At 42.1% G+C, this 72089-nt stretch overlaps 4 protein-coding genes and 1 long non-coding RNA gene across 6 annotated transcripts in view; 3 read left to right on the top strand and 2 right to left on the bottom strand.

Moving 5' to 3' along the window:
• Nucleotides 1–13349: 13349 nt before the first annotated feature.
• LOC129854071 (uncharacterized) lies at nt 13350–52186 on the bottom strand. 2 transcript variants are annotated; one of them, XR_008759226.1, is made up of 5 exons: nt 51954–52186; nt 40302–40421; nt 33633–33738; nt 32751–32903; nt 13350–13981 (listed from the first exon to the last, which is right to left on the bottom strand). It is a non-coding gene; the product is annotated as an uncharacterized LOC129854071 (long non-coding RNA). The 2 variants fall into 2 exon arrangements; XR_008759225.1 differs by lacking the exon at nt 40302–40421 and having other exon boundaries at nt 51954–52182.
• Nucleotides 28173–33082, top strand: LOC129854069 (fibroblast growth factor 3-like). The gene is made up of 3 exons (XM_055920693.1): nt 28173–28897; nt 30395–30498; nt 31195–33082. Exons 1-3 carry the CDS (start codon nt 28621–28623, stop codon nt 31582–31584), a joined length of 771 nt encoding a protein of 256 aa, XP_055776668.1. The 5' UTR covers nt 28173–28620; the 3' UTR covers nt 31585–33082.
• Nucleotides 39980–44971, top strand: fgf4 (fibroblast growth factor 4). The gene is made up of 3 exons (XM_055920694.1): nt 39980–40571; nt 43072–43175; nt 43860–44971. Exons 1-3 carry the CDS (start codon nt 40277–40279, stop codon nt 44034–44036), a joined length of 576 nt encoding a protein of 191 aa, XP_055776669.1. The 5' UTR covers nt 39980–40276; the 3' UTR covers nt 44037–44971.
• Nucleotides 52187–52539: 353 nt separating the features above from the next.
• On the top strand, nt 52540–56911 carry fgf19 (fibroblast growth factor 19). The gene is made up of 3 exons (XM_055920692.1): nt 52540–53038; nt 53849–53952; nt 54390–56911. Exons 1-3 carry the CDS (start codon nt 52828–52830, stop codon nt 54708–54710), a joined length of 636 nt encoding a protein of 211 aa, XP_055776667.1. The 5' UTR covers nt 52540–52827; the 3' UTR covers nt 54711–56911.
• Nucleotides 56912–68904: 11993 nt separating this feature from the next.
• The window catches only part of LOC129854067 (G1/S-specific cyclin-D1), a 7775-nt gene continuing 4590 nt past the window's right edge, over nt 68905–72089 (bottom strand). Inside the window, exon 5 of the mRNA XM_055920691.1 lies at nt 68905–72089. This exon is cut by the window's right edge and continues 389 nt beyond it. The gene's annotated coding sequence lies outside the window, so the exon portion shown is untranslated.

Below are 72089 nucleotides of genomic sequence, written 5' to 3'. Positions count from 1 at the left end.
AGTCCCTCCTGCAGCAAAGCACCCCCACAACATGATGCTGCCACCCCCATGCTTCACGGTTGGGATGCTGCTCTTCGGCTTGCAAGCTTCCCTCTTTTTTCTCCAAACATAACAATGGTCATTATGGCCAAACAGTTCTATTTTTGTTTCATCAGACCAGAGGATATTTCTACAAAAAGTATGATCTTTGTCCCCATGTGCAGATGCAAACCGTAGTCTGGCTTTTTTATGGCGGTTTTGGAGCAGTTGCTTCTTCCTTGCTGAGCGACCTTTCAGGTTATATCAATATAGGACTGTTTGTACCTTTTGAACCTGTTTCCTCCAGCATCTTCACATAGACAATTGACCACAAACAGCTAAAGCCTATCGTTGCCTTACATATGGCTCCCAATCAGAGACAACAATAACCAGCTGTCTCTAATTGAGACCCAATTCAGGCAACCATAGACTTTCCTAGATACCTACACTCAACCATAGACACAGCTAGACTTCTATACTAAACATAAACCCAACTACTCTAATAAACCCCCTAAGCTTTACAACCACCCTAGACACTACAAAAAACACATACATTCCCCATGTCACACCCTGACCTAACTAAAATAATTAAGAAAACAAAGAATACTAAGGCCAGGGCGTGACATAACCCCCCCCCCCCTTAAGGTGCGAACTCCGGGCGCACCAGCACACAGTCTAGTGGAGGGTCTGGGTGGGCGTCCGTCCACGGCGGCGGCTCCGGCACTGGTCGTGGTCCCCACCCCACCATAGTCACTACCCGCTTTCGTATTCTCCTCCAAATGACCACCCTCCAAATTAACCCCACTGGATTAAGGGGCAGCACCGGACTAAGGGGCAGCACCGGACTAAGGGGCAGCACCGGACTAAGGGGCAGCACCGGACTAAGGGGCAGCACCGGACTAAGGGGCAGCACCGGACTAAGGGGCAGCACCGGACTAACTGGCAGATCCTGGCTGGCTGGCGGATCCTGGCTGGCTGGCGGATCCTGGCTGGCTGGCGGATCCTGGCTGGCTGGCGGATCCTGGCTGGCTGGCGGATCCTGGCTGGCTGGCTCTGGCGGATCCTGGCTGGCTGGCTCTGGCGGATCCTGGCTGGCTGGCTCTGGCGGATCCTGGCTGGCTGGCTCTGGCGGATCCTGGCTCGCCGACGGCTCTGGCTGGTCATGGCTCGCCGACGGCTCTGGCTGGTCATGGCTCGCCGACGGCTCTGGCTGGTCATGGCTCGCCGACGGCTCTGGCTGGTCATGGCTCGCCGACGGCTCTGGCTGGTCATGGCTCGCCGACGGCTCTGGCTGGTCATGGCTCGCCGACGGCTCTGGCTGGTCATGGCTCGCCGACGGCTCTGGCTGGTCATGGCTCGCCGACGGCTCTGGCTGGTCATGGCTCGCCGACGGCTCTGGCTGATCCGGTCTGGCGGAAGGCTCTGGCTGATCCGGTCTGGCGGAAGGCTCTGGCTGATCCGGTCTGGCGGAAGGCTCTGGCTGATCCGGTCTGGCGGAAGGCTCTGGCTGATCCGGTCTGGCGGAAGGCTCTGGCTGATCCGGTCTGGCGGAAGGCTCTGGCTGATCCGGTCTGGCGGAAAGCTCTGGCTGATCCGGTCTGGCGGAAGGCTCTGGCTGATCCGGTCTGGCGGAAGGCTCTGGCTGATCCTGTCTGGCGGAAGGATCTGGCTGATCCGGTCTGGCGGAAGGCTCTGGCTGATCCTGTCTGGCGGAAGGCTCTGGCTGATCCTGTCTGGCGGAAGGCTCTAGCGGCTCCTGTCTGGCGGAAGGCTCTAGCGGCTCCTGTCTGGCGGAAGGCTCTAGCGGCTCCTGTCTGGCGGAAGGCTCTAGCGGCTCCTGTCTGGCGGACGGCTCTGTAGGCTCATGGCAGACGGGCGGCTCTGTAGGCTCATGGCAGACAGGCGGCTTTGCAGGCTCATGGCAGACGGGTGGCTTTGAAGGCTCAATACAGACGGGCAGTTCATGCGGCGCTTGGCAGACGGACAGTTCAGACGGCGTTGGGCAGACGAGCAGTTCAGGCGCCGTTGGGCAGACGGACAGTTCAGGCGCCGCTTGGCAGACGGGCAGTTCAGGCGCTGCTTGGCAGACGGGCAGTTCAGGCGCCGCTTGGCAGACGGGCAGTTCAGGCGCCGTTGGGCAGACGGCAGACTCTGGCCGTCTGAGACGCACTGTAGGCCTGGTGCGTGGTGCCGGAACTGGAGGTACCGGGCTAAGGACACGCACCTTCAGGCTAGTGCGGGGAACAACAACAGGGCACACTGGACTCTCAAGGCGTACTATAGGCCTGATGTGTGATACCGGCACTGGTGGTACCGGGCTGAGGGCACGCACAACAGGGCGAGTACGGGGAGAAGGAACAGTGCATACAGGGCTCTGGAGACGCACATGAGGCTTGGTGCGTGGTACTGGAACTGGTGGTACCGGACTGGAGACACGCACCTCAAGGCTAGTGCGGGGAGCAGGGACAGGGCACACTGAGTTCTCAAGGCGCACTATAGGACTGGTGCGTGGTACCGGAACTGGTGGTACCGGGCTGAGGGCACGCACCTCAGGACGAGTGCGGGGAGAAGGATCAGTGCGTACAGGGCTCTGGAGACGGACAGGAGGCTTGGTGCGTGGTGCCGGGACTGGAGGCACTGGGCTGGAGACACGCACCACAGGGAGAGTGCGTGAAGGAGGAACAGGGCTCTGGAGACGCACTGGAAGCCTGATGCGTGGTGTCAGCACTGGTGGTACTGGGCTGGGAACACACACCACAGGGCTAGTGCGAGGAGCAGTAACAGGACGCACAGGAGGCTTTGTGCGTGCTGTAGGCACTGTCTTAACCAGACGGCTAGCACGCTCCTCAGGACGAGTATGGAGAGCTGTTCCCGGTGACATTAAGTCACCAAAACGTTCATTCGGACGGATGCCGTGCCTCATGCACCAAACCAATACATCCCTCATAACTCTCTCCTCCAATTTCTCCATTAACTCCTTTACTGTCTCTGCGTCACTCTCCTCCAAATCCGCCCTCACCGGCTCCTTACGGTAAACAGGAGGAGTTGGCTCACGTCTCCCAACTGACCCAACTAAACTACCGAGAGCCCCCCCCCCCAATACATTTTTGGGTTTGACTTACGGGCTTCCAGCCTTGTTCCCGTGCTGCCTCCTCATATCGCCGCCTCTCTTCTTTCGCTGCCTCCAGCTCAGCTTTAGGGCGGCGATATTCTCCTGGTTGAGCCCAGGGTCCCTTTCCATCCAATATTTCCTCCTATGTCCATGAGTCCTGGTTACTTTGCCGCTGTTGTTGGTTCCGCTCACGCTGCTTGATCCATGGTTGGTGGGGAATTCTGTCACGATCGTCAAAGGGACTGAGAGAGGACCAAGGCGCAGCGTGTGGAAAGTACATCTTCTTTTATTAGAAGAGAGGAAGAAACACGAAACAAACACTATACACAAACTAACCAAAACAACAAACGACCGTGAAGCTACAAACGCAAGTGCACACACAAACTACTTACGTTCAATATAGACAATTCCCCACAAACAGCTAAAGCCTATGGTTGCCTTAAATATGGCTCCCAATCAGAGACAACAATAACCAGCTGTCTCTAATTGAGACCCAATTCAGGCAACCATAGACTTTCCTAGATACCTACACTCAACCATAGACACAGCTAGACTTCTATACTAAACATAAACCCAACTACTCTAATAAACCCCCTAAACTTTACAACCACCCTAGACACTACAAAAAACACATACATTCCCCATGTCACACCCTGACCTAACTAAAATAATTAAGAAAACAAAGAATACTAAGGCCAGGGCGTGACAGTATGTAAACTTCCGACTTCAACTGATATATATACAGTTGAAGTCGGAGGTTTACATACACTTAGGTTGGAGTCATTAAAACAAATTTTTCAACCACTCCATACATTTCTTGTTAACAAACTATAGTTTTGGCAAGTCGGTTAGGACATCTACTTTGTGCATGACACAAGCGATTTTTCCAACAATTGTTTACAGACAGATTTCACTTATAATTCACTGTATCACAACTTTGTGTCATGCACAAAGTAGATGTCCTAACAAACTTGCCAAAACTATAGTTTGTTAACAAGACATTTGTGGAGTGGTTGAAAAAACAAGTTTTAATGACTCCAACCTAAGTGTATGTAAACATCCGACTTCAACTGTATATAAATAGTACCAGTCAAAAGTTTGGACCAACATACTCATTCAAGGGTTTTTCTTTATTTTTACTATTCTCTACATTGTAGAATAATAGTGAAGACATAAAGACTATGAAATAACATAAATGGAATCATGTATTTATATTTGAGATTCTTCAAAGTAGTCACCATTTGCCTTGATGACAGCTTTGCACGCTCTTGGCATTTTCTCAACCAGCTTCATCTGGAATGCTTTTCTAACAGACTTGAAGGAGTTCCCGCATATGCTGAGCACTTGTTGGCTGCTTTTCCTTCACACTGCGGTCCAATTCATCCCAAACCATCTCAATTGGGTTGATGTCGGGTGATTGTGGACTCCAGGTCATCTGATGCAGCACTCCATCACTCTCCTTCTTGGTCAAATAGCCATTACACAGCCTGGAGGTTTGTTGGGTCATTATCCTGTTGAAAGACAAATGATAGTCCCACTAAGCACAAACCGGATGGGATGACGTATCGCTGCAGAATGCTGTGGTAGCCATGCTGGTTAAGTGTGCCTTGAATTCAAAATAAATCACAGTGTAACCAGCAAAGCACCCACACACCATCACACCTCCTCCTCCTCCATGTTTCACGGTGGGAACCACACGTGGCAGTCCTCATGAGAGCCAGTTTCATCATAGCACTTGAAGAAACATTCAAATTTCTTGAAAGGTTCCAGATTGACTGACCTTCATGTCTTAAAGTAATGATGGAGTGTTGTTTCTCTTTGCTCATTTGAGCTGTTCATGACATAATATGGACTTGGTCTTTTGAAGCTGGCTGACCTTTAACAGAATATTACTGGTAGACCGGGTGTTGTGCGTTGAGGATGAGGGCTACAGTAGATATCTCAGATGGGGGGAGTGAGGCCTAAGAAGGTTTTATAAATAAGCATCAACCAGTGGGTCTTGCAACGGGTATACAGAGATGCCCAGTTTACAGAGGAGTATAGAGTGCAGTGATGTGTCCTATAATGAGCATTGGTGGCAAATCTGATGGCCGAATGGTAAAGAACATCTAGCCGCTCAAGAGCACCATTACCTGCCGATCTGTAAATTACGTCTCCAAAATCTAGCATAGGTAGGATGCTCATCTGAATCAGGGTTAGTTTGGCAGCTGGAGTGATTACAATTGAGAAAACCAAGTCTAGATTTAACTTTAGCCTGCAGCTTTGATATGTGCTGAGAGAAGGACAGTGTACCATCTAGCCATACTCCCAAGTACTTGTATGAGGTGACTACCTGAAGCTCTAAACCCTCAGAATTATTAGTATTCACACCTGTGGGGAGAGGGGCATTCTTTTTACCAAACCACATTACCTTTGTTTTGGAGGTGTTCAGAACAAGGCATAGAAAGCTTGTTGTTCAGTAAGAAAGCTTTGTTGTAGAGAGTTTAACACAAAATCCGGGGAGGGGCCAGCTAAGTATAAGACTGCCTGAGCTATGTTGTTGATGTAAATTGAGAAGAGCGTGGGGCCTATGATCGAGCCTAGTGGTACTCCCTTGGTGACAGGCAGTGGCTGAGACAGGAGATGTTCTGACTTTATACACTGTACTCTTCGAGAGAGGTAGTTAGAAAACCAGGCCAAAGACCCCTCAGAGACACCAATACTCCTTAGCCGGCCCACAAGAATGGAATGGTCTACCATATCAAAAGCTTTGGCCAAGTCAATAAAAAGAGCAGCAGAACATTGCTTAGAATCAAGGGCAATGGTGACATTATTGAGGACCTTTAAGGTTGCAGTGACACATCCATAACCTGAGCAGAAACCAGATTGCATACCTGGGAGAATATTAGACATCAAGAAAGCCAGTCAATTGATTATTGACAAGTTTTTCCAACACTTTTGATAAACAGGGCAAACTAGAAATAGGCCTGTAACAGTTATGATCAGCTTGAGCTCCCCCTTAAAATAAAGGATAAACCGTGGCTGCCTTCCAAGCAATGGGAACCTCCCCAGAGACAGGTTAAAAAGGTCAGAGATAGGCTTGGTGATGACAGAGGCAGCAACCTTAAAGAAGAAAGGGTCTAAACCATCTGACCCAGATGGTTTTTGGGGTCAAGTTTAAGGAGCTCCTTTAGCACCTCAGACTCATTGACCGCCTGCAAGAAGAAACTTCGTAGCGGGGCAGGGGAAAAGAGGGAGGAGCATCGAGGCTAGTCACATTAGAAGGGGTGGGAGATGAGGAAATGTTGGATGGGCAAGGAGGCATGGCTGAGTCAAATAGGAGTCTTGACTTAATGAAGTGGTGAATAAAGAGCTCAGCAATGTGCATCTTGTCAGTAACAACCACATCATCAACATTAAGGGACATGGGCAGCTGTGAAGAGGAGGAGAGTTTATTCTCCAGGTCTTTAACCGTTTTCCAGAACTTCTTGAGGTTACACCCATAGAGAGAGAACTGCTCCTTAAAGTAACTAAATTTGGCCTTCCGGATAGCCTGGGTGCACTTATTTCTCATTTGCCTGAACAAGAGCCAGTCAGTCTGTATATGCTTTTGCCGAGCCTTTCGCCAAATGCAATTCTTGAGGTGGAGTAACTCTGCAAGATCACGGTCGAACCAGAGGCTGAACCTGTTTTTAATTCTAATTTTCTTTATGGGTGCGTGTTTGTTAACAATACCACTGAAAATATCAAAAAAGAAGGTCCAAGCGTCTTCGACAGAGAGGATCAAACTGATTCTATATTTACAGAGGCCAGGTCATGAAGGATGGCTTGCTCATTAAAGTGTCTTAGGAAGTGTCTATGACAAATTAGGACAGGTTGTTTCAATGAGCAGCCATTATGAACACAGGCTGTAAAACAGTGATCACTAAGGTCATTACAGAAAACACCAGTCTGATACCTACCAGGATTATTTGTGAGGATAACATCGAGGAGGGTAGCCTTTACTGGGTGTTTGGAGTCATACTTTGTGGGATTGGTAATAATCTGAGAAAGATTTAGGGAGTCCCATTGCTTTAGGCCTTGGTCAGGTGGTTTAAGCATGTCCCAGTTTAGGTCACCTAGCAGGACAAATTCAGTCTTAGTGTAAGGGGCTAGGAGAGAGCTTAAGGCAGGTAGGGTACAGGCCGGTGCTGATGGAGGATGATAGCACCCAGCAACAGTCCACACAGAGCTATTTGAAAGTTTAATGCTTATAACCAGCAAATCCATTTTTTGGGGTACAGATTTGGTGGAGACAACCGAGCACTGAAGGTAATCCTTGGTAAAGATTGCCACTCCCCCACCTTTGGAAGATCTGTCTTGCTAAAAAAAGGTTATAACCAGAAAGGTTAACATCAGTATTCAAAACACTCTTCCTTAACCACATTTAGTAATGACCAACACATCTGGATTGGAGCTGTGAACCCACACTTTCAATTGATAAATTTTAGGTAATAAGCTTCTAGTGTTAACATGCAGAAAACTCAGGGTTTTAAGAGAACAGAAATCAGTGATGCAGATATCAGAGCACAAGTCAGAATTGGGGCTAGCAACAGTAGATGGGCCAGGGTGTACATGCAAATTTCCAGATATCATCAGCAGTAATACAATCAAGGCATGGCAGAGGACAGGGAGAGCTCTCCAGTGTTGATTTATGACATTTCAATGTGCATTAGATGGCAACAAGATCATATTGTACAGCAATTTCATCAAGTAACATGAATACAAAGCTGGCGAGAGGTGATTAGAATAGGATGGGAGGCCAAAAGTCTGTGTAACCAATAGAGAGTCAGAGTCCCGATTGTGGGAACAAACATTGTCTGTCCCACAGTTGGGTAAAGAAAGTTTGTAGTTAACAAAGCATGCAGGAGTCATGAGGCAAATAGTAAAATGCAAAAGAATTTAAAAAATATAACGACTTGGGGCTAGCCATTGAAAGTTCAGAGTCACTTGCCCTAACAGTGCTTGTGTGCTGGAGACGAGCGAAAGCTCGACAGAGAGATGGGAGTGTGGTGGGGGTACCTGTACCAGACAGGGGGAGACAGGCCAGACGGGTGAACAGATCGTCAGGTGGAATCCAAGCAGCAGTGCAGCAGGCAACGGCAGTAGGTGTCACACCCACTTTGGGGGGGGAGAAGCTTGTATTTCTGGAGGGAGATTTCTCGTAGAAAATAGAGAGTCAGAGTCACGAGTGTGGGAACAAACAGTCTGTCCCACGGTTGGGTAAACAAAAAAGTTCATAGTCAACAAAGCATGCAGGAGTCATGAGGCAAATAGCAAAATATATAATTGTAATGTCCTTTATTTTTATTAATGTTTTATCTTTTTCTTAGCTTTCAAAATAGCATCAGCCAAAACACTACTCACTCAGTCTCAAATTGGATGGTGTCCTCAGGTCTCTATTGTCTGTTTGCCAGAGTACCCTCCATATAGCTTGGAAGGGTAGCATCCTGCATATGTCCCTGCCGAAACATCCAAGTTTATGTAACTCCAAATCTATCCTTTTGTAAAAGACCATGTTGAAATATGTGAGCGCTTACATGCAGCTGTGTCTCTCTCTCCCTAGCCTCTTCATTCATGCAGTTTGAACCTCTTAAAGTAAAGATTCACCCATTTTTTATGTTATATTGTTTTTGTGTATCTATGAGCAATGTTCTATTGATTCCCTGGTTCAGTTCATGTTGTCATGTGTATCTGAGATATTGCCGTTCAAGCAGGCAGACATTCGACTGGTATGACGTAGCATTGTGATAAAGCCGCTCTCACTACACTGGAAGTTAATAGGAATACGACTTTTAGATTGCAAAAATATCTATCATACATGTCAGATTTCAATACTGGCCGATGTCATAACGTGGTAGGTTGTCTTCTGTCTAATGAACCATTGATCTTATTTTTGCGATATTCCTACCTCAAGAAATGTGTAAAATAAGAGGGACTAACACATTTCTCCGATTTGTCTGCCTCTTCAGTCAAAGTGCATTGTATGGTGGTATTGTGAATGTCAGAATCCAGTCTGAGGCACATTGATCTACAGGTTTAACATGATGAGATTGTAGACTCCTAAATTGATAGTGCAGTTTGTTTAGACGATTTTACAGCTAACTAGCTACTTCACATGCTGATATTGACTTTGATATTATTGTGTGTAGCTACGTTTGCTACACAGTTAGCTAGCTAGCTAGCTAGCCAGCCAGCCAGCCAGCCCATATAGAGAGCATTGCATTGTGGGTTTTGTAGTCGACTTGAGTTGCAGCGAATTTCCACAAGTATTTTCACGTTGCTACCAACCTTATTATAATGATGAAATTAAACATTTGTTCACAAAAAAAAATATTGTTCTCACATATTAGTGTTACGTAACACTGTAAATTATAGGAATTAGTGTTTCTGGAAGGATTTTTTCCCATTAAGTGTGTAACCACAACAGCTACTGCCAGAAATATCAATAATAACAGATGCTGTTGTAGTTTTATAGGAACTGTTATAGCCCTACCATGAATACCCAAAAGTCATACCAGAGCATAAACTTTAGCCCACCTTCTAATCAAACTGTCTCATCCTCTGGTTAAAAAAAACCCTGTGTGGTGTAGCAATATGGGATGACTGCTAGTGGCAGACCAAACTTAAAAATAGTAACACCTGCTATAAACCACAAAGCTCAGGCCCAAGGACAACACACAAAAGGTAGAGAGAGAGGGAGAGGCTGTCTCCTGGAGATGAAAGACACCACCGAGAAGGCTTTTCTTCTTTTGATGGAAACAAGAATCAGACGATTGAGAGCAAAGAGAACCTGCCATATCGTGGCTACGTTCAAAAGCCACACCTGCTGTTTGCAGTGGTTGTCTCTTCACTCCTGGTGCACAGACGAAACAACACACACAAAAAGTTCACTTCAAACAGTCCACTGTGTCCTGCACCCAGTGCCACACCCACAAAGAGAGAGACAATATATTTTTTTACAAAGCATAGAAATCAAATCGGTTTTTATTTCCGTGTTACGTATACAGAGGGTTGTAACAAGTATTTAGCAAGTTAGATAATTCATGGCATCTGTAGTTTCATAAACCTTTTAACATCAATAACAACAATGGCAACCATAGGAGATCTAGGAGTTGGAATAACTTTGAACCAATGGAACAGCCCGAGGGTGATGACAAGGAGTAGACCATAGGTTATCGACAACTGGAGGGGCACTAAAAGTAGGGGTGAGGGGCCAAACACCCTGCTAAGTGAGGTTCATATGATTATATTTAGCTGGCCACATCCTTGTCCCCTTTGAGGTGTCACAGCACACAATCAGGCCAATTGACATGCACACACCAACTCCACAGTGAGGCCACAAAGCCACGTATACCTGAAAAACCTACTTGATGCACTTATGAGTTTGTCTACAGTCTTTAGTTGACAGCACTCACATCGTAGGATTCATCCCATCAAGTCACTTTACACGAGAGAACAAATTAAACAGTATTCTTCAGCAGGAAATCATTGGGGAGGAAAACACAAAACACACACACACCACACGCACTCAAACACACATAAAAGAGTAAGGTCACGTTGCAGACATCAGAACACACATTCTTACAGCGCTGCTGTGACCACATCAAGAGGCCAACAGACAGCCAACTCCAAACAAAGTGCTGCCGTAAAGGGAGTGGAGACGTCAGAGATTAGCGCGCTACAAGGTGCCCCAGTAAAACAGCAGGTTCACAACAACAGTGTCTATATACAGGACAGTATGCCTCCATCTACAGACTGCTGGAGTCCACACAAATACAAGAGAACGTTTCTAATCATGTTCACCTAGAACACCTTAGAACACTTCAACCCCTGGTCACCTACAGACCAAGATTCAAATAAGAACAGATCAGTAGGTCATATATTTTCCCAAAAGTATTATTCCCTATAAAATGTATTACATCCAAACAAACACCCATACTATTTTGTTTCTGAATGACTAAGGGTAAGATTCTCTGAAATACAAATTCTCTGATACTTCTCCAGTGCAAAGGCATGCTGTCTAACACAAGCAACAGCTAAGCCTGGGATGGTCTCCCAACATGTTCCTCACCATCCTCTCAGTATATATGTGCCCATGTCAAGACTACAATGGTCACACACAGATCCCTCCCCCTCCAGCCCTGATGTAATTGTTTGTGTGTGTACCCAGCAGGAGAGGAGAACAATTTAAGAGGGAGGCTGGAGGATGTCTTGCTCTTTCCTTTGAGTTGTGGTGTCTGAAGGGGTTCCGCTTGCCTTCGGGGAGGGAAATTAATTTGTAGACTGCACACACTCCTGCACACTTTGAAACTAGAGTGGGCCTGGCACTGTGAATGGCCCGAGGCCTTCACCAGTCTAACCCAGCCCACTGCAGCTCTGCTCAACCCCGGTCTGGTCAGTCTAAACAGAAGTGGCTGGCCAATCCAGTCCACATAGCTGATCTCCCAATGGTTACCCAGAGCAGGGAGTAGAAACTGGTTGTATTCTGGGTATGCCTTGTTTCAACAATCTCTCTGGCCCCCATCCTCTGTTTGGGCGCTTCTGATTTTTCTTCTCCTTACAAAGCTTTCCTTTTTGTTCTGCCTCAACTATGTCAGCCATTGATGTCCCAACCCAAGTTTTTTTCCCCTTTTGATTCCTTTTTTTTATCCAGGGATACCTGCATAGAACTCTGTAAAGAGTGGGAGCGAGAGAGGGAGGGGTGGGGACTCTGCGTTGACACATAAAACCTGAGTTTCTCAGTTTTCAAATGTTTCATTGAGCCTCTCGATGCTTTGATATTTTAAGTAGGTATCACAACAAAAGGAGCAACAAATGGCTGGAAAGGTAATTCAGAATATTAAGGCTGCTAATGGCTCAGGCCCTCTGGAGCAGATCTGCCCCGAAAGGAGAGCCCTGTCCCATGGGTCCTATTTGGTTTCCAAGGGGAGGGCCATCCTGCCTCCTGGTTACACCAGGCTACCCTCTGCATGACAAACATCCAGGCATTTTTCCTGTGTTGTGAGGGGCTGCTGACTAATAAAGCAATCAACCAAACCTCACATACTTAGCTCATTTGACAGGTTATGTTCTACAAATGTTACGCCTATAAATAATCCGTTTAAGATTCTTCTGTGTGTATCTTCCTTATCTCCCGAGAAAAACCCTTGCATTTGAAAGTTGCCCTCTAACACAATGTCTTAGCAAAATGTTATTGTACCCCCGAGACATTGTTCAGGGAAGGGTCTCATTTTTTCTTTGTTTATTAAATCTACGATAAAAATCGATAATCTCTGACTCGTGTATATTTGTATACCAAGCCTTAATCATTACTAAAGCCAACTTCTGAATATTTTTATTTTCCCTTGATTTAACTAGGCACTGTCTTGTTCAGGGACAGAATGACAGATTTTTACCTTGTCAGCTCGAGGATTCGATCTTGCAACCTTTCAGTTACTAGTCCAACGCTCTAACCACTAGGCTACCCGCCACCCCAATATCTAAAAAATATATAATTTGAAGGTGGGGCATTCTCTCTCTCAAAATGCATTTGATCAGAAAATGTATGCACAAACCTCTGAGGTTCAGCTCATCAAACAAACCACAAAACACACAGCATCGCAATACATGTCCCAAACACAGCCGAGGAGCAGAGGACTTACCGTCATCCTGAGGCTTAGTACCTCTCTTCAACAAATCAGTCTTATCTAGACTGACCTGGAAGCCTGCCAATTTGCCACCTCAACTCACACCAGGGATTAGAAGAGGAATCTGTAGAGCAAGTCGAAGGGAGCCTGTGCTTTAGATTCCACTCCCAACTCACCAAGGTTGCCAACTGGATCATGTTAAAAAGGTTCACTTCTGGTGTCATTTCCCAATGGAGGATCCCCCTTTCAGTCAAGGTATCAATCGGATTCAATTTTGAGACAGTGTCTTGCATTTTTGTTGTTGTGAAATGTTTGTTTGGGGGTAACTAAAAGGTTAACAATGTTTTTCACATAACACAAAAGTTGTCCATTTCCAGACGGTCTGGTTGTCATATTGGCCTTTTGAATGTTATGTCTGGATAACCTCTATGTGTGTTTATAGCACACTCACAATAAAAATGGGTGAATATCCAAATGTGGGGAAAAACATTGAACATTGTGCATCGATGATTACTTCTGCCCGGGCTGTCTTCATGCAGGTGGAAACACACTATGAAACTGGGAAGAGAGTCTTCAAACAGGATGTCGTCGGCTTTATTGGGGTATGCTAAGCATTATTGCATCACACTTCCTAACTGAATCAAATCAAATGTATTTATATAGCCCTTCTTACATCAGCTGATATCTCAAAGTGCTGTACAGAAACCCAGCCTAAAACCCCAAACAGCAAGCAATGCAGATGTAGAAGCACAGTGGCTAGGAAAAACTACCTAGAAAGGCCAGAACTTAGGAAGAAACCTAGAGAGGAACCAGGCTATGAGGGGTGGCCAGTCCTCTTCTGGCTGTGCCAGGTGGAGATTATAACACAACATGGCCAAGAAGTTCAAGTGTTCATAAATGATCAGCATGGTCAAATAATAATAATCACAGTAGTTGTCGAGGGTGCAACAAGTCAGCACCTCAGGAGTAAATGTCAGTTGGCTTTTCATAGCCGATCATTCAGAGTATCTCTACCGCTCCTGCTGTCTCTAGAGAGTTGAAAACAGCAGGTCTGGGACAGGTAGCACGTCCGGTGAACAGGTCAGGGTTCCATAGCCGCAGGCAGAACAGTTGAAACTGGAGCAGCAGCACGGCCAGGTGGACTGGTGACAGCAAGGAGTCATCATGCCAGGTAGTCCTGAGGCATGGTCTGATGGCTCAGGTCCTTCGAGAGAGAGAAAGAAAGAGAACTAGAGAGAGCATACTTAAATTCATACAGGACACCAGATAAGACAGGAGAAATACTCCAGATATAACAGACTGACCCTAGCCCCCCAACACAAACTACTGCAGCATAAATACTGGAGGCTGAGACAGGAGGTGTCAGGAGACACTGTGGACCCATCCGATGATACCCCCGGACAGGGCCAAACAGGCAGGATATAACCCCACCCACTTTGCCAACACACAGCCCCCACACCACTAGAGGGATATCTTCAACCACCAACTTACCATCCTGAGACAAGGCCGAGTATAGCCCACAAAGATCTCCGCCACGGCACAACCCAAGGGGGGCGCCAACCCAACTGAAGCATATTGAGCCGAGCTCTGCTTTTCATTAAGCAGCCGACCACCCTCCTCTGCTGCACCTATTCAGTTCTGTCTGAGACTAGCACTCCTGCATGATTAGTGTGTTTGAATGTGTGTTTGGGTGAGAGGTGTGCTAAAGCTAGCCTGTGTGCCTGTCGGAAATTTTCACACCACTCAGTCTGGAAGCCACTCGATTGAGTTAGGATTTATCAAAGCATAAGAGAGGGAAATGTGTAGCCAGCATTCAATGAGCGGGGTTAGCAATTACTGAGAATGGACATTCCATGCTAAGTTTCAGGACAAAAATGTAAATTCAGTCAGAAACATCATGATACATCTGCTCTCTAATTCATGCATAAGGAAGAGCAAAATAGCATGCATACAGTACCAGTCGAAAGTTTGGATATACCTACTCATTCAAGGGTTTTTCTTAATTTTTTTACTATTTTCTAAGTTGTAGAATAATAGTGAAGACATCAAAACTATGAAATAACACATATGTAATCATGTAGTAACCAAAGAAATATTAAACAAATCAAAATATTTTATATTTGAGATTCTTCAAAGTAGCCACCCTTTGCTTTGATGACAGCTTTGTACACTCTTGGCATTCTCTCAACCAGCTTCATGAGTTAGTCGCCTGAAATGCATTTCAATTAACAGGAGTGCCTTGTCAAAAGTTCATTTGTGGAATTTCTTTCCTTCTTAATGCGTTTGAGCCAATCAGTTGTGTTGTGACAAGGTAGGGGTGGTATACAGAAGATAGAGATATGTTTTAAAGACCAAGTCCATATTATGTCAAGAACAGCTAAAATAAGCAAAGAGAAACGACAGTCCATCATTACTTTAAGACATGAAGGTCAGTCAATCTGGAAAACTTTCCTCGAGTGCAGTCGCAAAAACCATCAAGCATTATGATGAAACTGGCTCTCATGAGGACCACCACAGGAAAGACCCAGAATTACCTCTACTGGAGAGGATAAGTTAATTTGGAGTTGCAGCCCAAATAAATGCTTCACAGATTTCAAGTAACAGACACATCTCAACATCAACTGTTCAGAGGAGACTGCATGAAATCAGGCCTTCATGGTCGAATTGCTGCAAAGAAACCACTACTAAAAGACACCAATAAGAAGAAGAGACTTGATTGGGCCAAGAAACATGAGCAATGGACATTACATCAGTGGAAATCTGTTCTTTGGTCTGATGAGTCCAAATTTGAGATATTTGGTTCCAACCGCATTGTCTTTTTGAGACACAGAGTAGGTGAACGGATGATCTCTGCCTGTGTGGTTCCCACTGTGAAGCATGGAGGAGGTGTGATTGTGTGGGGGTGCTTTGCTGTTGACACGGTCTGTGATTTATTTATAATTCAAGGCACACTTAATCAGCATGGCTTCCACAGCATTCTGCAGCTATACGCCATCCCGTCTGGTTTGTGCTTAGTGGGACTATCGTTTGCTAATTAGCAACTTTTCAACTACATACTACTTTTTTGCTACTTCGCATGTTAGATAACCTTTCTCCCAACCCTAGCCTTAACCCTTTTAGCTAACACTTCTAAACCTAACCTTAACCTTTTTAGCTAACCATTTCCTTAACATTAACCCTTTAACCAAACTGCTCAACTTAACCCTAACCCCTAGCATAGCTAACATTATCGAGCTAGCTAACGTTAGCCACCTAGCCGCCTTGCTAGAATTCGTAACATATCATACGTTTTTGCAAATTAGTAATATATTGTATATTTTGAAAATGCATAATATATTGTACGTTTTGCAAATTCGTAGCATATAATACGAATTGTAATTCGTAACATATCATACGAAGTGGGTGATGGACGTCCATAAATTAATACTTACATACAGAATAATTTGAAAAGCTCTGAGACCAGGTTAAGAAGGCTGTAAATGGAAAATGTTAGCATTGCTGTGGTCTTCCAACTGTACTGTCTAATGGCATCTGCATGCTTCCTGCAACCAGCCAAAGCTTTTTAACTCTATGTGTGCATCCTCAGTAAATATACGCACTCTTAATTATCATTATGGCAAAACTATACACAACTGTGACATTTCCATGAAACATTGGTAGAACATTGAAATAGAAACCAAGAACCCTTTTTTTGATCCTAATACTAATATTTGTTATTCCTTAAGGGGGTGGATACAAGCTGGGTAGCTTCTCTGACCATGAAGGAAGAATGCATGTGCGCATACACGTATTCTAGAGTTACCACCCAGTATGTCAGAAGTAGCGACAGTCTCCACATTCAGACAGGCAATACTCTCCCAGTGGCCATAGGCTGTGCCGGGCCACATAATAGGACGCCCCCCCCCCTCTTCTGTCCCCTGAAATTAGAGAGCAAGACCACTGGCCTCTAGCTTTACAGTCTGCAGCTCCGTAACACCTGTTCTCAGTCTGACTGACAAACAATTGTGTCTTTATTCATCACTAAAAGAAGCCAGGCCAAATCGACCACGCCCCCCTCGACCGTCTAGCCCCTAACCCCAATCTAGCATCTGAACAGGTTCTAAAGAGCTACATCACTAAAACCTTGCGTTTGTGTTGTTTGTTTGACACATATCATTGTATATTTTATGGAGAATCATGAGGACATTTTCTTTTCACACTGAACAAAAGTGCCATGGCTAAACCCTGCAATAAGTGTTTCATTTATGTATGACCATCACAATAGTGCATAAAACTATAAAATACTACCACACAAACCCATTTTAAGTTGCGTATTCATACATGTTGTCAGTGCATTATTGCAGAAACACTAATTCCATTGCTTTTGACAAGAGTTTACGCTCCCTCTTAGAGCTCTAGGTCAAATCTTTGTTGTATGGTGAATTCAATGATAATCCTAATCCCCTCTTCACAAACAAGAGTTAAGAGGGGGAGAGAGAGACAGCAAAAGCCAGGCCTTACCACATGCTTCAGTGTTATCACTAATTGCAATGTTGTATGATGTCCTTTATAATGGCCTCAACATTTACATAAATTGCAGAGCATACAATTGGAAGTATGCAAGGAATATATGTGGCATTTCACCTCGCTTGGCAGGCTTTTCCACAACCACTTCTAATAGAGGATCAACTTCCGTCCCTGGCTTGGTATGCTTCTACATTTTATTCCAAATTTTGACTAATTCAAATCAAATTATTGGTTGCAAACACATATTTAGCAGATGTTATCGCGGGTGTAGTGAATTGCTTGTATGTGACCGTTTTTTTCCTGATGTATACTATGACTGAGTACAGAGAAGAGTAATCATCCACTTGTGTTCATGTATGCTGTAACTATTGTCTGATTCCTAGGAACAACAGCACATATGCCCTCTCCCCTTCTTAAAAGGTACTATATATCCAGCAGGGTGATGAATTATGTGGAGCCACTTGACACACACAAGGTGCTATTTTGGCTCACTCAGAACCCATCAGAAAGAATGGTATTAACATAGCTCAGCCTTGTCGGCTGAAAGACATCAGCAAACAGCGTAGTGGTGTTAAGTACCTGCAGGACAGAGATCTGTCAGTGGGCCATTTTGCTCAAATAGTGACAGTCAGAGCTGTCTGAGGCGAGACCGTGGCCAGGGAGAGACACTCTAGGAAGATGGCCCAGTTCTATGGCAGAAGCCTACTGTACGTATGGGTACACTCATTGAAAAAAAGGGTTCCGAAAAGGGTTCTTCGGCTGCACCCATAGGATAACTATTTTGGGTTCCATATAGAAACCTCTTTGGAATTGAATTGGATTGTGGGAAGACAAAAATCTCAACCGTCGTCCTTCCTTGAGTCAAGTCATAGGTCCTCCTGGTCTCTTCCTTGGATCAGCCAGGTGTTGATGGATACCAGCCCACCCAGAAACGCTGCAGCACGTGGCCCTCCACAGGTCAATTGCAAACTCCACAGACACGCCAGCCAACTGCTCTATGTTGCCATCGCCTTCACACTTGGGTTGATTCCGTTGCCAAAACTGATTCAAAAAATTCCCATCCATTAAAAAAAAAAAACACACAGAAACATGATAAAGTTTCATCAAGCTCCTTCCATCCTCAAATACAAAACATACATTCCATATATCTAAAATGCATACATCAATTTCATGAAGTATAACAGCTTAACCCTCGAAGCGTGAAGCTAGGGCCATACTCATGTAGCCGCGGTGGTGTGTTCTTGGGTTTCTATCGTGTGTCTCTCTGGACAGGGGCACAAAAGAAGGCCAGAGTAAAAGTCCACCAAGGGTCCATATAAATGTCACGGTGATGCTTTGAAAAGGAAACCTGAGAACAATACACCATGCTGTAAACACTCTTCTGTCATCCATCTTTTACACTATAAACATGCAGCTTTCTTATGCAGTGGCCCCCGTGGAGCACCCCACCCCTTGTCTCAATGGCCTTATATTAAAGGGAAATTAGGTGACATTGAGTTTTAAATGAGTTCCCGACATCTGCTCCGCTGCTGTCACTCCAAACCATTAATCTCACTGCGACAAGGGGACGGCATTGCCCACCTCCCAAGCCCTGATGGTAAGTCCAGCCACTTGAGGGGGGAGCAAATGGTGAGAACCACAGAGGAACTTCTCTAGAACCGGTGAGAGGAGTGCTGTTTGACAGAAACTAAATCTAATCATCATCTAGTTGTATTGCAAAATGAATGGGTTTAAATGGAGCAATGGTTGTGGGAATGTTAATATATGACCGTGGCTGTCTTATTCATCTAACAACTGGATGACTTTTGAGTGAGTTTAACGATTTTAGGACATCTGTATTGGACCACTTGTTATCAACCTGTGACAAGAAACGGGCTAATGTTTTTGTCCCTCCCACAGGCTAACCCTTGCCCCGTGACTGTTTGGTGTGTGACAGCCATTGATGGCTTATAGAGTTACAACCCACCACAATCATTTTACTGTTGGAAGGTGCAGTGCACTCCACTGTCCCACCGAAAGGTATTTCAGATCTGCAGGTAGGAATCAAAGGGCTAGAAGTATAGGACAGCCCTATCCGGTTTCAAGCGGGGCAGAGTGAAAGAGCGAGAGAGAATCCTCTTACCAGGACACAACTTGAAGTACTGCTGTTTAATCAGGCACAGCACACAGATCTGTACCTGTCTCTCACAAAAGGTACATGGGTGAAGTCCGCTAACCACCAAGCCATCCATGCTCGCATAATCAAATCTGTGTAGCCATTTGATTAGCTGTTCAGGAGTCTTATGGCTTAGGGGTAGAAGCTGTTTAGAAGCCTCTTGGACCTAGACTTGGCGCTCCGGTACCGCTTGCTGTGCGGTAGCAGAGAGAACCGTCTATGACTAGGGTGGCTGCAGTCTGACAATTTTTAGGGCCTTCCTCTGACACCGCCTGGTATAGAGGTCCTGGATGGCAGAAAGCTTGACCCTGGTGATGTACTGGGCCGTACACACTACCCTCTGTAGTGCCTTGCGGTCGGAGGCCGAGCAGTTGCCGTACCAGGCAGTGATGCAATCTGTCAAGATGCTCTCGATGGTGCAGCCGTTGAACCTTTTGAGGATCTGAGGACCCATGCCACATCTTTTCAGTCTCCTGAGGGGGAATAGGTTTTATCGTGCCCTCTTCACGACTGTCTTGGTGTGCTTGTACCAGATTAGTTTGTTGGTGATGTGGACGGCAAGGAACTTGAAGCTCTCAATCTGCTCCACTACAGCCCCGTTGATGAGAATGGTGGCGTGCTTGGTCCTCCTTTTCCTGTAGTTCACATTCATCTCCTTTGTCGTGATCACGTTGAGGGAAAAGTTATTGTCCTTGCAACACACAGTCAGGTCTCTGACCTCCTCCCTATAGGCTGTTTCATCGTTGTCGGTGATCAGGGCTATCACTGTTGTGTAATCTGTAAACTTAATGGTGTTGGAGTTGTGCCTGGCTGTGCAGTCATGAGTGAACAGGGAGAACAGGAGGGGACTGCGCACACACCCCTGAGGGGCCCCCGTGCTGAGGATCAGCGTGGCGGATGTATTGTTACCTACCCTTACCACCTGGGGGCGGCCCGTCAGGAAGTCCAGGATCCAGTTGCAGAGGGAGGTGTTTAGTCCCAGAGTCCTTAGCTTAGCTTCTTTGGGGTAGGGGGCAGTATTTTCACGTCCGGATGAAAAGCGTGTCCAGAGTAAACTGCCTGCTACTCAGACCCAGATGCTAGGATATGCATATTATTAGTAGATTTGGATAGAAAACACTCTGAAGTTTCTAAAACTGTTTGAATGATGTCTGAGTGTAACAGAACTCATATGGCAGGCAAAAATCTGAGAAAAAATCCAACCAGGAAGTGGGAAAACTGAGGTTTGTAGGTTTTCAACTCTTTGCTGATCCAAGATATAGTGGAAATTGGGTCATATTGCACTTCCTAAGGCTTCCACTAGATGTCAACGGTCTTTAGAACCTTGTTTGAGGCTTCTACTGTGAAGGAGGGGGGAATGAGGGCTCTGAGTCAGGGGTCTGGCAGAGTGCCATGAGCTGACCACGCGCGTTCACGTGAGAGTTAGCTTGCGTTCCATTGCATTTCTGAAGACAAAGGAATTCTCCGGTTGGAACATTAGTGAAGATTTATGTTAAAAACATCTAAAGATTGATTCTGTACATCGTTTGACATGTTTCTACGGACTGTAATGGAACTTTTTGACTTTGTCTGGACCTAGTGATCGTGCGTCATGAATTTCGATTACTGGGCTAAACACAAACAAAACAGAGGTATTTGGACATAAATGATGGACTTCATCGAACAAAACAAACATTTATTGTGGAACTGGGATTCCTGGGAGTGCATTCTGATGAAGATCAAAGGTAAGTGAATATTTATAATGCTATTTCTGGCTTCTGTTGACTCCACAACATGGCGGATATCTGTATGGCTTGATTTTGTGTCTGAGCGCTGTACTCAGATTATTGCATGGTGTGTGAATCTAAAATACCATGCATAACAGTTGTATCTTTTAGCAATGTTTATTATGAGTATTTCTGTAAATTGATGTGGCTCTCTGCAAAATCACCGGATGTTTTGGAACTACTGAACATAACGCGCCAATGTAAACTGAGATTGTTGGATATAAATATTAACTATATCGAACAAAACATACATGTATTGTGTAACATGAAGTCCTATGAGTGTCATCTGATGAAGATCAAAGGTTAGTGATTATTTTTCTCTATTTCTGCTTTTTGTGACGCCTCTCTTTGGCTGGAAAAATGGCTGTATTTTTCTGTGACTTTGTACTGACCTAACAATCGTTTGGTGTGCTTTTGTCGTAAAGCCTTTTTGAAATCTGACACGTTGGCTGGATTCACAACAAGTTTAGCTTTAATTTGGTGTACTGCATGTGTGATTTCATGAAAGATAGATTTTTATAGTAATTTATTTGAATTTGGCGCTCTGCATTTTCACTGGATGTTGGCCATGTGGAACGCTTGCGTCCATACTTCCAAAGTTGTGGCAAAATGGCTTAAGGACAACAAAGTCAAGGTATTGAAGTGGCCATCACAAAGCCCTGACCTCAACGCGATAGAAAATGTGTGGGCAGAACTGAAAAAGCATGTGCGAGCAAGGAGGCCCACAAACCTGACTCAGTTACACCAGCTCTGTCAGGAGGAATGGGCCAAAATTCACCCAACTTATTTGTGGGAAGCTTGTGGAAGGCTACCCGAATTGTTTGACCCAAGTTAAACAATTTCAAGTCAATGCTACAAAATACTAATTGAGTGTATGTAAACTTCTGACCCACTGGGAATGTGATGAAAGTAATAATTCTCTACTATTATTCTAAAATTTCACCTTCTTAAAATAAAGTGGTGATCCTAACTGACCTAAAACAGGGAATTTTTACTTGGATTAAATGTCAGGAATTGTGAAAAACGGAGTTTAAATGTATTTGGCTAAGGTGTATGTAAACTTCCGACTTCAACTGTAGGTGTGTTCCTTTTGTCCAGGTGTGGAAGGGCAGTGTGGAGTGCAATAGAGTTCATATCATCTGTGGATCTGTTGGTGCGGTATGCAAATTGGAGTGGGTCTAGGTTTTCTGGGATAATGGTGTTGATGTGAGCCATGACCAGCCTTTCAAAGCATTTTATGGCTACAGATGTGAGTGCTACGGGTCGGTAGTCATTTAGGCAGGTTACCTTAGTGTTCTTGGGCACAGGGACTATGGTGGTCTGCTTGAAACACGTTGGTATTACAGACTCAGAAAGGGAGAGGTTGAAAGTGGCAGTGAAGACACTTGCCAGTTGGTCAGCGCATGCTCAGAGTACACGTCCTGGTAATCCGTCTGGATCTGCGGCCTTGTGAATGTTGACCTGTTTAAAAGGTCTTACTCAGCGGCTGTGGAGAGCGTGATCACACAGTCGTCTGGAACAGCTGATGCTCTCATGCATGCCTCAGTGTTACTTGCCTCAAAGCGAGCACAAAAGTTAATTAGCTCATTTGGTAGGCTAGTATCACTGGGCAGCTCTTGGCTGTGCTTCCCTTTGTAGTCTGTATTAGTTTGCAAGCCCTGCCACATCTGACGAGCGTCGGTGCCAGTGTAGTACGATTCAATCTTAGTCCTATATTGACGCTTTCCTGTTTGATGGTTCGTCAGAGAGCATAGCGAGAGTTCTTATAAGCTTCCGGGTTAGAGTCCCTCTCCTTGAAAGCGGCATCTCTACCCTTTAGCTCAGTGCGAATGTTGCCTGCAATCCATGGCTTATGGTTGGGGTATGTACGTACAGTCACTGTGGAGACAACGTCCTCGATGCACTTATTGATAAAGCCAGTGACTGATGTGGTGTACTCCTCAATGCCATCGGAAGAATCCCGGAACATGTTCCAGTCTGTGCTAGCAAACCAGTTCTATAGTTTAGCGTCTGCTTTATCTGACCACTTTCTTTATAGTCCCGAGTCACTGGTTATTCCTGCTTTAATTTTTGCTTGAAAGCAGGAGGATAGAATTGTGGTCAGATTTTCCAAATGAAGGGCAAGGGAAAGCTTTGTACGTGTCTCTGAGTGTGGAGTAAAAGCGGTCAAGAATATTTTTCCCTCTGGTTGCACATTTAACATGCTGATAGAAATTTGGTCAAGCTGATTTAAGTTTCTCTGCATTAAAGTCCCCGGCCACTAGGAGCACCGCCTCTGGATGAGTGTTTTCCTGTTTGCTTATGGCGGTATCCAGCTCATTGAGAGCGGTTTAGTGCCAGCATCAGTCTGTGGTGCTATGTAGACAGCTACGAAAAATACAGATGAAAACTCTCTAGGTAGATAGTGTGGTCTACAGCTTATCATGAGATACTCTACTTCAGGCGAGCAAAACCTAGAGACTTCCTTAGATATTGTGCACCAACTGTTGTTTACATATTTGCATAGGCCCCCGCCCCGTGTCTTACCAGAGGCTGCTGTTCTATCCTGCCGATACAGTGTATAACCCGCCAGTTGTATGTTCTTAATGTCGTCGTTCAGCCACAACTCGTGAAACATAGGAGATTACAGTTTTTAATGTCCCGTTGGTAGGATATACGTGCTTTCAGTTTGTCATTTATTTTCTAGTGATTGAGTATTAGCTAGTAAGACAGAAGGCAAAAGCAGATCAGTCACTCATCACCTGATCCTCAAAAGGCCCCCTGATCTTTTTCCGCAAAATCTGTTTCCTTCTCCGACGAATGACGGGGATCTGGGCCTGGTCGCGTGTCTCCCTCCCATCAAACTCATTGAACAAACAGTCTTGGTCTAATCTGAGGGGAGTAAATCGCAGTTCTGATCTCCAGAAGCTCTTTTCTGTCATAAGAGACGGTAGCAGCAACATTATGTACAAAACAAGTTACGAACAATGCAAAAAAATAATAATAAAAAAATAGCATGGTTGGTTAAGAGCTGACAAGGCGGCAGCCATCCCCTCCTGCGCCATCTTTCTAATGCTCACATATCCAGTGCACTATATCAGAGCTAACCTGCATAAGGGAAATGTGCATGAAGGTTAACAATATTATGTTTTTGCATCTCCTAAGTGCTTGCTCCTTACTTCAGTGCTGCAGTGGTTGCACCTACAGTTTGAAGTGGCTTTGTAATAGACCTACGTCTCATAATAAAAAGAGCATCCCCTTTGTTGTCCTTCAAATAAACAAATACATGTCAAAGGCTCACCACTGAACCTGAGCACCAATATGACATATATACAGAGATCGTCAGAGCTTTACCTGCAGTACGTCAGTAGAAAACACGGCAAACATAGATATTGAGAGGTTGATATCCACATCAAACTCCAGAACAGATGCTGTGCCAGCCATACATTCAATGTGTCTTGCTCCAGTGCCCCGGATAGAACAAATTATTTCGATAATTTTGTGGTAAAAAAAAATATTTTCATACTTCGAAACTATCTGACCATTTACATGGCAGCAATAGAGCACCCTAAAAGACGTGATATAATTTCTATGCTGTCTAACATTCACAATTTCAAATATAGCCAGTTAATACAAATAGGACAACAACCATACTATCTAAATGAAGATTTGGTGGTTAAACTCCATCAGAAGAAATATATAGTAGATGACTAACTTCCCACAGTCTATTACAAAATACATCTGAATGGGGAAGCCAAAATCATGTTCTGTTTAAAAATAATTTTACAATCACATAAAGTGTTGCAGAAAATCAATGTGGATGCAAAACTAGGGTTAACATTTTCAAACCAACTTGTATTAAAAAGGGGTTGAGAGAAGAAAATTGTTGCCAATTTGTTTGCAATGCGTTCAAACTGTACGGGAGTTCTTTCTTAGTCTCTGACAAGCAGGTGAGATCAAAGTAAAAGTGGACAAAAGAGGCTCAGCAGTGATTTGTCAGGGGACGAGAGGCATTCCCGTCTGGGAAAGTGGCTGCAGCCTTGGCCGGGCCCTCAGATCACTAGCTCACTAAAGAAACCATGCCATGAGAAAAAGTACAGCAAAAAAGGTTCAAAGGTCACTTTGATTTGGTCTGGATTATTGGTACCTCCTTTTTTTTGCAAATGGGCCAAGAAAAGGACCTGTGGCTAATAACCTTTGTAATGTCAGAAAATACACTATTGTGCACTTTTTGGGGAATTTGGGGTCAATTAAAAAAGAAGCTCTGAAATTCTTGCTTTCATTTTTCAAGTTAAAAGGTTAAAATGTATGTGTAGGTTGCCCTTTATATAGCATTGTTTTTGGGTGTACACTCTGAAGAAAGGGTTATTGATAGAACCAAAAAGGGTTTGATTGCTTGCTTCATATAAAACCCTTTTTGTAGGGTTCTTTGATCAGAACCCAATGGGTTCTTTTCAATGAACCAAAATTGGTTTCATATAGAACCCTTGGGTTCCATGTAGGGTTCTATATGCAACCAATTTCGGTTCGAAATATATAGAACCTTAATTAAGGGATGCCATATAAGAAGCAAGCATAGAACCATTTTTGGTTCTATCCAGATCCTTTTTTTCTAAGAGTGTGGTATATCATGAAGCAGTCTTGCTAACACATTTAACCAAATGGATCATGGAGATGACACGTTGTTTAAAGGAATAATCCACTCACAAAAACTAATATATATATATATATTTATTTATTTTGTTAATTAGTCCATTGTTGACACACTCCCAACATGTTTTGCATGATGATGCAGCAAGTTACAATGTGCTTTTTGAAAGTCCTATATCTTGAAAGATTAATTGCAGACATGCAAAACATATTGGGAGTGGGAGTGGACTAATGAAAAACATTCCAAAATACAGTTTGAGTGGATTATTCCTTTAACTTACTGGGGAACCATAACCAAAAACACAACCAAATCTAGCCATATAATCAAGCTGGACATGTACAGTCTGGTTCAGTTGTTAAAACTTGATTATGCCCAATTTAAAGGGGTCTTTATTCCAAAAGTTTTGATGAAAAATAGATCAAACACTGAAAGATAGCGGCAAACTCACTATTGATTTGACCTAAGTTTTCTAACAGTTTTATTACATTTTAAAACCATTTAATCATTTATAATCAAAAAGTTTTTTTTAAAGAATAATTTGAGCATCAACCATTCAGTCCATCTCTTCCTTCCTCTCCCTCTCTGTGTGTGTGTGTGTGTGTGTGTGTGTGTGTGTGTGTGTGTGTGTGTGTGTGTGTGTGTGTGTGTGTGTGTGTGTGTGTGTGTGTGTGTGTGTGTGTGTGTGTGTGTGTGTGTGTGTGTGTGTGTGTGTTGCGCAAATCAGACTGTTCATACTGATTATTACTGAGATGCTTTGTGGGCTGCTATAGGCCATAATTAAAATACTTTCTGAAAGAAATAGCAGACCACATCTTAAGTCCCAGCAACCCAACATCTGTCAGAATCAAGCCACATCAAGAGAAGTCTCTCAGAAATGGTCACCAGCGCAACGTATGACATACATTGGTTGGCTGATGTTTTTGTATGTTGTCTGACTCGCAGGCGTCTACGATGCGCAATGCTGAATATGTTATGGCCACCTTTCTATTGACTCTATTGAGTTAAAAAAGTTCACTCCTTAGGGAGTTTTGAAACATGGCCTTCAGAGCATTCTGTGGAATAGCGCCAAAGGGCAGAGAGATTTGTAGACGTTGCTAATTACGAGAATAGTGACCATAATGCGAACAAGATGGAAGCAATTTTGGCAGTAGTCATTTGCGTGTTACTCTTCCGCCCACCGGCTGCAACATAGCCGGAGCCTTAATATTAGGAATAGAATAGCCTGGGACAGAGGAATGAATGAGCATATTGTGCAGAATGAGACAATAAAATTGTGGACTGCAATGTAGACTCAAACTTTGGAATAATACCAATAATGGTGCTTCTCTGCTTATTCAAATCTGCTGGAAATGTATCATGAAAAGTTTATTCTCCATCTTTTGATTACAGAAAAAACAGTCGATTGTTAAGTCAAAATGGAATTTAACGGTTTGCTCTCCCGGGATGGGGATGATACGAAATTCTGAGGCTATCGGTCTGTGACAAAAGGTCGTTTCCGATAAGTTATTCTGTAGCTTGCCACACTCCGTCCCCGTGCGTTTGCGTTATTGGAGATAGGCGATGCTCTCCATCAGAAGCACACTGATTGAAGATTCCGTTGTGAAAGTATCTCACCAAAAGAAAGATTCGGACAAATTATAAAATACTAGAGCTCATGAACATATATTTATTGCGTAATCTTTAATGACACCTGCTAGCGTTACTAAATTGGTAGGACAGACACTTGAGATATTTGGACCACCCTAAAAATGACTGAAATTAATATTTAAACGAATACATTTCGATTATTTGAGAGTATGAAACACATCATATAAATTAGACTGGTTAGAGTATCTCATCAAAATCCAATAGGAAAAAGTCTGAAATGTAACATAATTATGCAAATAATTGACACAACCTGAAGGCATGGGCAAACAAATGAAATACTCTAAGACGCTCAGTTAAATTGAATCTATCAAACCACTTAAACCCTAGCCTAATTTATAATATTACGTGAGACAATTTTTTAATATGGACCTAATAGGCCCTAAGAAACTGAACCAACGTTTGGGGGTTTTCTGATCATTGGGGTGCTTGGTTAGGATAATTGAAAATATATAAAACTTTGAAGATGTTTCAAAAACCCTAAATATTTTGTTTTGTTAAAGACTCCTACCTTCACCTGTTAAACTGAATTGATAGGGCACTTGGATAGGCGCACATGTCTTAAACCACAGTCTAATTTGGGATGTATAATTCGTTTTTTGGATATTTCAAAAGAGGAGTTCAGAGGAAAACCCTGCCATCAGATGGCACGCTCTTTGAAATGCGGTTTTCCGCAATAAGCCACTGTGTAATTTTATCCACGCTGCACTCTCTTGATTCACACAAGGCTGATACCTTGCCTCCCCCTTTCCTTTGTATCAATTGGTCGGAGTTCAGGCTATTGTCACTGGAAGGTTCTTTTATATCTGTGGACGCTGTCGATCAGCGAAATCTCACGATGGGCTCCTTGTAGGATCCAGAAGTTTTTGCAGTCCTCTGTAGGGAGAGCAAAGGTGACGACAACGCCAGGACGAGACCACACTGTTGTCAACGCGTCGGCTCTAATCGATGACCACGGCTTCACCAAATCACTTCAGATAAAGAGACTGCAGAGGAGCACTTCTACTTGCCAATGTTTCGTGGGCAGGATCATTGCGTTTTGCCGACACTACAGCAAAGCCAAACGCCAACTCTTTAATGGGACCCCGGATGCCATTTCTATCCATTCTTGCCAGAATCCTACGATATACAGCCATGCCACAATGGTTATAATTCAGCTCCTGTTGTTGTTGAGTTTCTTGGACCAAAGCAAGCAGGATTATCTGTCTCCGAGGCTTGCTAGGACTTCAGGGGCGCCTTGTGCCATTGGCCAGGCGTGTGACCCAAGGCAGCGGAGAGATGCTGGGGGACGCGGTGGAGTCTACGAGCACCTCGGAGGAGCACCAAGATGCAGAAAACTTTACTGTGCAACTAAATATCATTTGCAAATACATCCAAGTGGGAAAATAGACGGTTCTCTTGAGGAAAACAACCAATTAAGTAAGTATGGGCTATAATTAATTGTGTATTTCCTGCATATATGTGTAGCCTACACTTAGAAAAAGAGGTTATGGGTAGAACCAAACATGGTTATATGCTTGCTTCATATATGGCACCCCTTAAGGTTCTACCAATAACCGAAATTGGTTCCATATAAAACCCTATGGAACCCAAGGATTCTGATCAAATAACCCTACAAAAGGGTTCTATATATAACCTTTAGGGGTGCCATAATACATGAAGCAAGCAATATAATCCTTTTTGGTTCTATCCGGAACCTTTTTTTCTAAGAGTGTGCATATGTAGTTTTATATTGAAGATCTCATGTGGTTAAAGAACAGTCTTTATACGCATTTGAACAACGTAATTATAAAAGGAAATATCTGTTGAATGTAATCATTTATGTTTTAATTGTGTGGCGCTGGAAGTATCATTCCATGCGATTTGAACTAGATTTTCATTCATAGCTGTATTAAGGTATAGCCTACATTTGGCTCCCACTTTATTCATTAAAGATGTAGAAAAGTGTGTGTATATCTTGATACCTATAGCTAAAGCGGTGACCGTAAAGTGTATATGTGCCTCTGTGGGACAACATTGGTTTAAAATAGGTTAGGCATGCTCTCTATAAAACAGTATTAGCCTATGGGGTACAGTAGATCATATAGACGACAACACCGGTAGGTAAGCTTGTGAAGCATACTTGTGAAGCAATCTTTACCAAACGGATCACTTCCCACTGTTCCCCACGTAAACTGCCTCCAAGCTACTTCATCAGGGTTAAAATTACGGCGTTCACAGATAATTGGTATACTGGATGGGTTTCCTCTTTGACTTGGGCAGTGTAATCATGTTTGTATATCTTTGAAAACGTGACCAGAGGACACTTGTTCTCGGTTTTATTTAAACACTTAGGCCTAGTCACTTATCAGACAACAGAGCGCCCATTAGCCAAACACTAAAATGAGGCCTATTTCCATATGAACATCAGAATTAACACACTATGAGAGACAATAGCTGGGTCGTAGCGGATGTATTTAGCCAATCAATGACGATTATCCGAAACCACTGAATAACCTACATAGACTAATCAATGGATGAGGATAGAGCAAATAAACCCAAACGTAATATTTTTCAATCTTCTAAACATCCAATTGGTTTTTAATTTATCCAAATTATTTGCGCGCAAATTGACTTTTGCGATGACATTTCAACCAACATTTAAAAAAAAGATACAGTACCACCTATTTTATTAACATTTCATAGTCCTTGTATTTTTACATCCGACACTTAACCAAAACGTGTAACGTTTATTATCCAGTTAAACCCCAACGTTTTTCTGTGCGTAATGGAGCCCAAAAGCTGCGAAGCCACTGCATGTCATCAAAAATGATAGCGTCATGAAGTAGAGTACTACTACTCCTATAGTCTACTATAGCTGGATGTAAATATTCTTCAGAATGCATCAATGCATAACATTTGGTCTCATCTTCTCAGGCATCATGGAGATGACCGCAGTTGATGTTGGAGTGGTAGCGATAAAGGGGATATTTTCCGGGAGATATCTGGCCATGAATGATAAAGGACGTCTATACGCCTCGGTAAGTGTTATGTCACATTTGCCAAGATATCTAGATATGCATTTAGAGGATTCGGGTAACAAGGATAGCTATTTGAATCCATCTAGCCACTGTGGTGTTTATTTATCTTGCGTAAAGCTGCACCGAACTGTAGGGATTTCCCTAAACAACCTCTTACGTGAGGCTTGTGCGACTGCTCCAACTAATTGGTCACTGCTCTAGTTCAAGAGTTTTAAGCAGCCCATCATCACTGCAAGGCAATATGATCAATCAAATGGAATGTGTGTGTGTGGGTGTCTGTTTGGTTTTACTATCTTTGTGGGGACCAGAAGTCCTCACAAGTGGGGGGAAGAAGAAAAAAGTCACTGGTCCCCACAAGGAAAAACACTCTTTAAAATTTAAGCTTGGGGGGTTTGGCTAGAATTAGGGGTTAGGGTAAAATAGTATTTTGAATGTGAATCAATTGTTTGGTCCTCACAAGAATAGCAAAACAAACGTGTGTGTGTGTGTGTGTGTGTGTGTGTAGATGTCAGTGAATCAAGGAGGCCTAATTGAATAGCTTTTGCAGTAATCATGTGAAATTGTGATCTCATAGATTCAGGTCTATTTGAGCACTGGTCCAGGGCCATACATTAAGGATTAATGAAAGGACTGACTGACAATGATGAAAGGTTGACCATGATGAAAGATTAAATAAATAAAAAATGTATCTTTCAGGATGTGTTCAACCAGGAGTGTGAGTTCCTGGAGCGGATTCATGAGCTGGGCTACAACACCTATGCTTCAAGACACCACTCCACCCTGCAGCCCCCTGCAGGGGGTGGCAGTGGCAAACGACGAGCCAGTGCCAAGAGGCAGTGGTATGTGTCCATCAATGGGAAAGGCCGGCCAAGGAGGGGCTTTAAGACGCGCAGCACTGACAAAGCCTCCCTTTTCCTGCCTCGAGTGCTAGGCAATAAGGACCATGAGATGGTGCGAAAGCTCCGTGACAGCCAGAGGCACCCAGCTGGACAGCAGAGTCCCCCCCCTATGGGCCGGGCTGAGCACCGGAGACGGAGACACCGGGCCAGGGGAAGAAAGGGTAGAACCAAGAGGCCTGGTGACTGACTGACACTAGCCACTGTCAGAGCAGTAGGCCCTATTTCTCCGCTAAGGAACACCAGTTCACGGCACATGAAACTGACCAAAAACGACCTTACTGAAATATCTGCCTTAGGTACTTGGATCAGTCAGTGGCAGCAAACTATACTTTGTTGTACAAGCTCCAGCCAAAATCCCTGCTTAGGATACATGCAACTCGAACCATCCCCCACAACTATTGCAATACCAACACAAGATTTGCCTGGGAATTCGAGTTAGGCACATATATCTGAAGTTAGAGCTACCAATACACAAGTATGAAAGGATGATACGTTTTGTCTTTGTTTTGTACATACACGTGTGAATGCAACTAAGGTCAAAACAGCTGGATATCTTCCAACTGTTGTATTACCTGGAAAAAGACACGTTGTTTTTGTGGAACTTTTTAAAGATCATAAATAATGTATGTTTATAGGTGTACAGTTATTTTTAATATCAGTTTCATTTATCAGCAGCTTTAATTTGGGAAAATGAGTGAGAGTAAGAACTGGACATCATTCAAGTTATTCAACTTAGTGCAGATGCTAAGGAGGTGGTATGCTCCATCATTCAAGTGCTCACATATACCAAGGAGGTGGTATGCTCCATCATTCAAGTGCTTACAGATATCAAGGAGGTGGTATGCTCCATCATTCAAGTGCTTACATACACCAAGGAGGTGGTATGCTCTATCATTCAAGTGCTTACATACACCAAGGAGGTGGTATGCTCCATCATTCAAGTTCTTACAGATACCAAGGAGGTGGTATGCTCCAGAGAAATAGAAATACAGCAAAGCACTTTTTCATACTAACATTCAAAGAAAACCATTAAAAACATGGGAACACATTTATTTTGAAATGTACTGATGTGATAGTCTGTCTGTAAACTGCGAGAAGTACTTTGTATATTACTAATGATATGAATATTTATTTGGTACCTGTGTTTTTTAAGTTATTGATGAGATTGTTTCTACATTTACCAATGTTATTATTTTTTACTTTGTTGTAACCAACCAGGCGTGCCCCTCACTCAAACGAGAGATATTGTCAAAACAAAATGGTCAATCTGGCTTGTCAAACATAACAAAAAATGGTAAATTGGTGTAGCTAGCTAGTACAACTGAACAGACAAAATACATCAAATTTACTTACCGAATCCTCTGTCAATTTTTGGGGCATGAGACCACACTCAGCAGACTGTCTTGTCCTGCCCATGACCATGTTTTGCACTTCACCCCAGGTTGGGTTCATCTCTGTCAGTTCTGACCTAGCTTTGGCCTTCCATGTCACTCATAGATTGCCGTTCTGTTCAGAGCATGGGGGAATACAGCTTTGTTCCACTCCATGTTAACACAAATGTAACACAAATATGTAATTGTCATGATTTTTCTCACCACCAATCAATTATTTCATGGTGAATGTTGAGTCATGAGGCTATAGTGAACACTGTAACATGTAACACAATAAACTATTAAGTATTTTGATTAATGTCATATGGAAATGTTTAACCTGTGAACATTGGATTCTGGGGTTAAGAGGGAGGTCTAATTTTAGCATCTGAGTTACTTCTGTCAAGGTAAGGTGATTTTTACAGTTTCAAAATAATATAGGCTACTGATGTCAACATGTACATTTTAAAAGCTAAATGGTTGTTTCTTTCGTTTTCAAGTACCAACACTTTGTAGCTTGCCTCCATTATCCCCAATAGTGTGATCCCACAGTCCCAAAGTAGAATGGCTCTCATGGCCTTCCAGCAGAATGGAACTCTCTCAGGGGAACCAATCCCTTCTGTGCTGTACTGTACCCTTCTCACCCATTCAGAGTGACTGCACCCGTTTTAATGAGAGAGAAAGTGTTAGGGATACAGTAAGATTTTTTTTTTCAAATTGAGCGTTTAAAAAAAAAATTGCAAGCACTGAATCTGGTCATTGAATGTTCAATTAAAGTTTATATGAAAAACTGAACCTAGCAACCAACCACTGACTGTGCGTTGCTAAATCTATAGGAGTATATAAAAGAAGTGTTATCCTATACCTTGAGGTTCTGGAAGCTTCCTGAGCATGACAATAGAACGTCTCTGGGGGAACCTGGGAAACTGCGTCGACCAAAGCCTCAGATCCAATAAACAAGGCAATCCCTCCTGAAAAAGAAACGGTGTGATAGAAAATGTAACACGTTGCTATAGTTTGTTATGAATGCCAAACTCTAATATTACTTAACCGGAATGTGGGACTTCGGATAAGTGGAAGTACTTGAATTAGCCTTTGTCTTTCCCCGCCCGCTGTCTTATTTTCAACTCTCCGCTGCATCTCGTCTAATCTGACGGGACAAATCATCATATCTTCATCTCCTAATGACTAGGGCCTAGGCTAAGCAGTCACCCTACAAGGACATGCATTTATCAGCCGGACAATAAAATCTACATTCTGATGTAGCCTAATATCCGCTGGCTGACGAAAATATATATTTCCCAGGAGAGCATTAGACGAGAATTATATATACTGAACAAAAATATAAAACGCAACATGCAACAATTTCATTGAGTTACAGTTCATATAAGGAAATCAGTCAATTGAAATAAATGTATTAGGCCCATATCTATGTATTTCACATGACTGAGCAGGGGAACAACCATAAGCCCACCTACTGGGAAGCCAGGCCCAGCCAATCAGAATGAGTTTTTCCCCACAAAAGGGCTTAATTGCAGACAGAAATATTCCTTAGTTTCACCAGCTGTCCAGGTGGTTGGTCTCAGATGATCCCGCAGGTGAACAAGCCTGATGTGGAAGTCCTGGGCTGGACTGGTTACACGTGGCCTGCGGTTGTGAGGCTGATTGGACGTACTGCCAAATTCTCTAAAATTACATTGGAGGCGGCTTATGGTAGAGAAATTAACATGACATTATCTGGCAACAGCTCTGGTGGACATTCCTGCAGTCAGCGTGCCAATTGCACGCACCCTCAAAACTTGAGACATCTGTGGCATTGTGTTGTGTGACAAAACTGCACATCTTAGTGGCCTTTTATTGTACCCTGCACAAGGTGCACCTGTGTAATCATACTGTTAAATCAGCTTATTGATATGCCACACCTGTCAGGTGGATGGATTATCTTGGCAAAGGAGAAATGCTCACTAACAGGGATGTATACAAATTTGTGCACAACATTTGAGAGAAGCAAGCTTTTTGTTCATATAGAACATTTCTGGGATATTTTATTTCAGCTCATGAAACATGGGACCAACACTTTACATGTTGCGTTTATATTTTTGTTCAGTATAATTAACCCATCAATGTGTGACCCATTGGCATTTTTTAAGAGGAAAATAAAGAGACAGGATTCATGTAATTTGCATGTAAAGGTTGTAGCCTAGTCTGCCATGATAACTGCAACCTGGTTATTCGCTAGACCTATATTTTAGACCCACGATTACACCCGGCCCACAAACAAAGCACAAAAAATGTAAAATGAATGGTTGATACCCTCCAATTAAATGTTGATATCGGCTTTATGGGACATGTTCATTCAACCTAATAGGAAGCATACAGAAATCAGGAGTTAAAACTGATTTAGTTCAAACTGATTTAAAATTGTAGAAATTGAGGCTACCATGCAGCTTGGCTCCTTCTGCATATTCCCACACAGATCATGTTTTTCTCCTGTTCCCCTCCGTGCTCCCGCAGAACATCTATTCAGGCACATGGCGCTCTTATTAGTTCAGTGGCATTAAGCAAGTAAACAAAAGCTCAGTAGTTAAGAGTTTGCGTCTCGACCGGGCGACTTTTGTTGACCCGCACAACACAATGATGTGTCGCCATGTCAAGGGGAGATGCTCATTAGCGCGCTAGCAAACTTCCCCTCTCACAGTCGACGCGGTAAAACCTGTAATGACATCCAGCGATTGAAGGGCTTTTATTCCACAACTACGGCAGACGGCGGGATAAGCCACAGGCTATCACAGGTAAGGAAGCAGACTCCCTTTTCCCATCTATGGACAGCATCTATTGTGTTAACTTGTAGACACTGCACCCTAGGGGTAGGACGTTAGGCTAGTGGTTTCCTAATAATACACTTTAACGCTTTACAGAAAATTACAAAATATATATTTTAATGCAATTTATTATTAGCCCAAACGTTTACAACGTGAAAAATTTACATTCAACGTTTTACAGTTTTCCGCTAAACGACGACTGTAAAAATGAAACAATGCACATCAATGCACCAATCTGGATTTTTCAGCAAATATATGGAGTGCAAATACTTTTCCTTTGAAACATCAAACGCGTATATACGCGTATACGACACGAAATGTGACCTATATCAATCAATAATGAGCTTATGAACAGCAAGTCATCATTTGAGCAAATTCAATATAATAACCAAGCAATCGTCAAAATAATGATAAAAAGAAGGAGTGATGAAGATGCAAAGATGAAATCGAAGAATTTGAATAAGCTACTATTATCGTTGCTGCTATTTTTGTTTGAACATGTAATCTTAACAAATCGGTCAAAGATGTCCCACCAAATTAAAATAGCAGGTATTCATTGTCTCGCCAACAGGAGACAGGCCCTCATGCCTGCCGAATTGGTGTGGCCAGGAATTTCACCTTCACAGAACCTGTGGGAGGCTTTTGTCACTGTCCTGTGCAGGCCGTCTGCACTGCTTACCATGACCTCTCAGCCAAAGAGACATTTCACTGTTTTGGTTTTCAAATATTTGATTTGTTGAGCATTTTCCTAGTGGTCAAATAACTTGACTGAGGAGTGACATGTTGATGTGAACTAAATTGTGCTTATGTAAATATAGACACAATTTCCAAATTGTGTGAGACTCGGTCTCAAATAATATTTGTTGCGCGTCAGCAAGTATTTATAAAATGCCGTGAAATAATGAGCAAAAGTTAAAATCACGACTTCTATCCCACAAGAGTGCAACTGCAAAGGCCTATTGATCTATTCACTTTAAAATAAAAGTGACGTGGCCTACCTGGAAAACATCCACCCTGAGTCTATAGGAAAATTGTTACCATTGTTTTGGTAAATACATTTTACACAATTAGTGACATTAACTTTAAAATGTTCTTTCACCAGCAGAACTAAAACTATAAAGAAATGATAGCCACTGAAATGGCTGATTTGTTCACCTGCTGCCAGTTAGCCTGGCTGACGCAACCCACGAGATATAGGAGGTCCTCGAGTTTGGTATCAGCAGTAACCGCTAGTAGTAAGCATCATAGAAGATCAAACCAGGATGATTTCTCCCTTTATTAGGCAAAAAGATTGACACTGGCCAAATCAAACTTGAAAAATCATCAAGTGGGTGATATTCAAATGAACAAAATTGGGTAAATGCTCAGTTTCAGCACTGAGGAAATATTCAACAAATCGAATACCGCTTTGAATGATTTTACTCATAAAATACATAGTCAAGTATGACTTTAGGTCATGTGCACTATGCAAAATGCATAATCCTAGACATAGAGCATGCTAAAATGTTTTCATCGTGTTCCAAAATACATTTCAAATAGGGGTATCAAGTGTATAGCTTCTACGGTTAGTATCGGTTTGTTTTACGACAAATGTGCAGTTATGGGTAACAGCAAACTCAAAACACTGAAGTGTGACTATCACAGTTTATCAACGCATAGCCTACAATTTGAGTGTATAGATCACAGTTGCATGCGGTTGGGTCAATGTCCTTTAAAGCTCGCACATTTATCATTTATAAATGCCGATTACAACAAAAACAAAAGATTTAAAGTCGAGTGAGTGGAACTGTGAACAATCCCTTGCATAATACACTATAGCTCTCTGCCAGCTGTCTTTTGTAAGGGGACAAGGAGTGGGTTTTCACGTGCAGACTTGAGGGCAATTTAAGTGTACGGTGTCCCTCGAAATCGTCAGATAAAGGGCGAAAGCAGAGGCAGACATCATAGACACTTGTCGATTGCCTTGCTGACCAGGAGAGATTGAGTGAAAGAGAACCATAGATTTGGAGCAAAACAGGCTACAACCCTGATGAAAGTGCTGTCACATTCAAGGTCTGATGCAAACATCCTCTTTACACATTAATGGTGTCCTTATTTTAACACGTTTAAAGACATGCTCACAAGTTACAGGCTTAGATGTGGAGTAACCTCAAGCGATCAAGACAGAAACGTCGAGAATGTATTCAGTCAAATATCAGTGGGGGAAAAAATATTGAGCAACCGAACTACTAACACGAAGACAGTTAAAAAAAAGTCAAACAAAATGTTACCCATTGATAGCGAATCCCTATGCAGCGCGATGTGTAGCCTACTTAAAAATGCGAATACAAATTACAGTACCATGGAGAGCAGCACCACAGCACTACATGAAAGGAAAAACGTCACTTGTTGAAGAAGTATGGCAAATAACTTGCATCTGCAAAGGACAGTTAGAAACCTTGTAAGTCCGTTATATTCGCTTGAAAAAGTCTGCAAGTTATTAAATCAATTATTAAAACATTTGTTTGGGATGTCCGATTTCTGTCCATGCTTTGTGATGAAAAGCTTTTTGATGTCTGCTTTATTTACACAATAGTTTATTTCCCATCACTTATAAGGAATTGATCCAAAACGGAACCAGGGGAAAGTATAGGCCTGAAGCTCTGTTGACATGGGGGAGAAAACCTCCAGAATCGATGCTCAAACGTGTACAAATAGACCAAAGTCGTACTGGATGTGTACAATGGTAACGAGTCACAATCCATGGTGTACCTCGGTGATCGCTGCCAACGCAACAACAAATGTCACTCCCGATCTTTTTGATGATCCATAAGGCAGAGAACAAACAGCCCACTTGTGAGACACAGAAAAAGATCAAATGAACCGACTGAAAAAGACGCGTCTTCTGTGTCATCAGCAGGCAGCGTATAGTGAACTAGCGAACTCATGAGAGAGGGGTCGCCAAGCTAAAGGTTGAGCAACTCGGGATACGGCTCCAAGATCTGACTGCATTCAAAGTTCCACTTTGCAGCGTAGAGTGGGGGGGGGGGGGGGGGGGGGGGGGGGGGGGTTATTAGCCTATACATTGAGAATTACCCAACCGTGAACATGAGGAAAAGTTTTCATGAGAATCATCAGTTTGTGACTGGGGGGGAAGCGCCTGTAAACGTACCAACGATTTCCAAGGGATAGTCTGTTTGTTTCTTTCTCTAAGCATAGCGATCTCAGTGTGTTATTAGAGATACACGAAAAAGCAAAAAAAAACAATTTTTTTTAATAAGAAATGAACGAGGGTACTTACTGTTCACAGACCCTATATGGAACCAGTGCGCACTCAATATTAAACATATTTTACCTAACAGTTTTGACTAGCCTAATGAAAATATTGTTTCCCCCAATCCATTTCACCAAGGGGTAGAGATGTAAGTAACGTATGTATTGTAGAAGCAAAATGGGTGGCTTATAGTAGACAGTTCATGCAGACTGCCACGGATGGAATTTGGGCATTATTTGGACACAGACGAACGCAGTAACTGAAAACAAGAAAAACACTTTTATAACACAAACCTTTTTTCCCAAAAATTATTCACTAAGCTTATGGACCACATGAAACGTGACCAAACATTCTGCATTGTCCACATTCTCAAATGTGTTCGTAAATTGAATAATAATTGTTTATCATTATCAGCGATGTTATAGTCTACACTTTATTGGTGTTATTATAACTATGGCAACGCTAGAGCCAGCAATAGCCTAATGACTCACATTGTCGCGATATCCTCCACAAGGCAGGCAAAGAAAACTGAAGTCGTGAATAGCTTTTCTGTGCCACTATTTTCACTGCGCAGATTATCAGTCGGAACATCTCCTTATCATGCTTTTCATATTCTATTTAGTCTCACCATTGTTCTCTTTAAGAACCGGGGTCATTTTTTTCTGCCAGTCTTAAATTAGTGTTATCAATTCGATGAATTCAACTTTTGTTTTTTCCTGTTATTGTTCATTTATAGAACTGTCTCCTGTCTGACACCGCAGTCAGTAAACTTAGCTATTTCCTATTTTACATCCTCCCATACATAAATTATTTCATTTCAGTCCGATAATGAAAGAAGCTTTACACAATGAAACCCTATTACAACGTCTTTATTCTAATTTTCACTATTAGATAAGGACATTATTTGTATAGACAACTTCCCGCAGTCTTGCTCTTTTCAATATGAATGAACACTGGCAAATGTCGTTTTGTTATCTGGGCAAGTCTAGTTTTGACATTTGTTAAACGCCCCCCTCCCTTGGCACAGCATGTACATTATGAGGGATCCGTCTGTTTAAAGTCGCTTAGAATACTGTCCCGTGATGCAGTAGGTAGTGCGTGATGTAATTTCGCAGCAGATATAAATATCGTCGGCGAGGGAAAAGCGGCATGGCTGAGCCGCGCTTGCTAGGACGGCCAACACTTATACAACTTATACAAGTTCGACTCGAATCTACACACGTTACCTCCGAGAGGACAGTCATACCAAGAAATAATAGATGTCGCATCAACCGGAACTCATCTTTGTCTTGGAATGAGCGTCTTTCGTTGCTTTTTTTCATTCGTTCGTTTTTTCTTATTCGGAGTTCAACGTAAAGGCCGGCACTGGGGTGATATTTTTAGTCCCTTAAACTCCCTCAACAAACACTGTAGGCTACTGCAGTGTTGGCAAGGATGGCTTTTCAATCGGCCCTCTTACCAATATTGGTCTTGGGACTGTTGACTAGTTTGGTGCGTTGTGCCCCCTTCCCTGGCAGGCTGAATGGCACAGTGGAACGACACTGGGAGACACTCTACTCGCGGTCCTTGGCTCGGATCCCTGGGGAGAAAAGAGAGATAAACCGGGACAGCGACTATCTTATGGGCATTAAACGGCTACGACGCCTTTATTGCAATGTAGGAATTGGGTTTCATATTCAAGTTTCACCCGATGGGAGAATAACAGGAGTGCACAGTGAAAACCCTTACAGTAAGTTCAACGTGATTATTTCGACTTTTCACGCATTAGACTGCCTTCTCGCACTAGTTGCATATGCCTCTTGTGCTGTCAATCCCAACCTGATCTCTGGCCTGCCTGGTCATTCCATGCACGTATAGCTCGTTCCCGTGCGAGCCATTGGTATTAGAATAGGCATAGGCTATTCATAAAATGAAATCCAATATTTCATAACATATTTCATGCAATCAATTATAAAAAAAATATTAGTGACTTACGCCCCCAAACATTATGTATAAAAACACACGTTGTGTGCCACTTGTGTATTCCAATTAGCCTATACTTATTTGAAGTGACTGCTAGATTGTGTCTTCATAAACATATTATCGCGATATGAATATATGGCATATTATGTGTTGGGGTCAGTGTCGCGGCAGGGGTCTCTTGGCACGGTTTGAAATGCCTCACCAATGTGTTTAATTTGAAAGTGGAATAGATAGGACTTGATTGCAGGATGAGAATGTGATTCTTATTTCACTGCTGATGAAATATGTTGTCTGCGGCATCGGTGACATGCAGTGCTATGCTAGCATCTAAAAAGCGATGCTCCTATTAAATAAATAGGCCTAAGTGTCTTGTGTCAAAGGAGCGAATAAGGTGGGCATGCGTTGGAACATCTGGAGGCTAAAAATGACGTGTGGGTGCTTTCCACTCTGAAACCAGTGTTTGAAATCAGAGATTTCTAGGAACCAAGCCAAGATCCAATACGTCCTAAAGTTAGGACGGAGATAAACCCACATGTTACGGTAAATTAACCCCTTGGCCTTGCGTGTCAAATTAATGTCCGCTCGAGACAAAGTCATATTCGATTACATTTGCAGACACAAATAATAACAAACATTTAATTGTCTAACAGTTGTCATTGCAAATATGATCCTGTAACTTCTCAACGACATAATGTGACAAATACGCCCCTATCGCCTATATCGACACGGTCTGCCTGTGAATTTAAAGGTTGTTTTGTGTTCCCTTGGCCTATTTTGAGACATGACATACAATTCAAGCGAGATACATTACATAGATTCTGTTTGAACAGTTCTAGTCGCCATAAAAACACATTTAAAAAAGGGAGTCAGACATCATTCTGGACTCAAAAGTGACATATGATGCTTCAGTTTGCACACTTTTAACAAAAAGGCACAAGAACAGCATCAGAGGTCCATATGCGTGCTTGATTGACCTGATCTGTAACAAATGATGTGTCAATGTTTGTTAATGCACTGTCAAACATTTCCTGTAAAATGTACAGTAATCTACTGGCAGCAATTGGCCAGTAGTTTACTGTAATTTATTTTACGGTACAGCTACTGTTATCCATTTTATGGTACCAAAAATATTACTGTAATACACTTTACAGTATATTACTGGAAATACCCATGCAGCGACATATTACCCAGTGTTCTTTGCAAGTTTATTTTTACATTTAGTTTCTTCAGGGAACTAAATGCTCTTGTCCATAACATGCTCATAACAATGCTCTGCTCTTGTCCATAACAACTTACAGTCAGTGCATTCAACCAAGGTTGATAGCAAGTAAAAAGTCATAGCAAGTAAACATTTCTGTAACTGTTACTGAAAATGTTGTTGTAGTTGTGTATACATTGATCTTCAAAATAATTGTAATTACAACAAGATATCTTGTCAATACGATACTGAGATATTCATGGTAAGTTGATGGCAGAGCAATGAAATACAGTGCAAGACATTAAAAGTGACTATTCAAACTGTAAGAAAATTATTTCTACAGTATTTTACTGTAATTTCAAGGGATTAGAGCAAGCAAGTTGGCTGCATGCATTTGCATATTACAGCATATTAATGAATACTTGGTGTTTTCTATCACTTGCACTTCTAGAGGCCGAAACAAAGTCTTCCAAACTGGCCGATTACAGGGCAAACGGACCTGGGTAAATATTCAACCATTAAAAGGTTAAAGACCCGCTACCACTCTGATCTGTTCCCTATATACGTTTAAATTGTCAGGGAACTACTATCACATATCCCTTAAATTGGTACAGGACTTTCGCTGTCGGATGCAACAAATATAGCCACTACAAGGCACGCCTTAAAATATGTTAAAGAGCCAGCTATTCTTTCTCCTCCCACAATATTTCCCCCACAACGCACAATAATTTACAGTATGCTGCGAGTAAATACATAGCAAAACAGTACTTTATTGTTGAATCGCATTGAATATTTAATATTCACAATTGCTAATAGTGAATATTTCATTATATATATATTACACCATACCAACTGATATTTGGTGTTTTATAAATCACTTGCACTTTAGGCCTTAACAAAGGCTTCTAAATTGACAGTGACTACAAGCCTCTTTCTTGGAGGACGCATGCTTGCACAATTTGAAAAAGTTGGTTTCTGTCTCCGGACATGAGTGAAATCAACTGACGACGTGATATGAAGTTAGTTGCTTGTGAACCACATACAAAACTATTTGTTTTCTTCTTTCCAGGTCTCCTTGAGATATCTCCAGTAGAGAGAGGAGTTGTGACAATCTTTGGCGTCCAACGCGGTCTATTCGTGGCCATGAACAGCAAAGGGAAGCTGTACGGATCTGTGAGTGTACGAGATGATTTACGGTGGATTTCCGCCGGTAGATGTTATTATCGGTAGCCTGCTCGATGACATGCTACCACTTGAGCTGTAGCGACCACTTCCTCTGCTACATACACCACAGCACCCCCGACAGCTCCTTTCCGCGTCACATTGTTGGGCTGGGTTATGGCATGTTTCCAGTGCCTGGCCGTGTTTTCATTGTGGGCTGGATAAACCCAGGAACGGTAGCGCAGTAGATCATTCAGACTGCGCATTCCATTCTTAGCATTGCCAGCCACCACATGCACCTTACTGTCTTTCTCAGAGTAAAGATGAACTGGCCAAAAAGACCACCCACACAAACTGCCTATAGACCCCACAACACAGCACATTCATGAATGTTCTTGATGGGATAGATAAATAGTTGGATTGTGGCTCTTACGTAATCTGTTTTAAATCACCTGCCCCGGTTATCCCTACCAAACAAAAGCACCAATATCAAAGGCAAAACCAAGCAGTCAAATGGACTAACCTACCCCCATGTCATTCATTAAAGGATATATGGAATATAACTGTTGGAAACATTTTACAATATTTTGTCAAGTTTCAATTTCCACAAAGTAGGTCACGTCTAGCTCTTGTCTATGCTATTATACTGCTCATACTACACCTATAATTAAACATCTTTCTAATCTTCTGTTTTAGGTTCATTACAACAACGAGTGCAAATTCAAAGAAACTCTCCTGGCAAATAATTACAACGCTTACGAATCAGTGGCATACCCAACGATGTACATTGGACTAAGCAAGACCGGTAAAACAAAAAGAGGAAACCGAGTGTCACCAGCCATGACGGTGACGCATTTCTTGCCAAGAATCTGAGTCACTCAGAAATAGACGTAACCTCAATAAAGGTGGGGTGAGGGGGACTCAAAACGATGCACTTTCAACTGGAGTTTTATGCAAGACTAAGTGTATCATCCTGTTCAAAATGTTATGTATAAGTTTGTATATCAGTTTATTTATTATGTAAAACAATTTTGTATTTGGGGGGGAAACAGGTCCCCACTTCAGGGGGAATTTCAGAAATCAACACATTTATTTATGTTTTTTAATTTATCAGAAGTCTGCTGCTATTAAGTGTTCGGGTAAGTGAGATTCCTTTGTTGAATTATGGTTTTCTTTGCACTGTTTATAGACAAAATATTCTACAGCGACAGAGCAAAGGATACTTTTGTGTGACTTATTTTTCTTCTATGGAATTAACTTTTAAGTCTTAGACCGACGTTCAAACAAGTGAAATTATGTCAAATCATTGGTTTTAGAAGCAATTGTCCAATGGCAGGACTCTTTGTAGGCATTGGAGTCTAATTGAAACAGTATCAGCTTACTACTGGTTACAGAATGAGCCGCGTTGAAGTCCTATCCTCTCAAATCTGTTTTTAGCTCTGCCAGGGGGTTGAACTTTGAACTTTTCTGCAGTCAATCTTTGTCAGATCTATAAGACTCTGGATAGAGAGAGGCATCTTCTTGACATTGTATAAGCAGGGAATTTGAGAGTTTATAGGCAAGGTCAGTGTGCGGACACAAACGGCAGAAACCATAGCCATGGCTATATAACATTCAGCTTTTATGACGGGAAGTAAAAAAAATCAAAGTCCTCAGCTGTATAGAGGATATATGGATCCCAAAAGGCTTAATTGAAATCACCACAAGTTCAGCATCAGAGCTCCTCCCTGAGTGCAAAAAAAGAAGGCAAGATAATGTAATGATTGTCCCAGGTTGTTTTCCCCAAGTGTGTACACCAAAAAGGTATACATTTTTTTTTTGGGGGGGGGGGGGGGGGGGGGGGGGCATGCATTGCCTCCCATTTCTTCCCATTGCCCTTGTTATCTATCCTCTACCTCACATAATCAACAAACCCCCTCAAAACTTTTCTAGAGTTCGTCCTGAAGTAATTCTGTTGAACCAGTTTGAGATTAGCCCTGATCTTCTCAGAGCACCATGCCATAGGCAGAAGTTCAGGCAGCCATTTTGTCCCAGTTGCGCCTTGTCACGTTTGAGCTATCTTTACCCTGTGATTTACTTTTAGAAAGGATGATCATGGTGGGAATATTTACAGACAGCTGTTCGACCGCACTATATGCTTAACCAGTAACCCTATATTTTTCTTTATATATTTTGTAAATATAACCCCTGGTAACTGGCGGAGCATAGCGATGCTGCTTCAAAAAGTCTGTTATTCCTCCTTTGGGAACATTCATTCAACGATGAAGGGGATTGACCAGGAGATGGCCCATGCCAGAGGGTGTCTCTCTCTCTGTCTGTAGTCCCAGTCGGCATTCACGTAATAAGGAATTCCCTCGACCACAAATTGGGGAAAACCAACATTCTTTCCTATTGACCACCATTGTAAAAGAGGCAACTTCGTCGTCGTTTTTTTTACAATGACGAAAAGCTGCTGTGTTCTTCAATGTAACCAGGTCAAAAAATCCTGACCTACGGTTCGCAATGCTCCCACGTAGGGAAATAGAGCCTGCGAGAAGAGCCCTGTGCTGTGGCTTCAGGCTATTCGGCATGGGAGAGGGGGAAATCTGGGGACCCGGTGTCCAAGTAGGCTACACGTAGCTAGGTGTGTGGAAAACATTTAAATCACAGCTAAGACATTTAACATAGTCCGTTTGTAACTCCACTCATTACATTTAAGTCATTTAGCAGACGCTCTTATCCAGAGCAACTTACAAATTGGAAAGTTCATACATATTCATCCTGGTCCCCCTGTGGGAATTGAACCCTCAACCCTGGCGTTGCAAGCTTCATGCTCTACCAACTGAGCCACACGGGACCATTACTTGTATCTGCATAGTCCGTTTGTTTGTGTTGTTGGTCTTGGCTAATGTTAGCTAGCTACCACTCACTCGCGTGGCTGCTAGCACTGTCATAACATACAATGTTATGTTTTTTTTTTAAAGTAGTGAGGACACTAGGAAGCTGGCAATGTTGAAAAGTTATCTTTAGGCATGTTATACTTTTCGTAAATGTTGTTTTGTAATTGACTAAAACAAGCAGGCAACAAGAAAATTGCATTTGAAAAAGGTAACATTTTTACTCTGAGCCAATAGGGCAACCTATGTAACCACCGGTTGTTTTCCCCACAAAGCGGGCAGGGCTGCAACGTTCTATCTAGTACCGACTGCGACTATTAGAATAGTTCTAGATTGTACGATGGTGTTCATTCTCTTCTGAGAGGGTTCCATCTCAAGTTCAACATTCCACATACCATGGCAGTTTACAATGTACAGTACTGATTTTAGACAACTCAAACTGTAAGCGAAGGCCCATTGTTTTATATTCAATATAACAAAAGTAACAATAGCGTCCAAGTCCTGAGAAATCTAATGAGGTGTAACTTTTGACACAGCAAATATCTTTTCTAAATGCATCTCACTGGGTAGTAGTAAAAAATAGAATGGCCGAGGCTCCAGCAAATATCTCAGGGTGTTGTTGGTGAACTCTCGGTGTCCATTTCCAAACACCTGCTGTAGAAGTCTAGGTCTCCCGTAAAACAATCCTAACCTGGATCCCGTCCTGCCCTTCAAAAAGACACAAGCACATGGCAGCCAAAATGAGTCAAGACTATGATGCTCTTGCATACCATCCAGCTCCTTAGACCGACTGGTCAGAGAGCTCTCCAATGCTGTACCTAACTTAATATTGTCACATATGACCTGGATGCTCAGAACACCTGTTGGTAATATTATTTAGTCACCCGAGACCTCAGGCTGCACTGCCAATCCCATAACTATTTTCCTTTGCCACAGCTGTGCCAAACGTTCCCCAACAGACTGTTTTGCATGGCTCACCATAATGTTTACAACAACACTGAGAAGTCACTGGCAAATATTCTGTGACCTCTCCCATTGACCCGGTTCCAACCCCAGTAGAGTCACCTCATTTGCTTATGCAGCAAGTGTACAAGCAACACAAGCACAATGATATGAGATGTGCGCCGTGTAGACAAGAGAGTTTGAACAATTGTTCAGACATTTAAATCTATCCCTGAATCGATCCGATGAGACGGCACAGAGACAAGAACTTCAAATGCAGAATAATGAGCATGTTTCCGTGTTAAATGTTCATTATCTATTGTCTCCTCTGGGCGCTTACTTCTTCCACTGCTGTGCTGTTTCCGCATCCAATGGAGGGCCCTCGGGTCTCAAGTAACAAGTGCTTCGAGTCCTGTGGTCTTCTTACTCATCGTCTTTATTACCTGTAGTTTTATACAGGTCTTGTTAAATATCTTGACGTATGTGCTGTGCACATGACTAATGCCTAACTTAAATTTGAAGTTAATAAAACTCCCAATGTTGTAAAATGACTCCTTCCTGTCTGAACCCTTGTTGGAAAAAGTCTTCAGAGATGAAATACTTGTTTCTGACAACATCAATTGTGCAATAATTTGACTGAACGGTTTTGGAAAGAAGTGTGATAACATAGGAGTTCAGAATTCCAGTGGCTCTAACGCACAGAATTTCAAATTAAAGTTACATCAAATTCTATTTTATCTACCGCACTACAATACACATTATTCAATGGCGAAACCAGAAATACATTTGTCAAACTGAGGAGAGGAAAGCAAGTTACGTCAATTCCAAGTTATTTCTTTGTTGAACTGTCCATTTTGATAAATGCCTCAAAGAAAAATTGCCTTGGAAGAGCGAGACAGGTGTGGCCACTCAATACACATGTATTTCTGTCCACTGGGTAGCTCGAGCTAAATGGAGCCTTGTCTTTGCCTGAAAGAATGACAGCTTTCTGCTCCAGTAAACTGAGGCTTCAATGTTTAAGGATTGTAAACAATCCCTAAAAATAGTGGCTACACACCATCTATCTGCCTTGACTCTATTGTCTGTCAACCAAATAAACATCCATCAACCCATGGGCCAACATGTCTTTCTATTTCAGATGTGCCTTTCAAGTTCTGTAAAACACAAAAAGACTTCACCGAGACAGCCAGGGAAACTTGCAACGATTTGTTCAATAACAGAGATGGGTAATTGCATGCTTGTCCGATGGTGCTATGTAAGGAGGAAGGCAGCCATTCTATATTTCCAATGTGATTTTGTCCCACTGCCCTAACAGAGTTCAGTGAATACGAGGGGTCCCGCACTGGGGAACTGACACAAGGCATGTGATGTGAGGTAGAGTATCAAAGTCTTTGTTAAATAAATAGTCAAACTAAAAATGTATTTAGCAAAAAAGACGCTAAATAAAAGTGAAATTGCGGAATTGTGAACGGCACAAACAATCGCCACAAACTGTTTTTCACTGCCAAAAGCTATTTAAGACTGACAACTGCACACATGCAGCCCCAACATACACATTATACACACAAATCAGTCTTTTTAACTCCAAGATCATCAACAGAGTCTAAAGCCATCCGTGTAGATAGCAGTTGTAAAGAATGATTAAAACATCATGCTGCAGTGGGATGGGGCCAGGCGTGTTGCTGACTGGCAGGGGCACCTTGAGCACTTAGTTATCTAGGCCCCCTCACAGAGTCCCTGGATTCCATGGGTATCGCACCTCCTAAGCCCCAGCTTATAGGGTTTTGCTGCTTTATCCAGCCGGCAAACACAAGCGAAGCCTGAGTCTTTAACACCAGTGAGACTGGATCATCTCTGGGGGGGAAAGGGGGCAATGAGAGGAGATGGATGAAGCGGGACGGGGCTCAATTGTTCTCTACTGTCAAAACAAAATGAGATTGTGTGGGGCTATCTATCCCTCATAAGCGCAGCGGCAGAGAGGATATAATGGAAATGTTTCTGGTGGTCGTTTTAATTTTTCTACGGTTGCATTATTCCCTGCTAGTCAACCACAATATAGATGCTTCGGATGTACTAACTTCTCTCAAGACATCAATGAGTGGGGTTTTTGATCTATGGCACTATGACACTGTTAATTGGCAAAATGTAACAGCGAGGCGCTGAAGCACATCAGCCAGACGCAAGGAAATTCAAATAGCCACACCTGGTCTAAACCACATGCAAACCACCGTTTGTGTTAATAAACACCTGGTGTACTATCAGGTGACTGGCTCCTCAGCGTAAGCCTGGGTTTAGCTTCATTCAGCCATGATAATAGGCGGCATATCTTTGGCAGACCGAGTGTGGTTGGCAGAACTCGGCACATAGGAGGGCATCAGAGCCAGGGTGTGTCACGCTGCTGCCCATTTCAGAGACGTACTATTATATCACATACTGTTTCAGTGTAACACAGTAAAACCTTGATAGCGTCTCACTTGAATGTACTGCGACACCGAGTAATGGAAATGTGTATATTTCTGTTCTAAATGGCTAAGTCTATGGATTGAATTAGCCAAAACTTGCCTTTACGTTCAGTATCTTTCTTCAAGTCGAAATGCATTCCACCCATAATGTTTGCACCGCAGTGACGAGTGCGGGATATGGCTCCAAAACGCACCTCAATCCAGGGATGGAAGATGTTACTGTACTCATAATGATCCCATTATTCAAAATGGCAAATCAAGAAGATTAAAATATTGCTTATTCTTTTATTAAACTGCCTTTTTCGTCCACATGCTAGGCTAGCTCTAGCATTTACTAGCGCGAGGACGGGGGGAAAAAAATGCAGATTCATTAAAAACGAGCAGTATTTCAATCTTCTTGATTTGTCATTTCGGATAATGGGATCATTGGATTGAGGTACGTGTTCGAGCCGCATCCCGCGCTCGTCACTGCGGTGCAAACCTTATGGGTGGTGTGTGTTTCGACCTGATAGGAATCGGATGTATTTACTGTTGATCCTCAGGTCGGCTAGGATATCGGCTAGGATTAACAGTCCCACAGTATTCCACCTGATGATAAAGCTCAAAACATTACAGAGATAAAACAACCAAACAGGCTTTGGGTCAGAATGCAAAACACCAACTAGGTACAAATGCATACATCCCTACCAGAATCTTAAAATGTGTGCTTAAAATATATATGAGAGAAAAAGAGAGAGAGAAAGAGAGGGAGAGGGGGGTGTCTGTTTGAGATCCTCCAGATGTTTGCCTATAAAGACAAAGTACTTCAAAAGGTGCTGAAAAGACTCCCCCCTCTTTCACTTCCATGCGGTGTAATGCTTTCTGTCCTGGGGCATTTAGGAAATGACATGGCCCTTTAATCATGGGGCCGATGGTCACCATTTCAGCAGAAACAGTGGAGGCCATGGACCGCTTCCCTTATTTCATGCACAAACAAATTTCCTTGGAGCTTTAGATGATGGTTAAGCCTACTTCCTTGGAACTAGAACACGACTCTAACTAACATGCATATTATGCAGCCAATGACGTCACTCTGTGTGTGTCAACTTGTTTTGCAGTTTTCCCAATGCACTACAATAGCTGTGCATGCTATGCACAAAATCCATCTGCAGTTTATGGAGGGACGATGGTATCCTTTATATGAGGGACGATGGTATCCTTTAAATGCTCTACTCTTTTCTCTCAGAATATTTATATTTGTAAGACAGTATTTTTGAATGAGCCCCAAGAGGAGTGGCCTCAATAAATCTTGGGCAACAGGATCAACGCCACGTTACCCTATGTTACCCTATGTTACAATAAAACTGCAATACATGTATAATAACGGATGGAAGTTGCCTGCCAGTGAGTGCATTAGCAGAGGAAACAACTCTCATTTGATGGGACATCAGGATGACCACATAGGTCAATAGTGTTGTACATCAGTAGGCCAATGAATGTCACATCCTCTGCACTGCGCGTCACACCAAAGCAATGGATTCATTTCAGCATGACATCATTTTTCTAAAGTCTTTCACCAGACAGTTCGGCCGGGCAAAAGAGCCTAGTTTAAACTGTGACTCAAGCAGTGCAATGAACATTACTCACGCATCCAAAGCATGAAGGCGTTCTCTCAAATGTCACCATCAGGTCACAGCACAGAATTGCAGTGCAGGCCTTCAATTCATTGTTGCTGAGGCCATTGGTCGAGGCACGCCAACTGACTCTTACTAAGAGGTCTGGAGTAAACAATTCGCGAGGTCTACCAACCAGTAAACACAACGTTTTTGTCGCTATTCGATCATCAGAGGACAGGAGCCTGTGTGAGACATGGGCATGATACTGATTTAAAAGGCATACTCATCTGAAGTAAAAGACAACATCAGCATGGCAATATGACTTTTCATTTTCGGTATGTCTACAATTAAATGTAGCTGTAAAAGAGTTAAGGCTCCCATCTCATCTCGTTAACCAGCCTATGCTCCCCTACTCACCATCAACCTCTATCGCCCTGAACAGACGAGAAGACAGCTAGCCTCCGTGCAAGTAACGAAGGCAACTGCGCAGTGCACCCAATTCAACGCGTAAAAGTGCGCAAAAGCAAAGCCTTTTCTATCCAACATACTTGTAATCTTTGAAGACGTCATTAGCGCGAACTTCACCAACCAATTGCATGTGTCAAGGTAAGACTCCATCAAGCCCACAACGCTCACGAAGACGCTTTTGAATTTAAAATTGATAATGTGGTATTGTGCGCCACCTAGTGAGTATCATGACATGGACCACTGAGTGAAAAATAATCTGGTTTACAGAATTAGTCTATTTATTTTAGGCAGAGCACGGTCTGTAGTGGTTAGTCAGTAATCTTCAAGTAGTCTCCCGTTTAGTCGGTCAAATCATAATGTTATGAATAAAGTTAAAGACTTCAGTTTGATGAAAAATTCTAAACATGTATTTTGACAAATATTGGCCTACTGGAATAAACTACTCACCGAGAGATGTTGTCTCGACCGTCCACACAGTTTAATACTACCTGATCTGGCATACTGCGCATTGAAATGTAGTTCCTCGGCTGCATTTTCATGAATGAGGATATTTGCTCTAAATTACTGTTTAACTTCTATGTAGCCTCAATTTCACAGTCCACTGAGGAGTTCGTCAATTGACCACGAGTGCACACTAACCATCGGAAACCCTCGGTCAAAATCAGATAACAGAGGGGTAAATCTGTTGTGTGTGCTAGTTGACCAAGTCCAACAAAGACAGATATTCTCCTGTGCCAGAGCTGGTTTGAATTACACATGACTTGTACCCTTCGCATTTAGTGAAATAATGGAACGCTCCCCCTGATTGAGCAATGGCAAACCGGATTTAATTAGTATAGCCTAATTTAATACGGTTGTTGCTATATTATAACGACGAGTGGATGGCTATACTTTAATCCAGTAGCCTAGAATTCACTTTAACTTCTCAAGATGAATTACACAGAGATATAAATCAAATGGAATCAAATAAATCATATTAATCAAATGGAAGATCATTATGATCAATTAATTCTAATACTCTATGATCATCAATGTTTTGACGTTGATAACTTAAATGACTAACTGCTCTTATAAATCCTTGGTCGTGGCGTGGGCCACCAGTCACCTATGATTTTGTTGGATGTTGAGAAAGTGTGTCATGTTGTTCCCAGAATTGGCTTTGGGAAAAGGGTTATCGATCGTACTGATAAGCAGCACATTTAAAAAGGCTGGGACGTTGTCTTACTAGAAAATAACGACAGATACAAAGAAGGGAGACGGCCTGGGATAACAGACAGAGAAAAAGCATCAGAAAATAGAATTTGATATAGTCAAGAGAAAAATGACACTTGCAGTTACTGCAGTATGCATGGTCAGCGTGTTTTTTGCTGTTGGAGTTTTTTGTCTGCCACTGCCAGACTCGGGGCCTCATATAGCCAACGGATGGGGACAGACGGTCCGGCTCAGACATCTGTACGCGGTCAAACACGGATTGCACTTGCTAATCAACGAGAATGGCAAGGTGCACGGATCTCCTGAGCAGAGCTCTTACAGTAAGTAGGCTACCACTATAAATAGAGCAGCGATGAAAAAGTTGCATTTTGTTGAGACATAGAGACCCTATTAACTTTGCCATCTTTGAATATCACTGGCAAGGTCATTCACAATATTTATTGGAGACTGCATAACCAGAACTCATATTCTGGATAGGTTGTTTTGATGAAAGAGGTGGTGAACTTTTGGTTGAGCATCGTATTGGCATCCTTTGAGAAAGTAATTTGAAAACGTGTCAGTATGAATTAGACATTTGTGGATTATAAAATGGTAACTCTATTAGGTTGTTCACTATACTTACATACATCAGAGATATGCCTAATATTAAATGAATTTAGAAATTGTGTAAACCTGTCTAAACTCCAAAAATTAATATCCACTTATAACTGCGCTTACTGCAGCAAAAAAAAGCCAATTTTGAAAGCATGGTTTGATCAGGAGGCTCACTTGAACACTCTTTGGATCTACAACTTGTTATCTCCTGGAGGGATCCACCGCTAGAATCAACAGAGCTAAAGCCACCACAATATCCACCTGGTTCTCCGCCATCTCCTTCATAACATCCAAAATAAGGAGAGGAGTCAGCTCATGTCCAAATACTGAATTTTTCCCATTTCATCCCAAATTTGAGATATTATTCTGATTAGGCACAATATAAACCTGTGTTTTATGTTTTGTCTTATCACGTGTTGTGGTTGTCCATTGGTATGACTTTATGTATTTCTGTCACTGTTTTATTATTATTTTTGAAATATTTCATCAAAATAAATTGTAAAAAGTAAACTGAATGACCTGTTGTGTTGATACAGGTTTGGTGGAAATCCGACCTGTAGACACGGGCTGTGTCGCAATCAAAGGAGTAGCAGCCTCGCAGTATCTCTGCATGGAAGGGAATGGAAGACTGTATGCATCGGTAAGAGCACTCACATTGGACTTTTGATTGTAACATTTATTTAACGTTCACATTGATTGAACAATTTCAGATGCAGCTCCGATTTGTGAATAACAGCACTTCACAGTTTGGAGTTGCATAAAATGTTACATTACATTTCCATACCAGATTTAAAATACATTTGTCAAATACTGAGAAATATATGGTTTACTATAGGTTATATGTCCCTGCAGCAACCTTTGTCCACTGGTAGGGTATAGTTAAAACCTCATTGGAAAGGAATAGGAACAACAACCTTGGCCTCCAGTGACTCTGTGTACCCTATGCAAATAGCTCTCCAAGAACTCCTGGCAGGAGTCAGTCAGGAGGACACACTTTGATGAAGAGGTTCTGACAAATAGGCTATGTGTGTCACTCCATATTCACTAAACCTTATTTTCTCCCTCATCTTCCCACAGAAAACCTATATGAAAGATGACTGCTCCTTCAAGGAAAACATCCTCCCAGACGGCTACAATATTTATGTCTCTGACAAGCATGGGACCCTGGTGAGCCTGGGTGGCAGCAGGCAGAGGCTCCAGGGGCGAGACAGAGGCATTCCTGCACTGTCCCAGTTTCTACCAAGGGTGAGCACCCTGCCCCTGGATATAACAACAGATTTGGAGTTGTCAGCCCACCCCGAGCAAGGCCCTCAGTCAGGCCTGGACATAGACACTATGGATGCCTTTGGGAAACTTTCCCAGATCTCGATCCAAAGCCCCAGTTTCAATAAGAGATGAGCAACTGATGGTGCTAACATGCAATCTATACTAAGAAGCTTCTACATCTACAAGGTGTCTCCAAACTCAAAATTAGTTTTTGGCACATGACATTATACACCACTCCAAACATACAGGCCCAAGAAGAACCGGATTGAAATCAATTGTAGTATTTATTTCATTATAATTTTTCAAACTTTACTTTTAGCCATATTATTTAATGAAAATACTTGATCCATGTATTTTGAAAAACTAATATGGGGCTCTGTATGCACTTTGTCTACATTTTTTCGGAAGTTTACATACACTTATGTTGGAGTCATTAAAACTAGTTTTTCAACCACTCCACAAATTTCTTGTTAACAAACTATAGTTTTGGCAAGTCGGTTAGGATATCTACTTTGTGCATGACACAAGTAATTTTTCCAACAATTGTTTACAGAAATATAATTTCACTTATAATTCACTATCACAATAACAGTGGGTCAGAAGTGTACATACACTAAGTTGACTGTGCCTTTAAACAGCTTGGAAAATTCCAGAAAATTATGTCATGGCTTTAGAAGCTTCTGATAGGCTAATTTACATAGTTTCAGCCAATTGGAGGTGTACCTGTGGATGTATTTCAAGGCCTACCTTCAAACTCAGTGCCTCTTTGCTTGACATCATGGGAAAATCAAAAGAAATCAGCCAAGACCTCAGAAAAAAAATTGTAGACCTCCACAAGTCTCGTTCTTCGTTGGGAGCAATTTCCAAACGCCTGAAGATACCACATTCATTTGTACAAACAATAGTATGCAAGTATAAACACCATGGGACCACGCAGCCGTCATACCAATTAGGAAGGAGATGCGTTCTGTCTCCTAGAGATGAACATACTTTGGTTTGAAAAGTGCAAATCAATCCCAGAACAACAGCAAAGGACCTTGTGAAGATGCTGGAGGAAACAGGTACAAAAGTATCTATATCCACAGTAAACGAGTCCTCTATCGACATAATCTGAAAGGCCGCTCAGCAAGGAAGAAGCCACTTCTCCAAAACCGCCATAAAAAAAGCCAGACTGCGGTTTGCAACTGCACATGGGGGCAAAGATCGTCGTTTTTGAAGAAATGTCCTCTGGTCTGATAAAACTAAAATAGAACTGTTTGGCCATAATGACCATCGTTATGTTTGGAGGAAAAAGGGGGATGCTTGCAAGCCGAAGAACACCATCCCAACCATGAAGCACGTGGGTGGCAGCATCATGTTGTGGGGGTGCTTTGCTGCAGGAGGGACTGGTGCACTTCACAAAATAGATGGCACCATAAGGAAGGGAAATGATGTGGATATATTGAAGCAACATCTCAAGACATCAGTCAGGAAGTTAAAACTTGGTCGCAAATGGGTCTTCCAAATGGACATTGACCCCAAGCATACTTCCAAAGTTGTGGCAAAATTGCTAAAGGACAACAAAGTCAATGTATTGGAGTGGCCATCACAAAGCCCTGACGTCAATCCTATAGAAAATTTGTGGGCAGAACTGAAAAAGCGTGTACGAGCAAGGAGGCCTACAAACCTGATTCAGTTACACCAGCTCTGTCAGGAGGAATAGGCCAAAATTCACCCAACCTATTGTGGGAAGCTTGTGGAAGGTTACCCAAAACGTTTGACCCAAGTTAAACAATTTAAAGGCAAAGCTACCAAATACTAATTGAGTGTATGTAAACTTCGGACCCACTGGGAATGTGATGAAAGAAATAGAAGCTGAAATAAATAATTCTTTCTACTATTATTCTGACATTTTACATTCTTAAAATAAAGTGGTGATCCTAACTGACCTAAGACAGGGACTTTTTACTAGGATTAAAGGAATTTAAATGTATTTGGCTGAGGTGTATGTAAACTTCCGACTTCAACTGTATTTGTAAATACTTATGTATTTGTACAGCTTTTTTTTTTAAATAATTAGGCCTTCATTTTAACTCATATGTCTTTGCATTTACATTTTCAAATGTACTAAAGACACCATGTGAAATAATTTGTCCAAATGTGTAATTGTTGTCACCTCATTGTTGGCACCCCGTGTTATTGGAATGCATTTTGATCATTCAATCAGTCATCAGATCTAGAAAGCCATATTGATGATTCATTTCTCACAGCAGTTTTTGGTTCAACAAGACTAACACATGCAAAAAAAGGTGTTTATTATTGGCACACAATGTAGTAAATTCTAGCACATTGAACATTTTCGAAGTCGCACAATTCTTTATCAGTTTTGGAACTCTAACAAACATCATTATCATCCATTCCTCTTGCACGCTCTTGAGTTTGTCCAGAGTAGCTTTGATGATTCCGTGTTTGGGCTTATTGTCTACTGAAACGACTATCATTCATACAACAGTATCACAGATGTAATCTGTGATAGTATTTTATTATGATTATTTCCAATATGAGTTGTCACAGGGACTTGTTTGTGCATTTTACATTTTAGTAATTTAGCAGACACTCTTTTCCAGAGCGTCTTACAGATAGTGCATTCATCTTAAGATAGATAGGTGGGACAACCACATATCACAGGCTAGTAAGTACATTTTTCCTCTATACAATAGCTATCAGCAAAGTCAAACATTGGTTTCCTTACCCTGTAAATCAAATCAAAACAAAATGCTATATGTCACATGCGCTGAATACAACAAGTGTATTTTAATTTTATTCAACCTTTATTAAAAGAAAGAGAAAATTCTTAGTTACAATGACGGCCTACCCCGGCCAAACCCTAACCCGGACGACGCTGGGCCAATTGTGCGCCGCCCTATGGGACTTCCAATCACGGCCTGTTGTGATACAGCCTGGAATCGAACCAAGGTGTGTAGGGACGCCTCTAGCACGGAGATGCAGTGCCTTAGACCGCTGCCCCACTCGGTAGACCTTACGGTGAAATGCTTACTTACAAGCCCTTAACCAACAATGCAGTTGAAGAAAACAGAGTTCAGGAAATATGTACTAAATAAACTCAAGTTACTTAAAAAGTAACACAAGAAAATAACAATGACGAGGCTATACACAGGGGGTACCGGTACTGAGTCAATTACCTCACAGGTTAGGTGAGGTAATTTGTACATGTAGGCAGGGGTAAAGTGACTATGCATAGATAATAAACAGCAAGTAGCAGCAGTGGGGGGGGGTCAATGCAAATAGTCCGGGTGGCCATTTGATTAATTGTTCAGTAGTCTTATGGCTTGGGGGTAGAAGCTGTTAAGGAGCCTCTTGGACCTAGACTTGGCGCTCCAGTACCGCTTGCCGTGCAGTAGCAGGGAGAACAGTTTATGACTTGGGTAACTGGAGTCTTTGACAATTTTTGGGACCTTCCTTTGACACTGCCTAGTCGAGGTCCTGGATAGCAGGAAGCTTGGCCCCAGTGATGTACTGGGCCGTATGCACAGAGCTCTAGCGCCTTATGGTCAGATGCCGAGCAATTGCCATACCATGCGGTGATGTAACCAGTCAGGATGCTCTCGATGGTGCAGCAGTATAACTTTTTGAGGATCTGAGGACCCATGCCAAATCTTTTCAGTCTCCTGAGGGGGAATGGACCATGATAGTTTGTTGATGATGTGGACACCAAGGAACTTGAAGCTCTCGACCCGCTCCACTACAGCCCCATCGATGTGAATGGGGGCGTGTTCGGCCCTCCTTGTCCTGTAGTCCACGATCAGATCCTTATGTCTTGATCACATTGAGGGAGAGGTTGTTGTCCTGGCACCACACGGCCAGGTCTCTGACCTCTTCCCTATAGGCTGTCTCGTTGTTGTCCGTGATCTGGCCTACCAATGTTATATCATCGGCAAACTTAATGATGGTGTTGGAGTTGTGCCTGGCCATGCAGTCATGAGTAAACAGGGTGTACAGGAGGGGACTGATCACGCACCCCTGAGGGGCCCCGTGTTGAGGATCTACATGGCAGATGTTGTTGCCTACCCTTACCACCTGGGGGCGGCCCGTCAGGAAGTCCAGGATCCAGTTACAGAGGGTGGTGTTTAGTCCCAGGGTCCTTAGCTTAGTGATGAGCTTTGTGGGCGCTATGGTGTTGAACGCTGAGCTGTAGTCGATGAACAGCATTTTCACATAGGTGTTCCTTTTGTCCAGGTGGGAAAGGGCAGGGTGGAGTGTAATTGAGATTGCGTCATGTGTGAATTTGTTGGGGCGGTATGCAAATTGGAGTGGGTCTAGGGTTTCCAGGATGATGGTGTTAATGTGAGCCATGAACAGCCTTTCAAAGCACTTCATGGCTACCAACATGAGTGCTACGGGGCGATAGTCATTTAGGCAGGTTACGTTGGCGTTCTTGGGCACAGGGACTATGCTGGTCTGCTTGAAACATGTAGGTATTACAGACTCAGTCAGGGAGAGGTTGAACATGTTAGTGAAGACACTTGCCAGTTGGTCCGCGCATGCTCTGAGTACACATCCTGGTAATCCGTCTGGCCCTGCAGCCTTGTGAATGTTGACCTGTTTAAAGGTCTTGCTCACATCGGCAATGAACAGCGTGATCACCCAGTCGTCTGGAACAGCTGGTGCTCTCATTCATGCTTCAGTGTTGCTTGCCTTGAAGCGAGCATAAAAGGCATTTAGCCCATCTTGTAGGCTAGTGTCACTGGGCAGCTGGGTTTCCCTTTGTAGCTCGTAATAGTTTTCAAGCCCTGCCACAGCCAAGAGACCATAAGTGGTAGAACGGAGTGCTCGGGTTGGGGTGTAGGGTTTGCGCATAGCCTGAGGGTAGGGTTGGGGCAGTACCCTACTAAAGATATAACACATTAAATATACCGCCATAGGGAAAGTACTAGGCCAGTATGATAACTGATAGGCCTACCCATGCATGGACAGAAATTCAGCGAATGCTAATCCTGTTATTTTTTAAACAATGTTTGTTTGTTTTCTATATTTTCAAGCAGCTTTCATCTCCTGGTAGGCCTTTTTAGGGTAAAGAAAATGTGGACTTCCCTTGCACTGAGTGGTGGAAAAAGTACTAAATTGTCATACTTGAGTAAAAGTAAAGATACTTTAATAGAAAATGACTCAAGTAAAAGTGAAAGTCACCCAGTAAAATACTACCTGAGTAAAAGCCTAAAAGTATTTGGTTTTAAATATATTTAAGCATCAAAAGTAAATGGAATTGCTCAAATGTACTTAAGTATCAAAAGTAAAAGTATAAATCAGACGGCACAATTTTATTGTATTCTTTTATTGACGGATAGCCAGGGGCACACTCCAACACTCAGACATCATTTACAAAATAAGCATGTGTGTTTAATGAATCTGCCAGATCAGAGGCAGTAGGGATGACCAGGGATGTGTCCTTGATAAGTGTGTGATTTGGACCATTTTCCTGTCAAAATGTAACGACTACTTTTGGGTGTCAGGGAAAATGTATGGAGTAAAAAGTACATAATTATCTTTAGGAATGTAGTGAAGTAAAAGTTGACCAAAATAAATTTAAATAGTCAAGTAAAGTACACATTCCCCAAACCACTACTTAAGTAGTACTCTAAAGTATTTTTACTTAATTACTTTACACCACTGCTTGCACTGGGTGCTGCTAGAGCACCTATAGTCATTGAGATACATCCACTGGCTGTTAATTCAGTGGCAATGTTCATGGTGTTAGTCATCATGTTCATTGCGAGATGTGACAATATAGCTCTAAATGTAATGTTTATTTTCAACTCCAGCATCTCTTTACTGATTTTAACTGTAACCTTGGCTCCAACAAACTCCAACTTAGTAGAGTGCAGTGATGTGCGAGCTAACTGTTGGGCTATCCAAAGCAATGTTGTAGCCACAAATTGATGTTTGCAGAAGTGAGAGCTGTTGGCTAGGCTAGATAGCTAACCAAGTAATCTTTTTAATAGCCGATACTCTTTTAATACTCTTTGAAAATGGCCCACAAAAGTGAAGAGGCTGAACACGGCCTTGCTCTAGTTTATTTAGCTAGCTAGCATGATGCCTGTCTGTTTATAGTTCACTGGTTAGTTTGCTAGAGTTGTAGCAATGTTCTGTGATTACGTATGAGTTTTCAGGTTCCATGTAGAGGGGTACCGCAAGGGGTTCGATGAAGGCACGCGACAAGGAATGATTGATGGTCGGAAACATAGAGCATCACATGGCGCCAAGCTTTCAACGGAGGCAAGTTGAGCATCACTCAGCCAGGGTCATGTCTCTATTGACGTCAAAAGTTTATATTTTTTGCACTTGAGCTAAACCTAACCTGCTACGTTAATTAACCTGACCTACTGCGTAAGTTCTAACATGCTACAACAAGTAAATTCTGACAAACTGTAAACCATCTAGTCAAAGATATTAAGGGGATAGTTTACCCAAATTACAAAATTACACATTGGTTTCCTTACCCTGTAAGCAGTCTGTGAACATGGTATGACAGCAATTCATGCTTTGGTTTAGTTTTGCTGGCACTGTTTCCACATGCTAACGTTTTAGCATTTGTCACAAATCCCAATCATCATCTGACTGATATTGTAATTTTTCGCACATCATGTTCAAATCATCCAAAAGTATCTAAAATGGATTGTGAAGCTCAACAAAATCACTTAAGATGATTTGAACTTGATGCACAAAAAATGCTAACATCGGTCCCATGACTTGAATGGGATTTATGCCACAAATTAACATGTGGAAACAGTGCCAGAGAAACTAAACCTAAGCATGAATTGCTGTCATACCTTGTCCATAGACTGCTTACAGGGCAAGGAAACCCAAATTATAAAATGCCCGGTGAACTATCCCTTTAAAAATATCACCTAGTCAGACCATTATTACTGTTCCAGCTGCCTGATAGATGTTATTAGGTAGGTAATGCTAAACGCAGCACAGATAATTGTCGACTAACCTTTACTTACACAATTTTCAACTTGGAAAGCAACAAATGTATTCTAAACTTCCATGTACAGTTGTAGGGGTTTATTTGCATTTAGAACGTTATTAAATTAAATCCTTTTTTTACTCCATGAAGTAATCCAAAATTGTGTACGCAGCCATCTTGTCTATTTCAAATCTTCTCTCATTGATTGAGACAGATTAGTGTCATCATGTCATGCAGCACTTTGGGATGTGCACCCACCGGTCTCAATCTATGAGGAGGTCCATTAATTTCACCTCCTGGTTATGAGCCAGATGTCCCACTCTGTTAGATGCCGAAGTCAGTTTAAAACAAAAGTGACGTAATTAAACTTGTAGTAATTAGTAGGATTCTGTGTTTTCCCATACAAAAGGGATTGCTTTTGATAAAAATGATTTATCTGCCTTCCCAATGAAAACTACTTTTAAAATTCAAAAATGTATTTCATGGAAAAGAGAGTATGTTTCTGGATGATGCACCATGCTGTCTTGTTGACAACATGACTGAGCAGCAGAGATTACTGTTCGATTTGAGAAGGGCCCGCCTCCCTCCCCGCTTTCTCCCAAATGACGTGACGTGCCATTACCCGGTTTAACCCGGGCCAGCATAAAATAACACTCTCAAGGAGAGAAGTTTTTAAATATACAAAATGGTGTCGTACACATTGTTTGATTACTTACATTTATTTAACTTAATAACGGAGCATTTTCTAAATTCAAACAAACTCCCTATAACTAGACATGAAAGTTTAGAAGACATTTGTTGTCTTCCTAGTCGGGAATTGAGGAAGTAGCCTATCGCCAGGTAAAGGTTGGTTGAAAGTTCTCTGTGCTATGCTTATCATGACCTAACTAATAACGCCTACAGTGCCTTGCAAAAGTATTCACCCCCATTGGCGTTTATCCTATTTTGCTGCATTGCAACCTGGAATTTAAATGGATTTTTATTTGGATTTCATGTAATGGACATACACAAAATAATCCAAATTGGTGAAGTGAAATGAAAAAGAACTTTTTTTTTTAAAGTAGAAAAAATGTAAAACGGAAAAATGGTGCATGCATAGGTATTCACCCCCTTTGCTATTAAGCCCCTAAATAAGATCTGGTGCAACTAATTACCTTCAGAAGTCACATAATTAATTAAATAAAGTCCACCTGTGTGCAATCTAAGTGTCATATGATCTGTCACATGATCTCAATATATATTCACTTGTTCTGAAAGGCCCCAGAGTCTGCAAAACCACTAAGCAAGGGGCACCACCAAGCAATTGGCACCATGAAAACCAAGGATTTCTCCAAACAGGTCAGGGACAAAGTTGTGGAGAAGTACTCAGGGTTCAGGTTTGGGTTAGGGTTGGGTTATAAAAAAATATCCAAAACTTTGAACATCCCACGGAGCACCATTAAATCCATTATCACATTTTTTAAAGAATATGGCACCAACAAACCTTCCAACCAAAACTCACGGACCAGGCAAGAGGGGCATTAATCAGAGAGGCAACAAAGAGACCAAAGATAACCCTGAAGGAGCTGCAAAGCTCCACAGCGGAGATTGGAGTATCTGTCCGTAGGACCACTTTAAGTCGTACACTCCACAGAGCTGGGCTTTACGGAAGAGTGGCCAGAAAAAAAGCCATTGCTTAAAGAAAAAATAAGCAAACATGTTTGGTGTTCGCCAAAAAGCACGTGGGAGACTCCCCAAATGTATGGAAGAAAGTACTCTCTGGTCAGATGAGACTAAAATTGAGCTTTTTGCCCATCAAGGAAAACGCTATGTCTGGCACAAACCCAACACCTCTCATCACCCCGAGAACACCATCCCCACAGTGAAGCATGGTGGTGGCAGCATCATGCGGTGGGGATGTTTTTCATCAGCAGGGTCTGGGAAACTGGTCAGAATTGAAGAAATGATGGATGGTGCTAAATACAGGGAAATTCTTGAGGGAAACCTGTTTCAGTCTTCCAAAGATTTGAGACTGGGACGGAGGTTCACCTTCCAGCAGGACAATGACCCTAAGCATACTGCTAAAGCGACACTCGAGGGGTTTAAGGGGAAACATTTAAATGTCTTGGAATGGCCTAGTCAAAGCCCAGACCTCAATCCAATTGACAATCTGTTGTATGACTTAAAGATTGCTGTATACCAGCAAACCCATCCAACTTGAAGGAGCTGGAGCAGTTTTGCCTTTGAAGAATGGGCAAAAATCCCAGTGGCTAGATGTGCCAAGCTTATAGAGTCATATCCCAAGAGACTTGCAGCTGTAATTGCTGCAAAAGGTGGCTCTACAAAGTATTGACTTTGGGGGGGGGGGGTGAATAGTTATGCACGATCAAGTTTTCTGTTTGTTTCACAAGAAAAAATATTTTGCATCTTCAAAGTGGTAGGCATGTTGTGTAAATCAAATGATACAAACCCCCCAAAAGCCTATTTTAGTCTAGCCACTATTTTTTAATAGCTATTCTAAACCCCAGGGCAGGCATGGCAAGCCAGTGTTGTTACAGCAGCTGATTTGTTACTCAGCTATAGTCAAACATATGATGTTGTTACATGCACATTACATATATAGGCTTACTGGTTTGTTAAATAAGTGTGATTTGAGTTTCATAACTAATTTCTCCCCAACTACAGATAACTTTCTAAACTACACTCACCTCTTTTTATAGGTTTCCTTCGCTTATGGATTTGGAATCACTTGGAAATGCCTTCTTCAAAACAACACAGATGTGAAAGCCAGGTTTGACCTCTCATCTGCAGTAATAAAATGCCTATAGCTTATCTACTCATCGGTCACTTGTTCCTGTTGACTTTCATGCAAATAATATGATCTTCAGTTTGTCTATTTTATGTTTCAGAAAAAGGCTGAAAGCCTTGGAATCTCCTCTTGGGTTGATTCTGAAGTTCCCCCATGAAGAACGTCAATATCAATATCTACAGGAAGACATGGAGAAGGTTCGGGCCAAGTTTAGACTGGTAGGACTATCTCACTGAAACCACATGTCAATTGTGTGAAGAAGCTCTTAGAAACCAACGAATGGTTAACTCAACTGTTTTTCAATGTAAGGTTCATGGCCTTTAGATTATCCATGACCTAAACTGGCCACTGGTTAGCAGTGTTTTCCATGCTCTTATTTTGATGTCTAAACTAATGTCTACTGAAAAAGTAGGTACTGATCTTTAGCTCCCCTTAATCTCGTTCACCTTCAGGTCTGCTCTCTGTTAAATGTGCCAACAGACTTCAGTGATTATGTGAAGTCTGGGGGGATATCCTTCTGAAGGGAACTGGCAACCCTCAGCTTGAGGATCTGAAGGGGGTTCCTTGAATGCAACCTTTCCTGTGAAGCATTGTGGCTCTGAAGACGAGAAGATAGGAGAACAGTTGAGGAGGAGGAACCTGGAGTTGGGCCTGCTCTTATGTAAACAGGAAGTCCTGAGTTGGTCTGTAGTGTAGTTAACTGACTTTTCAGAGTGGAGTATAAAGTATGCTATCAGTTGGTACTATGAAGAATTGGTGTTTTCGAATGACAAAGGTTACGATATCAATTGGTGGGCCATCAGTCTAGTTTTGAAATATGGTGTGCCACTGAGGACACAAAGTGAACTGCAAGTGCTACATAGGCATAACTGGTGTTATATAGACCAGGGTTTCCCAAACTCTGTCCTTGGGACCCCAAGGGGTGCACGTTTTGTTTTTTTGCCCTAGCACTACACAGCTGATAAAAATAATCAATTTATCATCAAGCTTCGATAATTTGAATCAGCTGTGTTAGGGCAAAAAACAGAATGGTCACGTCTTGGGGTCCTCAGCTGATATGGTCCTGGATGTTTAGTGCTTTGTCTGGGTGGTAAGAGAGTTTCCTCAATTATTTTGTAATTCTAAGGATTCTATATAAAAAGTAGTGAATATTAAAAAAATCTACACAAGGTTCCAAATGGAACCAATAAGGGTTCTATCGCTTGCTTCATATATATACAGTAACACCCCTAAAAGTTCTATACAGAACCCCAATGAACACTTTTTTTCTAATAGTGTAGATCAATTCTGAGTGACCTCCTGGTTGAGAAGGAGTGCTGTGAGATTGCTAAAACTACTGGTTGATGTGAAATAATGATAACAACATGAATAATAAAAAGCTATTTCTTTCAAATACTTGTGTGTTTGTATTCACACTTGCTAAAACATTTTTAAATGGTCACGTGGCGATACATAATTCCAGCGGTTGAAATGATCAGCAAGTAGTAGGAAGTTTTATTGGACAGCCAGAAACTTCAACTCTACTACAACATCCCCACCGTGTGGTCAATGAAAAATATCACACGCATGTTTTAGTGAGCTCCTCTGGCTGAGATAACGTGGAAGAGTATGGAGACGGATCTCCTCCATCAGCTATGGTGTATTAGTTAACCAGCATTAATTGAACTCACAATGATATGAAATAAGCGATCAAAACCACAATTCTTTACTATGCGATACAAACTGAGGTGGTATGGGTTTCTAAAACACTTTTTTGTTGTTGTAAAATGACTTCATATACAGTATGACAAATGACAGGAGAGTTGATTCACCTGCCAGAGGCACAAAGCAATCACGGTCTGTTGGTTTTGTTCACCCAACTCCATCCCCATGAAATTCCACCACTGGGCCTTTCAGCCTAATTTCATGGGTGGTCAGCAGTCAGTTCATGTTCGGCCCCTTCTCCTGGGTCATGTGTGGGATTGGCCTCTGGCTGTAACAATGGTATCAAGAGGCACCAGCGATGGCAGGGGCTACGGAGTGCTTGTTTTTCGTTCGTGGCCCCCCCTTTCTATTCAATGTACGGATAAAAATTCAGACAACCAGATAGGGAGGTGGGAGCCAGTGGCAGCTGGTTGATGCACTGTGCAGCAGCAGGTGAACACTGCCCCGCGGCACCTTCTGAGGGGGACAGATAAAGCCCAAATGAGCTGGAGGGAAGAAGGAACTGCTTATCTTTGTGCAGTCTGACCTGATTCGTAGTTACTTGTGTGTGCCTGAGTCCAATGCAACAACAACAAAAAGAACAGAGGGAGAGAGGGGGTAAGCCAGTGAATGAAAGCTGTAGCAGCACTGTTTCTTTGATTCCCTGTGTTGGGCAAGCAGAGTGGATGGGGCCAAGGAAAGGGAGGAGGCAGAGAGGGCTATGGGGGCACTGGAGGGTTTAGAGAATGTTCTGGAATTTCTGGAGCAGGTGGCGAGTGGTGACATGAAAAGAAGACGTGACAAATGCAACCGCCAGGCACTTCGAGGAAGAAAAAAAACTACAAAAACTAAATGGTGGCAAAGTTTTTCACTGCCTTGGTGCCTCATGTACATTAGAGCAGTGGGTCCCGTCTTTTCTTTACTCTGGCTCATCTGAAAGCCTTTGACATTTTCTTGTGACCTACTTAACAATCAGTTGCTTTTACACAGTGGTGTAAAGTACTTAAGTAGTACTTTAAGGTATTTTTTCTTAAGTAGTTTTTTTGGGGTGTCTTTCTTTATATTTTTGTCAACTTTTACTTCACTACATTCCTAATGAAAATAATGCTTTATACTCCATACATTTTCCCTGACACCTAAAAGTCCTCATTACATTTTGACAAGAACATCGTCCAATTCACACACTTATCAAGAGAACATCCCTAGTCTTCCCTGCTGCCTCTGATCTGGCAGACTCACCAAACACAAATGCTTCCCCCTGGCTATCCGTAAATGACTTATATTTATACACGGTGGGTCACCAATGAGACCAGGGTCTCATTTGCAAGGGAGCCCTGTGAACATGTTGTGAAAAGTGTTATTAAAATGTAATGTCATGTCATATTTTAAATTGTATATAACTGCCTTAACGTTGCTGGACCCCAGGAAGAGTAGCTGCTAATGGGGATCCTTAATAAATACAAAACATGAACATACAATAAATACTACAAAATTCATCAAAACAACACAACTCTCTCACATATCACCTCCCTTAAACTCAATCTTTACTGTCCAATGGAGACAAGCAAGTCTAATTTCAAGGTGGCCTGAAGAAGATTCAATGAGCTGGGGGCATAAAAATGAAAAGCATTTTGTTCCCAGATCCGTGGAGACCCGCGGGACCTCCAGAACCGGCCAGTACAGTGAGCGGGTCTGAAAATCGCTGGATCTCCAGTTAATATGTGAGCTGACGTCATGGAGGAGTCTCTGAAGAACAACTTTGTTTACAAAAAGTAGCCAGTGCTGGGCCCTTCTGGTAGTCAGGGACTCCCAGCCAACAGAACTGTACAAAACGGAGTGATGTGTACGAAAATGGTCCCCAGTGTTAAAACGCAGTGCTGATTATTGGCAAAAGAGCTGATCTGACTGGTCAGATACGGATGCAAAAGGTTTATGATACAATCAACAACAGGTTAAAGCTAGGGATAGGATAAATAAATCATTAGTGAAACAGTTATAACCCAGGGCTAGGGTTAGATGAAACATTTTATGACTGTTGTTTTTGGTGCTTGTTAAATAGTGAGCATTATGGCTGCATTTATTTGTATTTTTTTATCCTTTCGTTTACAAATGCTATAAGATGCATTATGCGGCATGATGTTGAGAGAGATGTCTGTGTGCCAGCAGGGGTTTGGTGCCACATTGCCTTATGTACTGAAACCCTTTATCCACTGTTTGTCCAGCTCACGATTGCAGGGCTGTGGGAAAGGATTAGAATTTCACGCCTTTTTCTTTATAGAAAACCCCGATCAAAGGAATTCCTTGCATAATAAATCAATGAGTACTGTCACACACATGCTTTAACCAATAGCATGGGTAATCATTAGCCCCACAAAAGCATTTGTACTTTAGATTTTGGAAAATGTCCTCAATATCATGATGTATATTAATGTTGCTTTTTGAACAAACTATTAAGTCACTGTCAGTAATCTATAACTTCCTAGTCAAAATGGATAATTACTGATCATTTTTAAAATGTATTTTTTATTGAACCTTTATTTAACTAGGCAAGTCAATTAAGAACAAATTCTTATTTACAATGATGGCCTACCCTGGACGACGCTGGCCTAATTGTGTGCCGCCGTATGGGACTCCCAATCACGGCTTGATTTGATTCAGCCTGGATTTGAACCAGGGACTGTAGTGACGCCTTTTGCACTGAGATGCAGTGCATTAGACCGCTGCACCACTCGGGAGCCCCCCAAAAGAAAACAAAAATCATAACTGAGGTAGGATTATGTAATTAGGTATGTATGGAATACAATAACTGTTTTAGAAAGAAATATGTGACATTGTAAAAGACATCAACATTCTTTTTTGTTTTCCCATCAAGAAAAGACAAAACAGGATGTTTTTAATCCACTTTTAATTTTTGTTTAGTTTGATGTTCAAATCATGTTTCTAGAATGGATCTGCAAGTAAAATGTTGTGCATTTCAGACCAGCGACTGTTACACAAAACAGACATATAAAGCAGACATTTCAGTATCTTTGCTTTATTTTTCTTCGACCCCAGATGACCTTTGACCCATTGCAATGAACACAGATCCTTACCCAAAGTTCAGTAAGAGGGGCGAACTACCCGACCGTCATTAACAATAGAAGCAATGGTAAAAAGCTGACCACTTAGCTTTTGGGGGGGGGGGGGGGGGGGGGGGGCGAGCAATGTAGCACATTCTGTTGAAAAGTTTGGACAAAGATCTCACCCCTTCTGTTTTCATTTTTACTAACAGCACTTTGTATTAATATGACAAAAATATGTAATGTCATCTTTAGTTGAGCCCAGGGGTATCAACATGTATTTTTTTCCATTCTTTGAGGTAACAAGTATTCCTTACACTAGACAGAAAAACAATATCTCTATCCTGGGTCCTGTGTTAGCTAGTAGAAATTTGAGCAGCTTGCAGCAACATCATTTGTCAAATACTAGGCAACACTAGGCCTACCTCACATCTACAACCAGAACATATAGCAGCATCATGTCTATGGCTAAGTGAACCACTGTTGGCTCTCACACTCATTAACTCTGATTGAAGGATGTCTGGGTCAAATGGAAGTGTGCCTAACAATATCTGTAGCCCATTATTTTGGCTTCAATGTACCAGTAGCGGTTCAGTTAAGAAAAAAAATGCAGTGTTCCAAGATTTAAATCTATTTACCATTTATTGTGCAGTTGACACAAATATGAATATGCTATGCTTCTTGGTGGAGGACAAGATATCTAGAAAAGCATGAACTGAACTGTGTGGAATAACGGCATGATGATTTGAAAATAATTCTATGGCTTGGTATTTAACAAACTCAAACTCATTACGGGCTTTAACTTGAGCAAATGCTTTATAAAAAAAAAATAGCAGGGCCTTCAGAAGCTTAAAGGGATAAAGACTCTTTCAATGAGACAGCTTAACGCTCAAAAGAGTTATATAATCCGGTCTGTTATGGCACCAGTTTCAATCAATGCTCTCTACTTGCTCACATCAGGACCCATTTGGATAATGATCAATGCATTACCATTAGCAGTTTACAACAGGACAATCAGCCACTGAACAAACAAGTAACAATTTTAAAAAATTAAAACTAAATTAAAGATAAATCTTGACTGTAATATGAGGTATTGTTGATAAAAACCATGTCCATTGTCTAATTTTTTATCTTTTTGGAATAGCACTGAAATCATATTAAGTAAAACTGATGACAAGACTACAAAAACAAAGATGTCAATAACAATTTTCTCACAGAAAATTAAAAACCTATTACATGGCAGTATATTGACATTTATATGTATAAAATATATAGCAGCAAACAATAGGAGAAAAAGCATTGTTTTTTTCTTGTTGTTTTTCTTGTTGTTTTACACTTTGCTGGAAATTCCTCCATAGCAGCTCAAAAGGAGGAGTGTGGTCTCCCATTATCCTGTTTCCTCATCTCTTTTTCTCAATGTACAATCAAACACCTTAATTCAGCAATTCAACAAAAACTTGTTGCTGTCAAGCTGTCACCCTTTTTGCCTCCCTTTTTCCCACTCCCACTTTTCAACGTTACCCATCCCATCTTAGTGATCCACTTCTCTTAGGCAAGCCACAAAAACATAGCCTATGTCTTCAGGTTTGTGCAAAATCGTCTCTAAACCAAATTTTTGTGTGTGTATTTTTACCCCCTCAACTACACATATTCTAAACAGCATTTTAACTATGGTATTTATCTTTCAGTTTTGTGTTGAGAAAACACTGTCATACATGATTTGAAGGGCAGGCATGTGTTTAGCACTATGGTAAATAGTTGTGTACAAAATGTTACGCACAGACAGACTTTGGCATCCTGTTTCTAATCTGCACTGGCTCCAAGAGGAAAATATGCAATAATAAACACTGTTAATCTTTGTTTTAGCTTTCAAGTTTGATACTTTAGTGTTTCAAATGCTCTGGATGCCGTTCAAGCGATGGGATACAGGATGCAGAAACATGCCACACCCAATGCTCGTCTCACTGTAGACCACTCCTGTAAGAACTGTGGCATAACAATCTCCAAAATGATACCCTTCTACATCAAGTGTACACGGGATCGCTGTAGGGCTGCGTTGACTTGTACCCAAAATTGTAACACATAACACCATAGTTAAAAGAGACCTGCTCCACTCCATACCATTTTTTCAATTTTTTTTGTGATTATTTTTCTTTTATGAGTCAGAAAAACTGACTAAAAGTGCTTTTAAAAATGGAATGGTATTAGAAAGTAAGATATAACCACAAAAAAATGAACTATGGATTGCATGGTAAAGATTTGCAACTAACGCTAGATTTTAGCTTATTGTGTCATAGCTAGCTGTTGATATATGTACACATGTGGCAATGAGGACAAAATAAGTCACAAATCAACAGCCAAACAATGCTGGTGCATTCTATTTACTCCTAATTGAATATAAAGTAATTGTCCTTATATTGAAAAATGAATGAACTTATTTGCCAAACCTCAGCACCAGCAATCCACAACCTAAACAATAAAACAGAGCAATATATACTAAAAGTATACTGTTGAGTTATATAACTCAGTTAAAAAGAGAAGAGGCCAAAACTAGGGGCTCAGAATTTCTTTAGAAGTCTAGATAATATAATAAAGTGATTAAACGCATAAGCAAGCAGGGATATACAGACGACTAGACTGGGGGGGAAAACGGGAGCTTTGATAGCAAGCAAAATGCCTAATAGATAACAAAAAATGCCCCTTCTCTTTTATAAATGAATTTATACTTCAAATAAAAACCTAGACACAAAGACAGACAAAAAAGACCTACTTGTTGTTATTTTGAATGTTTTAAGTAGGCATGTAAAGTCAGTCTATGGTATTTAAAAATCCTAGTTCAACATCGGGTGGTAACAATGTATATTTCTGTGGCTTAATCTTGCACATAAACTATAATGTTTTTGTTTCATCCATTTAGTTGTGTATCTTTCACAATAATTCATTTTTGCTAGCATCCTTGTCTATGTCTTGAGCCAGACAGGATGGGAGAGTGAGAGGGAATATGACTGATGGTC

This window comes from Salvelinus fontinalis, chromosome 4 (assembly GCF_029448725.1).
Source record: "Salvelinus fontinalis isolate EN_2023a chromosome 4, ASM2944872v1, whole genome shotgun sequence".
In the NCBI taxonomy this organism is placed as follows: domain Eukaryota; kingdom Metazoa; phylum Chordata; class Actinopteri; order Salmoniformes; family Salmonidae; genus Salvelinus; species Salvelinus fontinalis.
This window is presented reverse-complemented; position numbering and strand designations above follow the sequence as displayed.

What these genes read in the sequence shown, in the direction of transcription:
- LOC129854069 (XM_055920693.1), top strand. Translation starts at nt 28,621, where the DNA reads ATGGTTATAATTCAGCTCCTGTTGTTGTTGAGTTTCTTGGACCAAAGC. An exon ending in TGAGGAAAACAACCAATTAA is followed by an intron (nt 28,898 to 30,394) that starts GTAAGTATGGGC and finishes TCATCTTCTCAG; the next exon opens with GCATCATGGAGATGACCGCA. An exon ending in AAGGACGTCTATACGCCTCG is followed by an intron (nt 30,499 to 31,194) that starts GTAAGTGTTATG and finishes TGTATCTTTCAG; the next exon opens with GATGTGTTCAACCAGGAGTG.
- fgf4 (XM_055920694.1), top strand. Translation starts at nt 40,277, where the DNA reads ATGGCTTTTCAATCGGCCCTCTTACCAATATTGGTCTTGGGACTGTTG. An exon ending in GCACAGTGAAAACCCTTACA is followed by an intron (nt 40,572 to 43,071) that starts GTAAGTTCAACG and finishes TCTTCTTTCCAG; the next exon opens with GTCTCCTTGAGATATCTCCA. An exon ending in AAGGGAAGCTGTACGGATCT is followed by an intron (nt 43,176 to 43,859) that starts GTGAGTGTACGA and finishes CTTCTGTTTTAG; the next exon opens with GTTCATTACAACAACGAGTG.
- fgf19 (XM_055920692.1), top strand. Translation starts at nt 52,828, where the DNA reads ATGACACTTGCAGTTACTGCAGTATGCATGGTCAGCGTGTTTTTTGCT. An exon ending in TCCTGAGCAGAGCTCTTACA is followed by an intron (nt 53,039 to 53,848) that starts GTAAGTAGGCTA and finishes GTGTTGATACAG; the next exon opens with GTTTGGTGGAAATCCGACCT. An exon ending in ATGGAAGACTGTATGCATCG is followed by an intron (nt 53,953 to 54,389) that starts GTAAGAGCACTC and finishes ATCTTCCCACAG; the next exon opens with AAAACCTATATGAAAGATGA.